Consider the following 72,089-nt stretch of genomic DNA (forward strand, 5'->3'; position numbering starts at 1 on the left):
TATAAATTAGTTACACAACTTAAAACTAGACAAGTTTATGAGAAAGCATCCATCTTTCAAAGACATAAGATCTGCCCTCGTAGGAGAACAGGTAAAGTTGTTAAACAACATTAATAACTTAGAACTAGATATTAAATATTGCACTAGCAGGATAATTTATTTTACGAAAATTTGTAAAATCATAAGCACTTTAGGATAATATAACAAAATAGCTTCCTTGAAACATCTTGAATATTTAGATCTTAGATTTCATCCTGAAAAGAAATACAGAGCATTAAAAGACAATAGTATTATAAAGTGTAACTTTAGTCAAGGAGAACACATATTACATTCAGAAGACAAACAATACAATACTTTAATAGATCTAATAATAAACGCTAGTGATAAAATTCAAGAAAAGGATAAAATTATAATAAGATTTTTAGAAGAAATAGAAGTCACTCAAAACAAACAGAAAAAGATATTGGAAAAATTGGAACAGAATTTTGATCTTTGCCCAAATATAGATAATCCTAAATTTTTTCTAGTTAATTCTTTTATTCCTATGACTATTTATCCCATACGCATTAACAACATTCTATTATTTCTTATTTGTTTTAAGGATTCAGGACTTACTAGATTTAGGGTTGTAAAGTTTTCTCCTATAGCAGATATTTGTTCTTCTCTATAATGTCTGTATAACTGATTATCTGTGGAGAAATACTTAGCATTATATAATGTCTTAGGATTTAATAAGTTTAATTGATTTTGCTGGAAAATTTGTAGATCTTTGTCCACATCTATTATTTCATTTAATTCCTGAACAAAGACAGACATGTTAGAAAATATAGGAATGATAGAAATTATAAAAATAAATTAGAATGTTATACATGTGGAAGCATAGAACATTTATACTATTTCTTTAAGCTGATTTCTATATTTAATTTTGTCGTAAAGCCAACTTTGTCTTAATCGAATTCTTCTGATATATTCGAGAGGCTACAAGAATCTTAACTTTTTGTGGCGACTAAGGTCGCTGCTAAAGTATTAAAAATCGCCACTAATAATTTATAGTGGCGACATAAGGGTCATAGCAATTACTTCCGTAACTAAAAGTTTTTTGTGACGACATATGTAAGTCGCCACAACACATACATTCTGTGGAGACAATACTTTCCACAAAAAAGAGGCAAATATGCCACAAAATAAATTTTAAAAAATCAATGTTGGGATAGTCGCCACTGTAGATGAGGCTTTACCCGCGACCATTGTCACCACAAATGTTTTAGTGGCGATCTTTTGTCGCCACAGAAGGTTGATTTTTTCTTTCTTAAATTGACTTTTTGTGGCGACTATGGGTCGCCACTAATACTTCCTTTTTGTGGCGACTATGGGTCACCACTAATACTCACTCCCCCTCCCTCCCCCCCAAAAAAATATAAATTATATAATAATACAACTATAGGACTTAAAGGTACAAAGACGATATTAAAATATATTTCTCCACAAGAGAATTATATAGTTTTTAATGTGTAACAAATTAGTGTGATATACATATGAGAAAGAAAATCACAAAATATCTTCAAACTTCTCATGGCTAACAATTCCCATAATGAAATTACCTGTCCCTGAAATAAAAAAAAAAGCGAAGTTTCAATTCTAACTTATTAAACCAAAATAGACTAAAAGGACAATGAAACTAACAGAAAGATCTGTTCAGTAAAAAAGAAAGATCTCAATTCAGCTAACATCACCAAGCTTATTCATGCTAGGCATATTAATTCCTAACACATTTTTTCTTAAGGATTTACTTAAGAATTATTTAAGACACTCATGAGATCATTTACTTAACTTCCACTTCATTTTATTCATTATGTGGGCCTAAAATTCTGTTAACTCTTAACATTTTTAAAAATTTTTGCCTGAGTTTCCTTTATAAATAGGCCTATAAAAAATCTGTCAGCTAACCAAAATACATATAAATACGCTTCATAGAACGTTACAACAAATATGTTACTCAACTGATAAAACACAAGGCTCCACTTGGTCTTATAGTCAAATATTACGTACAATCAACATAAAATGGATCCATAGAGAACTTTACACTCATTGGAATCAATTTTTCTTTTAGTGGAACTAAAAGGATAAAAAATTCATTTAGTGAAATTACTTTTGTACAATTTTTAATTACGAACACAAAAAATAAAGAAGAAAGACCAAAAATATTTCAAAGTATCTGAATTGTACCTTCAAAGCTGTGCAAACATATAATTTCTTTGTTTTTTGGGCGAGTTAGAATGGAAAGAAATATAAGTGTGTTTGCAAGAATATAATTTCAAATGATTTTTCTATTTTCCATGCTTGAGTAACTTAGCTTTCTATGCTTGTTGGTTTCACAATTATGTTTGTAACTTATCTTTTATATTAAGCATGTAACAATAAAGTTGTTGTTAGAATAGAAGTACGTATCACTTTTATCTCTCTCTCTTTCTCTCTCTCTCTCTCTCTCTATATATATATATACATATATATATATATATATATTATGCAGTGCTATACGTAGTGCGTAGTTTTTAAAATCAGATCATAATAATCAACTTAAAAGAGGAGAATTTGTAGTGTCTTCCATAAATACGTGCGTACGAAGAGGTATCATTTAATATTTTTTCTAAAGAAGAATTAATGTCGGAAAATAAACAAGGCAGAAAAATATTGATATGGACAGTTTAACAAAAATGGTGAGGAACTAATCACGTAAAATTAACATGCCAAGCAAAATGATCTACACATTCTAAATAAGGATAAAAGTGGGTACCCAAAAATAGTATATTAAATAGCAATATATCAATATCAACCCTAATCACAATGAACAAATGATAGCAATTAACATTAACAAATCCACAATAATTGCAAGAAATCTGTCCACAAGAAATAAGTTTTTGATATCCAATGGAATAGCATTTCAGCAGCAACATAATTAGTAATCGAATAAGGGTCATGACATCCAGATTTAGGTTAAGAATAAGAACTACCATGACTGAAATTTTCATGCATGACAGTACAGATGATAAATAAACACAACCAACAGATTTCACCATTTTCACAACAATCATTTCATCAATTTTTAGATCACGAAAAGTAATCCAAAAACAAGTAAAATTTGAGCTCACACCATAAAATGGACTCTTAACACCCATTGATTTTAGGTGAAGGGGGTTATCGGGTCTGGGCGTGGAGATGGGGGGAAAGATGGCGGCTGCCAGCGATGTTTTGAAAGGTGCCAGATCCGACTGCTGGCAGTGGCGGCGGACTGAGAGGTGGTGGCGCCATGGATGGTGCATCGATATTGATGATGGAGAAGAGATCGAAGGGAGCACGATAGCTGGTTTGGCGTGACTAATGGCTGGTGGCATCGAATGTTATGGCGGCAGGAGAGGAGGATGGAGACGGCTTATGGTGGTTTCGCTGGAGCATCTAGGAAATGGCTCCAATATAGAGGGAAGATGGAGACATAAGGCCTTGGGGGTCATTTCACTGGCCAGTGGTGGCTGGCGGTGAAGAGGAGGTAACGACGGAGGGTTTTTGGAGAGATAAAGAAGGAGAAAAAAGAGGGAGATGGATGAATTTGGAGAAAAAATATTTTAAATTAGGTTTTTGTTTGTCCTTTAAAAGGAAAGGGAGGCTAAACTGATCTCATTTGTTGGATCAATTCAGATCAACGGCTGAGATTAAAATCATTTAAAAAGATATTCAAAAATTAATTTGAAATTAAAATGTCATCAATTAGGCTAAAATTGGTATTAAATTAGGTAAAATTGGATAGAAAGTGGCTAAAAGATAAATAAATTTAGACAAAGTGATTTTAATTTAGGCTGTTATTTAAATAATAGCAAATAATAATAAATAATAGTAATAATAGTATAAAATCAAAGATAAATAATAATAAGAATAGATAATAATAAATAATAATAATAATAAAATAAATAATACTAAATAATGAAAAATTAGACAATGTATTTGCAAAAATGTGGGTATGCACAGTTACCAATAATTTAATAAAATTATGTAAAAAATGTTATATTTGAATTAATAAATTATAAAAAATGATATAAAAAAATTAATAAAATAATTTGTACATTTTAAATCATGAATGTGGCACGTCGAAAATTTGTTTGATGCAAGAAAAATAAAGATACTAAAATTTAAAAGTTAATAATTTTGCTAAAAATATTAGCCTAAATGTAGTACCAAGAGGTCAAAATTGGGTGTCAACAATTATAACCACTAAGATTTTAATTTACCTATATAAGTGGGCAGAATAACAAAGTAGAAGTATTAGTGGCGACAAAAAGGATGGCCACGACAAATCTCCCTTTAGCATCGATTAAGTCGCCACAAAAGACTTTTAATAGTGACAACTCGTAGGTTGCCACTAAACTAAATTATATTGAAAAAATTACTACATATTTGTGGAGACCTACACATAGTCGCCACTAAATATGTCATTTTTAGTGGCGTCTAAGTCATCACAAAGGACTTTTAGTAGCAACAATTGCTAGGTCGCCACTAACCCAAATTTTATTGAAAAAATTACTACATATTTGTGGCGACCTACACATAGTCGCCACTAAATATGTCATTATTAGTGGCGACTTTAACAGTTACCCCTAAATATTATACCTTTTGTGGCAACCTTTGTATGTCGCCATAAAAATCCTAACTTTTGTGGCAATGTGTCGCCACTGAAAGTCGTCACAAAAAATTGTATATCTTGTAGTTACCAATTCAAACTAGGTGGATGTATCCATTCGAATGGTAAGAATTTGCAATATATTTAAATTCATACATATCTTTTTTAAACATAGTAAACATCTAACCATAAGCTTGTACAGGGCAATTGGAAAATTGAAAAGGGGTCCTAAAAACAAACATAGGGTGGAGGGATCTATAGTTGAGGCATATCTTGCAAAGAAACTTCTCAATTTTGTTCATACTACTTTCGTGATGAAGTTGCTTGTTCAAGAAACCGACCGAATCGTCATCAGGATGATGTGAATGAGCCTCATTTGCAACCGATATCAATTTTCAATCAATCTGGTTGTAAGTCTAAAATGATCATACCTCACTGACTCACTCCCACGGAGCGCAAATCAGCAACTTTGTATGTCATGCTGAATTGCCCGGAAATTGAGCCCTTTTTGAAGTAAGGAGATTTATATTTTAACATATCTTATTTGTTTACTCATTCCCTTAAATAAACTAATTGTGTTTCCCATGTTGGATGTTCAGTTCATTTAAGGCTCAATTCCACGAAAATCAAGTGTATGCATCCTTTGTAACATGGTTTAAAAATGAGGTTCGTAAGTTTATTAATATTTCTACAAAGTTTAAACATTTACACATTCCTAAACTAAAATATATATTTGTATAATATCTTTAGGTATACCATTCACCAAATACAGCCATATACGATCAACTCTTGAGAGATATTTCTTTGGGTCCAATTGAAGTTAATGCAATGTCCCAATACAAAGTAAATGGGTTTAAATTTTCCACCAAATAACACTCCAGAACAAGGAAAACAAATAATAGTGGTGTTTGGGTTAAGGGTGATGATGATGTTGATTACTTTGGCATCATATAGGAGATCTTAGAATTGGAGTATACTGGTTTCCCAATTAAAAAAATTATCCTCTTTCGATATAAGTGGTTTGATCCAAGCACAAGAGGCACAAGAGTACATAAGGAGCATAACATCATTGAAGTGAAGCACAATAGCCCGTATCCTATTTACGATCCATTTGTTCTAGCGTAAAATGCTAAATAAGTGTATCATTCTCCTTATCCATTGCACAATGACAAGTCTAATTGGTGGGCTGTAATCAAAACAAAGCCTATAGGCTATGTGGAAGTTGAGAATGTGCTGGAGACTGCATATCAAAATAAAATACAGATTGATCACCAGCTAGTGGACGTTGAATTAGTGGACAGTTTGAATTACCCAAAAAATATATTTGAAGAAGTTAATATTGCGAAAGAAGAGGCTAAGTGGGTAGGAGATGAGGAAACCCCCGAAGAGGGTGAATGGTTTAGTGGAGAGTCTTCAGAAGAGGAGGATTAGTTGTGTAGGTTGTATTTATTATGTATTGATGTCTTTATACTTTGTACTATATATTTACCTTTATGGTTCTTGTTTAAGATTGATATGTAATATACTATTTTACTTTGTTGTTTCCACTTTTCCACGATTTATATAGTAATAAAAATATTTTTGTCTATATCTCGTGTTGTTGGAGCTATTTGAAGTGTGAATTAGTAACTTGAAATTATTTACTTGGAATGTTTACATTCATTTTATAGTAACTAACTACTTGTTAACTTAACATAATTTAGATGTCAGGCAGAGGTGACAAAGGTAAGGCAAAAGTTGATACTACAAAACCAAACAAGAATAGACAACCTCCACCTTATAGATGACCAACATGCATTCATATATCTGAGGGTCGCTTTGCTGGTGTGCCAGCACGACCCTCATGTTCTAGGTTTACTGAGGATTTAATACCTACTCCTATGCATGTGGGGCCACTACATGGGTCTGCACCGACTCATTCTACTGCTATGACCGTGCCACTTCCAGCACAGTACTATCGGACAGCCGCTGGCCCCTCCAGATATGTACCATCATTGATGCCCTCTTGCAGCAGTCACGCAGCTTCGCACAGTGATTCTGCTAGATCTATTGGATTGTTAGATCTTCAGCTTGGAGGCACTCCATCTGGTGCTTTAGATCTTCCCACGCCAGTGCATCCACTATCACTTACTAGGCAGCCAGGAGACAGAGATGATTTTGGGAGAATTTATCTTGTTCCATTTGCGAGAGGGTAAAATTTCTAAATATAATAACGTTACTCATTTTTTCATTACTATATTATTATGCTCTATGAAATTACTGTTTGATCTTGTATTGTAGGTTTAGGCCAGATGGTGAAATTGGAAAAAAAGTGTGAATATGCATTACTTGGCACTTCAACGGCTACTAGACCAGCTGGCAGAAGTTTCTAGAACTAGACAGGGATAGAATGTTTGAAGAATTTAAGGTAAGGATTTAACTTATCGACTATTTATTAACACTTTATTAGAATAAAAGATTGAATATTATATTTTTGTTGTAGAAATTTTACTGGTGGGATGATGCAAATACATTTCTTATAAAGAAGAACTTTTTCATATGATGTAGAGTCAAATTTAATGATCTCTTCGATTATGCCCGAAAGAACTCGGTAAAACTAAGTGGATTCCTGAAGGCGCATGGCAACTGTATGTTCGCCATTGGAATAGCTCAAAATACAAATTGTTGAGTGAAAAAGGAAAGAAAGCTTGGGCATCATCCAAGGGTGGCTCTCTACACACTGCGGGTGCCAGAAGTACTCTTGCTGTGATGGAAAAAATGGTATGTAACTTTTACAGTTTTAATTGTTTGTTTCTATTTAAATTTTTTTATTATTTGAACATTGATAATTTTTTCATATGCAGGAAAAAGAAAAGGGGAGGAAAATAACAGATGGTGAGCTATACGAGGAGACTCATGTGCTAAAAAAAAGATCCCAACTGATGAAGATGTCTGGATTGAAGCTCGTGTAAAAGCTGTCCATGTAAGAAACAAATTCTGAATTTATGAATCTTTTTCTTAAAGTTGATATTAATCAATTATAACTTCTTTAATATTTTTTGACTTTTAGTATAAACTTTACTTTGAATGTAGGACGAATATATGCGTCTTATTAGTGCGTATCGCAGTAGTCTGCCTCCTGAAAGTCAGGGTGACTCAATACCCCAACATGTAGAGGAGGAGTTATGGGCAAAAGTTGTGGGTCCTACAAATAGGGGCCATTTGGTCGGATACCACAAAAACTTTTTTGGAGATAATGTTAGGTGTTCGTCCAAGCTTTCTTACTCTAGCTCTTCAGTTGATAGAGAAACGCTTGAAAGACTATAAAATATGATTTCTCAACTCACCGAAGAGATTGCTGACTACAGAGAGAGGCAGAAGAAGACTGAGAAGGCAACAACATCATAATTCAAAAAGCTGCAGCAGCAGTTGAGCTCTTTCATTCAGACTGCGGGGGTTATTCCTCCATGTCCTGGTGATGCAGTTCGGGCTGCAAAGGGTTTAGGCCCCCTGGATGACTTCAGCATGGATGATGATATGGAAGAGATGACGAATTTGATGATGATGACTTTTAGTTTTTTTTTTTTTTTAATTTTTGTATGTGTTGTACTTTGAATTTAGACATTTTGTTGTATGAAACTATTGTTGTAGTATTTTCATATTCACTTTTGTTGGACATTTTGTATGTCTTGTACTCTTTTGAATATATTTACATTTGGTTTTTCGTTGTTATTGCTGCCGTATTTGATTTCATACTGTTGTATTGCATTGTTGTTGTTGCTGCATGCTGTATTTGGATTTTGATTTTTTTTTAAATTCCCAGAAAAACCGACCACAAGTGGTCGGTTTTTTGAATATTTTTTTGGCTAAAAACCTACTACCAGTGGTAGGTTTTTTATTAAATTAATTAATTAATTTAATAAAAACCACCACTGGTGGTATTTTTTTATTAAATTAATTAATTAATATATTAGAAAACCTACCACTTGTGGTCGTTTTTTTATTAAATTAATTAATTAATTTAATAAAAAACCGACCACTTATGGTAGGTTTTATTTTTTCAAAATTATTTTTTTTCAAATTTTAAAATAATAATGAATTTTGTAAATATTTTTATATATATATTTTTTTTTTTTTTTTTAAAAAACGACCACATGTGGTCGATTTTTTAAAAAACTATCACAACATTACTGACCACACAATTTGGTCGGTTTTATGATCGGTTTTTGAGGAAAACCGACCACCAGTGGTCGGTTTTTGTGGTCGGTTTTTCCCCTTTTTAGTAGTGTTAATAATATTTTTAAATGACTTCTAAATATATAAATTTTATTTCAAATAAAATTTAAAAAATATTTTTAAATTCGTACTACAAAACTTCATTTATTATATAGTCAAATAAAATATAGGTACTTTTTCAAGAACTTCACTAATTTTGACCATATAAAGTGGAGCAGATTATATTAACAAAATGGTTAAAATGGTATCTTATTATTTCTTAAAAAAATTGTTTAAAGTAAAATTTTCATTTCAACTAATCTTAATGAAAAATCATTTAAATTGGTTATGTATGTTTTAGGTAAAATATCAATAGTTGAATGACTTTTTAAGTGAAAGTATCTTAAGTTGAGTATCTTTTGAGTTATAAAACAAATAAGTTAAATGACTTTCTAAGTTGAATTACCATAAGTTGAGTGATCATATAAGATTATTGAATATAAATCTATCTATATTTATATATCTATATGTATATATTTATATACTATATTAAAAGTGTGAAGAGCTTATAAATATTGTTTTAACTTTTTGCCCTTTATTAAAAAACTTTGCAATCGATAAAATTGTCTTTTCACTTATTTTCTTCAATTATTATTTAATTATATTTATAATTTTGTGTTCTAAGATATATGGGATTAAAAAAATTAATGAGTGATGTAATATATGGTAAGAGATAGAAATAATGGAAAAGAGTCTGAAATGCCCTTCAACTATGTGAAATGGTGTAAAAATGCCCCCACCCCCACCCCCCGTCTACCTAGTGGGCCTAAAATGTCCTTCATGTCTACCTATTGAGCCTAAAATGCCTTTTCATCTAAATATTGGGGCTATTTTGCCCTTTGATTTAAGAAAAAATTATATAATACCACAACTTATCTTTATTAAATTACATAAAATTCATACCATTTTTATTAATATTAACCAAATTAATAGTGCACAATATCAATTTTTCATTATTCTAAATTGATCTGATAAACAAAAATAAAAACAACATACATAGCCATTTTTAAAAAATTATTACATATACATAACCGCATTAGTTGGTTGTCAGATATAACATATAAAATATTTAATTTTATAACATATTCTAATATATAGAAAAATAATTATAATTAAATTCCATATTTCTTATTTATTGCTTATTTTTATGGAAGTCTTTGTTCATTCATATTTAATATACTATATCAAAATTTTATATTTTTCATTTTATTGCCTGCTTTCACGATGCCTCCATAAAAAATATATGATATATTTATACCATAAAAATTTATGGCATATTTATATATTATACAAATTATATTTATATCATAAAAATACATGGTATATTTATACCATACAAATTATATTTATACCATATAAATTATATTTATACCATAAACATACATGACATATTTTAGATATAAAAATTTTATACCATGTAATATTGAAAATACATATTTATATTTATTAAATAATTTTTTTAATAAGAAAAGTACTTTCGAAATAATGAGATATACCATGAATATTTATCTTATAAATTATATCAAAAATATAATAATAATCTGACTTTGATATAATTTATATCTACACAACAAAAATACATGGTATATCTGTACTTCCAACATAATAATTTTTATTTCATAAATATTTATCCATAAAAAATTATGGTTAGCCCATTACATTAGAATTAAAAATACATGATAATAATATAATACTAGATGATTAACATACATGAAACAAAATGAAACATACACGAGCAAATAATGAAATACTTAGTTTATTTAAGAATATTTAAATTCTGAATATAAGATAGAGAAATATTTGAAAGCAGTGATTATCTTTTCCACTTTTAATTTGAAGATTGAAAATATATCTCTTAAATTAAGGTGAATTAATAATTAGTTACAACATTAACTTAGAAATTATAATTATCTTTTCTGATTTTTTTGAAATGACTATATATGTAAAAAAAACTTTTATTTTTGTAATATTGAAATAGTACTATTATTTATGTAATTAATTTTTAAGGATGGTCTTTCCATGTAATTGCCTAAATAAAAAATAGACTCAATAGATAGACATGAAGGGTATTTTAGGCCCAATAGGTATGTGAGAAGGGTATTTTAGATCCAATAGGTAGATAAAAAGGGTATTTTAGGCCCAATAGGTAGACAGAGGACATTTTTGCACCATTTTGCATAAGTGAAGGACATTTTAGACCCTTTTCCGAAGAAATAATATAGACTCCTAAAATATATGAATTTTTCTTTTCGAAAAAAAATTCAAAAATATATGGAAGGCAGAATTAATGCTTAGGTGAATGCAATTTAATTAAATTTAGTTTTAAAAAAACAATACTAACTAATATCGATTTACATGACACTAAAATATATGGGATTAATAAAATTAATGAGTGAAACAATATATGGTAAGAGATATTAGAAGAATTAATATAAACTTCCAAAATATATGAATATTTTTTATGAAAAAGACTCCTAAAATATATGGGAAGGAGAATTAATGCTTAGGTGAATGTAATTTAATTTAATTTAGTTTTTAAAATAAGAATACTAATTAATTTCAATTTACATGACAAAAAAAAGAAAGAAAACAAGGAGTTTTTTTTTTGGTGTTAGGTTAAAACAAAAGGGACCAACTTATTAGGATTAACTCCTACATTTAAGAATTATTCTCCTGGATTAAATTTATTTTGAATTATACTCTCTCCAATAATTTTTATTTTTTATATCATTCATAAGAAGGTTAATTGACCAATTAATTGAATATATTATGAGACATTTTATAATAGCCATCATTATCAAGGTTTTTTTTTTGTTAGATTTCGTATGACACCCTGTTTTATGGTTCAAAAGTTGAATCACATTACAGTTTATCGTAAGTACATAGCTAATTTTTTATTTTAAAAAATTGGAATAGAATAGTTTTCCAAATTCAAGACGACAACTGCCGTTCATTCATTATCATCCTTTTGCATACATAACATATAAATAAAAACAACAAAATGACAAAAATAGAAATATAAATCGTAAACATGCTGGTTCTACTAGATAGCACACGAGAGAAAAGAACACAGATAACAAAAATCCTTGTGGTGACAAGCTCACAAGTACCTCACCAACTAGTAAAGAGAAATACGTTATCTTAATGTAGAATAATATAAATATAAGCTCAAGGGATGGAATACTTGTGAATCCCTTAGGCTTAAGAGTCTGGCAAGTGTTTGAAGGCCTTGGTGGTCTTAAAATCAACAATAGTCACCCCAGCATTGACCGGGTTGCTCAAATTATCAACTTTCTCAATTATTAGAGTACGTGTCCCTAACACAAGTGGTTTCGTCCCACCTACAGATGCTGAACTAGTAGATATTTAATCTAACTCATCTTGTACTCACTTTATCCTAGCCTCTTTGTCTTTCTTTGATTCTTTTGTCGCTTTTCTCATAGCCCTCTCTTCGTCCATTTCATTTTTATGATTTTTCTTCTTCGATCTCTTCTTTTATCCACCTTTACTAACTATTTTGACCTAATATTTCAGCAAGCACCCCATTAAATCCAAAAATTTTTCATCATCATGTGACCCTACGATTGTAGGATATAAGAATCTAGTGGCGGAGGCCTTTTTTCAAGGAGGTGATGTCATTTTGAGCCTACTTAAATTAGATCGTGAACTTGGTAAAATATGGAATGGATAACTCCCTAAGACTATTGTTTACCATCTCCTGGATATTGTGGATACATGCATATAGATTAGCATACCACTTCAAAGCCTCTGAGATGATTTGATCCATAAATGGCTTGAATTTCTTAGACCATGCATTCAGTTGCTTCTGAAATTTCTTTTGAGACTTGACTATTTTTACAAAATTATTTGGGGTGAATCGATACTTTAAAAAAACAGGTGACATGGAGCGATGTCAGCAGTCTCGACATTTGTGGACGTTAGAGTAGCCTTAGATGCTGCACAAGCACCTTATGGATTAACAAATAGTAATGGCGTACCTGCGGGGGATATTAGATGTCTTCGGAGTAGTTTGAGATTGAGGTCCAAATGATGGTGGATTGTGAACCCACAACTCAAACTTCATGTCATCCATTGTCTTTTCAATGTCTTGCCTCTTTGTCCATATATGATAGCAATTTTTGCTAGCTTACAAAATTATCTAATGAGACGCAGGAAATGCTTTGCACTAGCGTTTTTTTAATCCCTAACAAATATCTCATTTGCAATAACTTGGCCAAAGTTAATCTTTAGCCCTTCCATTAAGCTTTCTACCAAAACAGCTCTTTGTAGGTCTAGGTTAGCATCCCCACCGGTAGGAATGAATCGTGGCCTAACCACAACCCACCAATATTTAACTTTAAGACTCAGTGATGATTTGGCTTTACACTCTTTATTATTCATTCCAAAAGGATCTCCATTTGTCACAACCTAATTTTCAAGTCATAATGGAACCTACTTTATCCCGCTAGTAGGTAAACTCAACTGTATTCTGGAGCTATACACAATGAGCTAACTTGGTGGAAAATGACCTAAATGCCTAGAATCAACATTTAAAGAGTTAAAACAATAATAAAACAACCATTGTAGTATAATAGATGGATAAAAGAGCAACATCTATCCCAAGACTCAGTAATGTCGGTACAAGAGCTACTATAACTGAATTAAAAGTAATGAATAGTCAAATATAATTTATCTCAAAAATAAAAGACTAGACATGGATAAATAGAAAGAAAAGGCCAACTTCGACTCTGAGAGCTCACACATCTTTGAAATTAACTCAACTTGATCGCCAAATCAGTGGTGGCTACTAGTACTCGGATCTGCACTAAAAAGATATAGAACTGTAGTATGAGTACCAAAACTATGGATACTCAGTAGGCATCATCAGCTGACTGAGCTAAATCATGATATAAATATGATAAAATACAAGATAAAACAAGCTAAGTCAACGTAATAGGGGAAAACCTGGAAACAAGCTCCAACACTATTGTACATAAATAAATAGTTAAAACTAGAATAGAAACATAAAGATCACATAACTATAACTACAAAATTGGCCCCCATAAGCAAATAAGTGTGAAAAAGTAAATAACCCAACGCAGGCCCCCATAAGCTTAGAGGGTACAACTAAAGGACAGAGTGAACAACCTAATGACCATAAACTACCAACTATTATGACATAACCAAGAATCCATCCGTACTGTATCATATCATAATTAATTCACAAGGTCGAACGTGAACCGTAACTTATATCATCAACATCATATCATCTTTAATAGTATCATAACATCATTTCTCAGACTAGAACTGGAACTCATAATATTAATATCATCATCAATTATCGGACTTGAATCAAAACTCATACAAATAAACCACAACCATATGCCATACCAGTAAACCTTATAAGTAAACTATACCAATAGACCACCGGGTTTTATCTAAATTAACATCAACTCCCAATACCAAACTAGCATACTCATTAAGTATTCAATCTCCTTAAGGTCCCAAAAGAGTCACTGAAAAGGCTACAATATGCAAAAATAAGTCTGCAAGATCTAACATAAGTTTTGGCCTAAGGTGGGTTATAGGGGCCCACTTCTAATCCCTGAAATTTATTTTTAGGTAAATTCTACCCCAAAATAGGCTAAGGTATCTAAATTCATTTCCAGATGTTAAATAAGCCATAATTATCCCCAAGATAAGAATTTTTCCTAAAACATGAGCAACTAAGTCAATTAGGCCTAAATTACGATTTCAAGATAGCCTAAACAGTCTAACTAACCCAAATATTATCAATCATAACTCCAACACCTAAATTCTATCCCATATCTAACATATTATCATAATCATACTACGAAATAACTCAATCTATGAAGAGGGTAAACCTAGCCTACCTGGACATCAAAGAAAATATCGATGAATCTGCTTAACCACCAATTTTCCTTTTTGAAAAGCTTCTGCAAAGTGCCATGCTATAAAAATCACAATATACTCATCAAAATAAGAACAATGATACTAATATTGCACTATTGTACTTCAGATTCAAAATTACGTAACAATTCTTGTGCGATAAAATCGTACTTTCAAAACTAACACAACACTCTTCTATGCTCAAGGAACATTTACCCTAAAAAATGAGTGAATTTCGAGCTCTAATGGTGATACCTTAAAGACCCCAAAATTCTAGAGATTTTAGAAGAAGAAACACGTAAATTAATTTTACCGAAGCTCCAAAGTCACCCACAATTGATTTTCCCAACTTTTCCCACATTTTAGGATTCACTTCTAAAAAATGGATGAAAAATAGTTAAAATTAGGCCAATTTATGGTACTTATACCCTTCCTAGATCCATAGGTATTGCTTGAGCGAACATTGGGATGCTTAAGAGGTCACCACTTAAGTGACACAATGTCATTTTAGCAATATCTGGTGTCAGCCTAGATACCACTTAAGCGACCATTACTTAAATGCCAAAGGTATCGCTTAAGAGATACCTACTGGAAGATGTCAGACTGCTTAAGTGACAGCTAGGTTACTTTAGCGGAATTCACTAAAGTGACCTCATGGGCTCTTAAGAGATGCACCAGCACTAGCTAAAACTTGGAACTTTTCCAAGTTTCTTCCAACCCCTTGAGATTTATTTGGAATTCCATATACATAAACAAACTATGCTAACCTGTCAAATTTGATTCTTCGGACTCAATGGTGCAATGGAAATTTCCATCAGAGGTCATGTTGATGAAAATTGGGTCCCACACTTATTTCCATTTTTCTTAACTTTCGGCTAATAGCCCAAAATAAGTCCAAAAGCCTCAGGACCCAAATTGAGTATCCCCCTTGTTAAAAACCAAAATTTTAGAGCTGTTGGAATAGTCAGAATTGGCATACGATGTCATTTGACTGAAATTTTTGCTTGGTAGCTAATTTGGACTAATGAAGACTTCAAAATAGGGAATTGTCTCTAAAAATAAACAAACTTCCCAATAATTAAAGTATTAGTTCTAGCAAGTCATAAATGACTTGGGACAACTATAGGAAAGCTCTAAATAATGAATATGAGTAGAAATATAGAAAATAACCTGGAGGGTCATTATAATATCCACTACTAAGTGAACTTTCGTCCATAAAAGTAAAGGATTTGGATGTACCTATAGCCTTGAACAGGTGAGGATGCTAGGTCCGCATCTCACTCTTGATCTCACAAGTAGCCTTTTCTACTAGGTGGTGCCTCTATTGAATCTTAACTACTGGAATCTCTCTAGTGCGCAATCGCTTGATATCGCTACCCAATATAAGCATCGTCTCCTTCATAAAGGTTATCCACTCATCCAACTGAATCGAGTTCTACCTAAGCACATGAGAAGGGTCAGGAATGTATTATCATAGCATGGAAACATAGAAAATCAAATAAACAATAACAAAATCTGGGGGTTAGGCTAACTAATAAGCCACATTACCAACTCTGAGAAAAATCTCAAAGGGTCCAATATATCTGGGGTTGAGCTTATCTTTCCTCCTGAACCTCAGCACACCCTTCATGAGGGATACATGGAGAAACACCCTCACCAACTTCAAATCTCAAGACACGAAGTCTACAATCTGCATAAGCCTTCTTCCTACGCTGAGTTGGCCTCAACTTATGCTAAATCACCCTGACTCTATCCCACGACTCCTGAAGCAAATTGGTACCACAGGGTCAAAACTCAAAAGTCTCAAGTCGTCCAATCAAAGAACAACATCGTCTACCATACAAAGCCTCAAAAGGAACCATAAAATCTTATTACTATTACTAGCTACTACATATTTTCCCCATTTACTTTTCAATACTGCCCAGTGATTTCAATAAGTTCTAGAGATAGTTCTGACCTATTTCTTGTGGTTTCAATCCCAACCTAATTGGGTTACTATATTTTTACATCAACTACTTTATAATTCTTGGAGGTGTAGTTTTAGGTGATACCACAATTTTGGTATCATTGTCGGGGAATACAATTGCAGAGTAATAGATTAAAGTTGTTGAAGTTTTTGGGTATTATTTTTTATATTTTACTACTCTTCTGTTATGACATATTTACAATAGAAAGTGTGGAGTAAAGATCACGCCATATCTATTGATCCTTATTCTTTTGATATAGTGTATTATTTTAGGAGCGTGATAGATATATTATGGGAGAACAATAAGAGCATGCTATAAACATTGACACTCCTTGCAAAAAAAGAGGAGTTAAGTTAAAAGATTGATAGGTTTGGCTTGGAAATTCACAACTTAAAAGGAGACTTGAATGCAAAGGTTGATGCGTGTGACGCCCAATAGTTCAGTTATGAGTTGTGTGAAACAAAAAAGATTCTTATAAGCCAAATTAAGAAGTTAAAATTGGAAGATTCAACACTTGATCATACTTTTATGGATGTTATCACTATTGAGAAGAGCATAGTAGAGTTATGTGAGGGTGTAGACAAAAATGCAATTCATGAATTGGGATATATTGCACCTTATTCTTATAATTTTTCAATATTATGTTTGGTTATTAAGATATTAATTGAGCCATATAAACTTGTAGAAGAGTGTAAAAAAGAGGAAATATATGTCTATATTCTTAAATTTATTGTGCTGAAATCAAGAAATTACATTCCGCACTTAAGATCCAAGAATTACAACATACCACATATATTGCTTGGTTTCTTTATTTTATACCACTGCCCTTAAGCATAGTAGAAAATTAGAGAAAAATTAGGGGTGGAATTCGTAAGTTCAAAGTGGAAAGAAATATTGGTGGCTAACCCTTTGGCTACCTTGATGAAGTCTGAGTAATCAAAGTACCCACGCCGTGCCCTGACATTAAATCAGGCACTACATGGGAGGTAAACTATGGGTTTTTGGTCAAGTTTGAATAACCAACATAGCCACATCATACAATGGTGTTAAATCAAGCGCTACTTGGGAGGAAACCCAAGGTATTGGGTTATTTTATCATTGGTCTTTATGTTAGTGTGATTGATGTCAGATCTCCGCACCTATGGTTCTGCAAATGCGTTCCTAAATTTCTTATTTTGTAGCTATCTAATGCCTTGGGGACAATACATATTTATAAGTTGAGGGTAAGGCCGATTGTGGGTCTAGATGTCCTCTTGGGGTTTTTGTTATAGTGTCTCTTTTCCCTAATGTTTTGTTCTTAGTAGAGTTAGCATGCCTAGGTCGTATTGTGTTTTATTTTGTATTGTGTTGTGTTTTGTGTAACTAGGAGAAAAATAAGTTCCTAAGGTAGTTGATATATTTTGTGATTATGTTCAAGTGTGTTGAGAAAATTAATACCCCTCTGAAAAATGTGTTTAAACTGTGTGATATATATGTAACCATTGTGAATCTTGTTATGGAATTAGGATTAGGGACATACTAATCATAGCAAACATTTGTATAAACTGGACAGATAGTATTATGTGATACAAACCTGTACCCTGTGTGTGTGAGATGCTTACTTTATTCCTTTTGTATGCTGAATCAAAAACTTGCCCGATTAGTCTTGCCTAGGTTGTAGGATAGTCAGTTAAGAAAGTATCATAGGCCGTTCTTGAAATTAGTCCATTTTTATCCTAAACTATCTTCAAGATGTGAATAAGTATCCCTTGATCCCTATCTTGAGCTTGATAGACTATTTTTTTGTTTTCACCTTTTACCTTCCTATTTTTTAGTTACAATAAACCTATTTTGGCCCTAGTTCTTCTTGGTTATTGTGAACCTTAACTCAGTTAAATTACCCAAGTTTATGGTGGCAATTATATGAGTGCTGATTAGAAGTAGGTATGAAGAAGGATGTAAATATGACAAAAAGAAACTAGGGCTGGGTGTGGTAGAAAAAAATGGAAAAATTAAAAAGAAAACAAAATAAAAATAAAGAGAATAAAATAAACATGTTGGTATGCATGATTGTTTATATGCATATGTAAACTTGTTATATGGGTTGTGTGCTTACTTGTTAGGGTAGTGTAACTTGTCTATATGTATGATTGTTTGTTGCTAATGTAATGTCATATATTGATTCCCATATGTCACATTATTGTGATCTATTGATACATACAATTGGTTTTGAAAAGTTAAAATTCCAAGGGGCGATGTTCTTAGGATTAAATTGAAATTGACTGCCATAGGTATCTAAGGTTTCTCTTGGTTAAACATTGTTGTGTTGTTTTGTTATGTTTTATTGCCTGGGGATATGCAAATAGCTAAGTTTAGGGTGTTGATATGCCATGGTTTTATGGAACTTTTGATGCTTAAAATCAAGAAATATGCAAGTACTTAGGTGTATTTTGTTCAATATTATATGTTTTCATGTTGATTTTGTATGAAAATATGTTCTGGTAGATAACCAGAAGAAAAAGAAGTTGAAAGCTGAAAAAAGGCTACCTACGGCAGCACCTACTTGTGTAGGTGCCACCTACGTGGTGCAAGTAGGGGCATAGGTGACAAAAAAATAAGGTACAGGGAGATTAAAGTTGTAGAAAATATCTGCTACCTACGTGGGGCCACCTACAACCTATAGATGCCACCTATGGCTCGTAAGTGGCATCATAGGTGGCCACCGACTTAAGGTTTCTTATTTTGATTAGAGTTTGATTTCTAGGGTTCCATGTAATCTATAAATACTATTTTGATATTTTTTAGTTAGTTTACATACACTTACTATTCACGAACATATATTTTGATTTGGAGATTGACGTTTGATATTGGGAATCTTGTGTTCTTGGTTTTGGTTGATTTATTGATTTGAGACTTTGGATTTTCTTTGTCTATTATTGTGAGATTGATTATATGCTTTCATTATTTAATTCTATGGCTTGTTTCACAACTATGAGCGGCTAATTTCTTAAGCTAGGGTGGTGGGAACCCTAGTGAGATAACAAGTAAGGGAAATATGGGATCCTTCTAGATCATTGTTACTGAATGTATTGTGATTTTATTTGCTCTTATTAATTTCTTAATGGTTGCAAATGCTAGGAACTCACCTGTATGTGATACTAACTCAAGATAAAGGTGAGATTGGGAAAAAATATCACAATAATATTTGAGTCTATCAACCCTCTTCTAATAACCTGAAACCAAGAAGAGATGGTTAAACAGGGATCCAAGATAAGGGTTAGTAATGTGACACTCTGAGATTGAGAGAAGATTAGTGAGATTCACCAAAGGGTGTCGAGAGTCTATTGGTGTAACGCCCCGAGTCTATACCCTGGACGCTAAGCGGTGCTTATAATCTCGAAGAACCACAAGCTAACCTATGACTTGTACCTGCTGTAATAACTGAATAATAATGCTATAACTATGCAAAAATTAGGCAGAAACTTGCCATAAGGTTCAATACTGAAATAAAAATGAATACGGTATAGCAATACCAAAGCTGAAACATCTATCTGAAAAATACTCTAGTTTGCAAAGCCTCTAAAATGTCTGAAATATGGAGTTGATGGGACAAGTCCCTAACTAACTCCGAATTACTGAAATAACTGAAACACTGAAGTAATAATCATGTCCTTGGACTATGAGGACTCACGACTAACTCTGACTGCTGAAAATCTGTAACTGCTAGGGATGATCGGGAGCCCATGCGTCTGAACCTATGATATAAAACATCATAGCACAAAATAAAGGTATGTGTCAGTACTTTAAATGTACTGGTATGCAAAGTGAGGTTGGTTGAAATGTATGGGTTCATATGCATGCGCAATACCGACTGAATAACATGAATGTAACTGAATAAGAGTACATGCACGAATACGTAAAATGTAATTGAGATCGTGATAACAATGGATACTGATTTTGAATACTGACTAACTAATATCCGATTTTACTGATACTAAAATACTAATAACTGAGTGATTGTATCTGACAGTCCTGAATATGGAACTGTGCTGAGTTCCGTATTGAGCTGAGTCACTGTATCTGTAGAACTAAACTGAGTTCTATATTGAGATTGGAACTAAAACTGAGACTATGGGAGATAATCATCTAATAGATATGACCCTCTCTTAACTGATTGGGGTCCAAGCTGTAACCCCAGTTTGAAGGGTGTCCATACAGTGCCATGGGTAAAGACAAGCTGAGTCACCCTTATCTGGCAGGAGCTCTGAATGAGAACGGTGGTACCCTCAACTGGCAGATAGATTACCTCATCAACCCTCAACTGGAAGGTTGATGTCTTAATCTATGCTGGATACGTAGTTCTGGAACACAAAGACTGCTTTTAAGGATCACAGCCTGTACTGGCAGGTGAGCCCCCATCCTTGGGTTCACTCAGTGCTGAATCCTACTCCTAACTGAATAGACCCTGGACTAATTTCTAAACTGTTCTAAGTTGGATTGAACTGTTACTGATCATACTGTTTAACTTAATTGAACTAACTTCACTGAGTTTATTAGACTGATGGAATACTACTAAACTCTGTTAACTAACAAAGTACTACTGAGTTTTCCTGAGTTTTGTAACTGACTGAATTTTACTGATCGTGACATGGCTGAATACTATTCTGTCACTAACACTAGCTCTAGGCATGCAGCTAGATTATTAGGTATTAAATACCCCTAGGACTCAATAGCATGAAAATAAAATCACTGTATGACTTTAGTAGCATAATGGTACAAGCTTACTAACAATACATTCAGTTAGGTATTTCTGTTAAACACTTGATATACATTGGGCTTGTGCAAGATTAAATTCACATAATAGCATGTTATGCTTAGGCTAGTCAATTCACATAGGCATTTTGACAAACATATCAATACACATGTAGTACTATCATGAATTCTACATTCAACTCGCAACTCAAGAATTTTACATGAAGTTCACAAAGTTCAATTCACAATTAACTAATTTGCATGAAACTTGGGACAAATCATGGAGTTAGATCACCATTAACATCGTAATCATGAATACATTCAAGATCCAACAAGAAATCCATGAAATCAATTAACTTAAATTTTAAAAGAGTTTCTTGGACTCCAAGGGTGGAAGGATACCCTCGGATGAACACTTCACATACCTTAGTGCTTAAATTTTTAAAGATTGGTGGTGGTTTCTTGAGTTCTTGATTTGAAATTGATCCCCTTAGGGTTTTTGTTCCTAAGAAATTTGCGATTAATGAATGAATTTAGCCTCTAAAGGGGCTTAATCTCATGTTTTGAAGGATGATAAATGTGGGAAAAAGACCCTTAACCCTTGAGGACGCAGCTTTTTAATGACCGAAAATTGAACTGTCAATGCGCAGACCGACATGCTGTGTCATTGGCATCGACGTGATAGCCGATGATCCATATCGAGTCCGCATCAGTTCACTGGAAATTGTCACTAGGAGGTAAGGAAAATATTGATCGATGCGATGGCCGTCGCTCCGCGTTGAGATCGCATCGATACACTATTTTGGATTCCTAAACGTGGTTCAAACGAGGTCTGAAAAATACAAAACTTGTCCAGGAACACCTACTGACATTCCTAGTCATGAATTAACCTAAAGATTGACATTTTAACGTCATAAAGGTTGTGAACTAGAGTTGCCAACTTACAAAGGCCAAAATGACACTAAGTTTGCATACTTAGCTAAAAATTTCTAAGTTTGGGACCCCTTAGCAAGCTTAAAAGACTTAGTTGAGCTTAGGATTTTGAGGAGTCTTACAATATCTCCCCCTTGGGAATATTCATATAGAATGAGACTGATTAAACTAAGAATACTGATAGACTTGATTTAGAAACTGGACATGCACAACTGAAGTGTGATTCCATGACTGAAATTATTGATATACTGAATTATTATATTGAACATGCTTATCTGATGTATAATTATATAGTTGAACATGATTCATGAATGCATGAATGTGATTACTGATAAGCTGATTTTATATACTGAACATGCATATCTGATACATGAGTGCATGACTGAACTGATTCGTGAATGCATGACTGAGTATGCAACATTAATTGATACTACGTTGGCAGCTACATCTGAACATGAGACAGAGTAATTTAAAGGAAAACTATTACCTTGGGTTGAGTCTGAGTTTGTCTAAAAAAGGTGAGGGTACTTGGTCCGTATGTCTGCTTCTACCTCCTAAGTATCTCCTTCAACGGACTGATTCCGCCAAAGAACTTTAACTAGAGGAACTTCTTTGTTCCTCAGTTTGCGAATCTGATATTCAAGGATTTCTACTGGAATCTCTTCATAAGAGAGGCTATAGAACATCTATACCCTCTATAGGGACTATGACTGCTGGGTCACCTATGCATTTTTTTAGCGAGGAGACATGAAAAACTGGATGCACTGAAGCTAAGTCTGAAGGCTACTCAAGCTCGTAAACTACCTTTCCAAAATGACTGAGAATTTGGTAAGGACCGACATATCAGGGACTGAGTTTCCCTTTCTTTCCAAACCTCTTCACTCCTTTCATAGGAGAGATTTTAAAATACACAAAATCACCAATATTGTACTTGAGATTCTTTTCGCGTACATCTGCATATGATTTCTGTCGGTTTTGAGCTGTATTAAGCCTTTTCCTGATCATCTAAACTATCTCTAAGGTATCAAATACCAAGTCAGGCCCTACCACTGTGGCCTCACCCACTTTAAACCAACCAATGGGAGAACTACACCTCATCCTATAAAGCGCCTCAAATGAAACCATCTAAATACTGGAATGATAGCTGTTGTTATATATGAATTCAATGAAAGACAAGTGGTTATCCCAACTACCTTTAAAGTCTATCGCACATGCTCACAGCATATCTTATAAAGTCTGAATGGTCCTTTCTGCTTGACCATCTGTCTGGTGATGAAGGCTGTACTGAGGTGAACTCGGGTACCAAGATCCTTTTGGAATGCCTTCATAAAATGAGAGGTGAACTAGGTACCTCTACCTGAGATAATGGACAATGAAATACCGTGCAATCTAACCAACTCCCAGATATAGAGTTTGGCGTAATCCTCGGCTAAATAAAAGGTATGGACTGGGAGGAAATGAGCTGATTTTGTCATCCTATCTACGATGACCCAAACTGAATCATGCTGGCGATAAGTAAGAGGTAAACCCGTCACAAAGTCCATATTCAATTCTTCCCACTTCTAAGTGGGAATACTAAAATCCCGCGTGGATCCAATAGGCTTCTGATGCTCAATCTTAACTTGCTGATATATTAAGCTCTTAGCCATAAACTCTGCAATATCTCTCTTTATCCCACTCCACCAATAGATCTCCCACAAATCACGATACATATTAGTGGAACCTGGATGAATAGAGTAGCATGCACCATGCACTTCTATAAGAATTTGCTAGCTCAAGTAATCTACACCTAGCACACAGAACCGACCCTGGTAGCACAACACACCATCTCCCCCTTAGGAGAAAAGCTCTACCTTCTGATCTCTGACTGATTCCTTTGACTTGACTAGATTGGGATCCCTATCCTGCTTTTCCTTTACCTTAAATACCAGGGATGATTCTGAACTACTCTGCACCCATACACTGACTTCTGCTAAATCGACTAAGCGAACACCTAGTCAGGCAAGCTGATGAACTTTATGAACTAACTTCTTCTTACCATCCTCTACATATGGAACACTACCTATAGACATCCTACTGAGACCATCAGCCACTACATTGGCTTTACCTGGATGATACAGGATACTAATGTCGTAGTCTTTCAACAACTCCAACCACTTTCTCAGATGGAGGTTTAGGTCTTTCTGAGAGAACACATATGTAGGCTCTTATGGTTTGTGAACACATCAACGTGCACCCCATACAAATAGTGCCTTCAAATATTTAAGGCAAACACTACTGCTGTTAACTCAAGATCATCAGTAGGATAGTTCTTTTTATGGGGTTTAAGCTCTCTAGAGGCATAGGCTATGACCTTACCTCTCTGCATCAAAACACACCCCAAACCGACTCTAGAAGCATCACAATACATAACAAAGCCATCTGAACCATCTGTCAGGGTCAAAATTGGAGCTGCAGTGAGTCGACTCTTCAACTCCTGAAAACTCTTCTCACAAGAATCTGACCACTAGAATTTTACTTTTTTCTGAGTCAATCTGGAAATAGGGGATGCAATAGATTAAAATCCCTCAACAAACTGTTGGTAATAGCCAGCCAAGCCCAAGAAACTCCTGATATTTAATGGGGAGATAGGTCTGGGCAAGTTTCTCATTGCTTTAGTCATTTAGGGATCAACTCTAATGCCATCACCGAAAATGACATGGCTGAGAAAATCTACTAACCTTAGCCAAAATTCACACTTACTGAATTTGATGAATAATTGGTGGTTTTTGAAAGTCTATAGTACTATTTTGAGATGGTCTGAATGATCATGCTTACTGCGGGAGTAGACAAGAATGTCATCTATGAAGACTATGACAAATATGTCAAAGTACTGCTTGAATACATGATTCATTAAGTCCATAAAGTTGCTGGGGCATTGGTAAGACCAAATGGCATGACTAAGAATTCAAAGTGACCATACCGAGTTCTGAAGGATGTCTTCGGGATGTTATATTCCCTGAACCTGAGCTGATGATAGCTTGATTTGAGGTCTATCTTAAAGAAGTAAATGGCACCCTGAAGTTGGTCAAACAAGTCATCAATTCTGGGAAAGAGATACTTGTTCTTGACCGTGACTTTATTTAGCTGATGGTAATTAATACACATTCTAAGAGAACCTTCTTTTTTATGTACGAATAAAATTGGTGCACCACACGGGAACATACTAGGTCTGATAAATCCCTTATCTAGGAGATCTTTTAACCGTTCTTTTAATTCTCTGAGTTCTGTTGGAGCCATTCTGTATGGAGGAATAGATATGAGCTGAGTATCTAAAAGAGGGTCTATTCCAAAGTCAATTTCCTTTTCGCGAGGAACTTTGAGAAGATCTTCAGCAAATACATCTGGTAATTCATATGCTACTGACACTGATCCAAGATTAGATGTTTCTAAACTAGAGTCCTGGACTCGAACGAGATAGTAGACACATCCCTTAGATATCATTTTCCTTTCTCTAAGGTAAGAAATAAGCTGACCCCTAAGTGCCAAAGTACAACCCTTCTACTCTAGGACAGGCTCAATCAAAAACTAAAACTGGTCAATTCTATTTCTGTAGTTGACTGAGGCATAGCAGGAATAAAGCCAATCCATGCCGAGAATGACATCAAAATTAGTCATCTCTAATTTGACTAAGTCTGCTGAAGTGACTTTCTGAGATATCATAATCGGACAGTTCCTATATACCCACTGGGCTATGATAGATTTACCCACTGAGGTAGTGATTGAGAAAGGCTCTGCTAGAATTTTGGGACTGACTCTGAAATTAACTACTATATATGGAGTAATAAAAGATAAAGAAGCTCCTTGATCTAGCAAATTATAGACATGTAAATGGAAAACTTGTAACATACCAGTGACTACATCAGGAGAACTTTCCTAATACTATCAGGACTGAAGAGCATAGAGTCTATTTGGGCTGCCCCCTGGTAGAGCTGGATGCGGCACCCTACTAATTCGATAAACCAGACTGTGCTGGGGTACGGTTATACTAACCCTGAGAACCTAGTTGGGGACAATCTCTGACTCTGTGTCCTTGATTGCCACACTCGAAACACACATCACTGCCCGATCTTTAGATACCCTAGTGGTTTATGCCATATTTTTGACAAAATAGATTGGTTCGAGTGCTACTGACTCTATCCTGGGGTTTAGGGATCCCTATTATCTTCTTTGAATTTCGACATAGGAGCACTAGCTGAGGACAGAGTTGGAACTGAGGATTTCAGGTGGAATTGAGAACGATTTCCATTCTCTAACTTAGGCAGAGCAAAGCTAAAACTACCTGTTCTTGCTTTCTTGTTCTCCCTATTTTTCCCCTATTCTTAGCCCTCTCTATCTGCTGATCATGGACCATGATCTTGGATGTGTACATCTTCTTAATTAGCATTGCAGTCCTATGTTCCTTGACCACACTACTAGATACCCTCGAGACAAACTTACTCATCCTAGTTCTACTATTTGCCACCACATGAGGAGCATATATAGCTAATTGAATAAACTTGAGAGAATACTCTTTCACTATTATGTTGCCCTGCTTCAGATTTATAAACTCCAAAACCTTTGGTTCCCTCAACTCCAATGAGAATAACCTATTCAGAAAAGCAATGGCAAACTTCTCCCATTCTATGGGCCATGCATCAGCGCCCTCTCTGCTTTTCATTGTTTGAACCATGAGTGGGCCACATCCTGCAACTGATATGCGTCCAAATCAGTGCTCTCAATAGCGGTCACCCTATGATATCAGTAAATTTCTGCACCTAATCAAGAAACTCCTGAGGGACCTCATTTAACTTTGACCCAATAAAAGATGGAGGGTTCATTCGGGTGAAATCTCGAATCTTGGTTGCAAAAGTATTGGCCACTGGTTTGATCATTGAGATCTAACAAAGGACAAAGAAGCTCCTGGATCTATCATAAACATCTAACTGATATGAGGGACCTCTCCCTAAAATCTAAATCCTACGACAAAATAAAAGTACAACTTTTAGAACTATGTCATATGGCTTATGAGATTCATACAACATACTTCCATATTTATGATTTTATGATTTTCAGCTTTCAATTATTCAATCCAAGGTGAGTCATTATACTTAGCATGCATTCTTTCATGATTTTTTATGAACATTGAGATATTGTTTCCCTTATGCATTCACTCCCACATGCTTAGTACATTCCAAAAGTACTGATTCATATATATGTCTAGGTGCTACATTTTTTAATAATGTAGGTTCAGGTGCTCATTTTTAGCAGCGTGATTGACCGTGGGTATCTCTATCTATATCCCGATAGTTGGTGAGTCCTCATAGTTTGGGGACCCAGTTAATTAGATTCCCAATTTTTTAGAGTAGTTTATTTAGTTATTTTTAGCCAGTTCGAGTCAGCTGGGGGTCTATCCCAGTGACTTTCTAGTTAGTAGTATTAGAGGCTTATCCAATTATTAGATACATTTTAGTTTTTTTCAATATTGGTTATTCAGATTTCATACCAAATATGATAACACCCTAAAATCGATATTGTGGATCTGCTAGTGAAGTCCGTTTATCCATCCATCGCAGGATCAAAAGATATCCTCATAAGTCTAAAATCTAGCTCTCAAAGCCATAAAAACCAACAATATTGCATAAATGGTACCAAAATACATCTAAAACCATGTCAATCCCTCCCACACTCTAGTAATACCATAATGCAACTATAGGGAGGAGTAAAATAGTCAAATCTCACAAAATCACAAATTTCACCTATTTTATCAAATTTTTAGATCGTTATACTCTAGGAGTCTTGATGTGGGTTTTGATATCAATTTTCTCAACTCATATCAGTTTGGATGATAGGCTTACTTATCAGACATTTTGAGAAAAGTGCCATTATAACCCTTGGATTTTGGGTTGTGACATAAAGTGAGGAATCCCTTGAGCTTTTCAAAGCTAGATTCACACTCCTCAAACCATCTAAAAGGAACCTCTATTTGAGTCAATCTAGTCCTCGACGCTGCAATAGTAGAAAAACTCTCAACAAACTATCTATAGTTACCAGCCAAACCAATGAAACTATGAACCTCAGATGGAGATGTAGGTCTTGCCCAATCACGAAGAGTCTCAATCTTTGTTGGGTCTACCATTATCCCATCCTTAGACACCACATGTCTAAGAATTATCACCAACTCAAGCCAAAACTCACACTTAGAGAATTTGAAAAAAACATATGTTCTCTTAAAGTTGGGAGCATAATCCTCAAATACTACATGTACTCCTCTCTACTTCTATAATACACAAGGATGTCATCAATGAACACAATCACAAAAGAATCCAAATAAGGCCTGAACACATGGTTTATCAAATTCGTGAACATGGTTCGGGTATTAGTCAATCCAAATACATCACTAGGAACTCATAATGACCATAACGGTCCTAAAGACTGTCTTTGGGATAACTTCAATGCAAATTCTCAAATAATAGTAAGCAAATCTCAAATCAATATTAAAGAACACTGCTGCTCCCTGAAGCTGGTCAAACAAATCATTAATACGAGGCATAGGATATAGGTTCTTCAAAGTGTCTAAAACTAGCTCCCTTTTTAATTTTTGACATGCTTTTATTTCAAAACAAGTGAGTTCCAAGTTAATGTAATACCCTGTATTTCCCTAACTTAAATTAACCCTCAGTACATGGGTTATACTATATAATTATTTTAAAAAATATTCAGTATTATTCAATTTACTAATGCGTAACAAATTCAGTCAGCTTTCCAACAATATAAGATCCGCCCAAATCCGATATCCAGATGAGGAGTTAGAGTCATTTTAGTAAAATAGTGTGCCAACTGGCACTTCAGCGTGTCACGGAGGCATGCCAAATGAAAATTGTCAAAAATCAGTGATCTACCACGATAACCCCGCATGGCGGTAATCTTCTAGGTCTCATGCAGTGAAGCAATGCGATCACACAGCATAGCGCCAAGGCTCCAGTTCACAATTGTTCACTTATCTGAAGAAAGAAATCATTCTCTCTCAAGTAGAAAACTCTATCTCTCAAGAAATCAAGAAAAAAGCTCAAGAAACTCACTAAGAACTCCAAGAATTCATCAATTCAGGTATGTTAGGTGTTCATTCATGGGTTCCTTTCACCCATGAATCCCCAGAACCTCTTTTTAAATTTACAAGTTATAGATTCATGATTTCAATGCTTGAAATTGATTGTAATGATGTTAATTTGGTTTTCACTCCATGATTATGATAAGGTTCATGAAAAAAATAAAATAGTATTTATGGGGAATTAGATGAATTTGTAAGTTTGGGTATTTTAGTTGCAATGCTTATATGTTATCCATTATTATATGCATAAAGTTGTGCTCCCCAAGTGTTTGATAGAATGTCTATATGAATTAAATGATGCAATCATGACATGCTAGTAGATGTACAAGCTTATGCCCTACAAGTGTTTGATAAAATGTCTCTATGAATGAATTATGGACAAGTAGTTATTGTTATGTCTTTCAAGATTATGCTATGCTTTATTTTCATACTATCAAGTCTTGGGGGTATTTAATACCCTAGAATCTAGCTATTTACCTAGAGCCAGTGTTAGTTATAGAATAGTATCAGTTATGCCATGATCAGTAGAATTCACTCAGCTACAGAACTCAGTGATCTCATGCAGTTATAGAACTCAGGAAAACTCAGCAAACTCCGTATCAGTCCAATCCAATTCAGTATACTCAGTTTAGTATCTTTTAGTTAGGAGTAGGATTCAGCACTGAGTGAACCCAAGGATGGGGCCTTACCTGCCAATAGAGGGTGTGATCCTTAGAAACAATCCTTGCATTCCAGAACTACATAGCCAACGTAGGTTGAGACATTAACATGTTAGTTGAGGGTTGATGAGGTGTTTTAACCTACCAGTTGAGGGATCTACCATTCTCATTAGAGTACCTACTAGATGAGGGTAACTCTTCAGTTTCTTTACCTGTGGCATAGTACTGATAACCTTCTAGCTGGGGTTACAGGTTGGACCATAAATCTATTCAGAAAAGGGGCAAATCGGTTAGATGATTACTTCCCGTAGTCTTAGTTTCAGTCTAAGTATAGAACTCAGTTCAGTTCTACAGAATCAGGACTGCCAGATACAGTCAATCAGTTTCAGTTACTTAGTTTTCAATAATCTCAGATATCAGTTACTCAGTTATCAGAACTCAAAACTCAGCTTCAGTAAAAGATTAGTTATAGTATACTCACATATGGATAGAATTGCATACTCAGTATTTACAGCAGTTTTAGTTACCCATGTACTTTCATATTCAGTTACTCTATATCATTCAGTCAGTTATTGTTCATGCATATAAACCCTTGCATTCAGCTTTACCTCATCTAGCATACCAGTACATTCCATGTACTGACACATACTCTTTCTTTGCATTATGATGTATCATATCATAGATTAGGATGCTCAGGTTCCTGACTATGCATAGACAAATCCAGTTATAAGTAGCAGTTTCAGTAGTGAGATCTCATCTATCAAAGGCATGCTTTTATTTTAGTATTTTAGTTTATCAGTAGTGTAGTAGTCGGAGTTAGTTGGGGGCTTATCCCATCAACTTCACCTTCAGACAATTCAGTTAGAGGCTTTTTAGCCTAGACTTTCAGACAGTATTCAGTTTTGCAGATTATTATTACAGTTGATATTCTATATTAGTATTGTAGATTCGAACCTTATGGCATTTCAATCTTTTTTCCATATTTATTACAGTATTATTACTCAGTGATCACAGCAGATATTAGTCATGGGTTAGCTTGTGGTCCTTAAGGGTCGTAAGCAAAGTGTAGCATCCTCAGTACAAACTCGGGGCATTACAGTTAAGCAACCACATGGCCAACCACAAAGCATTTCTCCTTAAAGTTGTGATTCAATTCTTATCACTTCTTAATTTCCTACGACTAACTCCCCTTAATATGGTCGTCATCCATTCATCATAGGGGAGGGCCCCTAACTATGAAAACTTATTAAAAATTGCATTGAGAGCAAAAACAAAAATTTGACTCCTAATTTTAAAGAAAAGTAACCACTAAGCAACACAACTAATAAGAAAACTACTAGTAAGTAATTCTCATTAATACTAACTATTACAAATCATATAGTTTCGAATATCTAGAATGAATGAATGTCAACAGACAAAAAGAAAAACATCCACTAAAATAAATATATCTAACAAAATGAAACAATAAGAGTACAAGGAATGAGATACCACTACCCTATACTTAAAATAAAGCATTATCCCAGTTCTTGCAAAGTAAACCAAGTATGAGGTGGGGAGAAACTCCCAGGTCATATCTCTTTCTATGTCATCATCAGAATCTAGACCATAGGCCTCAACTCCCAAGTCTGGGTCATCAGTGTCATCCTCCTTATCTGACTCTAAATATGAATCACGTGGCCGATTCTCCTTGTCAGTAGGCACATTATTGTCTACCGCCTCTATAAAGTCTGGGCCAATCCATAGCATAGTCCTAGCATAAAGAACAAGAGGATAGTCAAGCTTAATAGCTCAAATCTCCTGTGGTGTAGTTGGGCATCCCCTATCCTCAACTGCAGAAGCTTCAGCCCATATATTTAGGTTGTGATCTCATCATTCCAAGCCTAATGCTCGAGCATCGTCAATATTAGACCATGAGTCTTAGTGACCCCCTTAGTACGAGATATATCTACCGGATGAGTATCCACTATCGGCCTATAATCTCGATCCTTATCTTCTATAATAATATCCCTCAAAACCCACATTAATAAAATACTGAAGCCATACCTGCACCTCACATGGAACCTCGCCTTCCCCATAGATAAAAAGATGATAACACCTACATTCACATCAATATCATCATTCATTAAGGCATAAATAAGACATACCTTATCACGTGTCACCTCTTCATGTGTGTCCCATGAATGAGACAAGTGTAGATAATCTTTGCCCATATATGGGACTCCCTATTCAATAGACTGTAGGGGAATGTAAGGTAAATATCATTGTCTTTATGATGTATCCACCTAGCTGTAGAGTGGTTCCCACATAATAAATGGCAAATATCTACATAATGTGGTACGAGGTTCATCTGCTTCAAAAGATCAGCATCTACCTCAGGTGTACCTAGAATGATATTCAAAGAATGAGCAGTGAAAGTGACCACCTGGCCTTGTATCTTGACCTCTGACTCCCTCTACTACAGATCCTAGTTTGCCTTAAACTTCCTAACAAGGCTCAAGCTGCACTCATAGGGCTACTCAAACAAAAAGTTCATATGTAGCTACTCTATGCAGCGCACCATGCTGTCGAACTCTCTCAACAAGATGGCTCAATTAATGAATTGATCTGCAGAATACTTAGACTCATTATGCTTTATGTACCACTTCTTTTCGGCCTCTACAACCCATCTAGTTCCATACCTCCTAGCTTTCTCATGTGGGATAGCTAGAGGTCGGGGCACACTACCAGTTTGTCTATTTCTTGTACATGTTCGCTCAAAAGGTCCAGCCAAGGTCTTACCCTTCTGCTAATAACTAGTCATATTACCTATTAATCACAACACTCAGCAAACACATCAGATAATGCACTTATTTTGAACTAGTAAACACTAAGCGTGAGAAAGTGTTGAAGACACCCCACACTTAGTTGCTAGCACATGTGTCTTAGTATGAGAACTAGGGTACTCAGACTTCCCCTATTCAATATACATTTTGCATAAGCACAACTCCTTAGATATGAAGCAATCATTAATTCAAACCGTCATTCAATCTTATGGCATTGATAATAAAAATCACTTCATCAAATTAACTTTAGATGTACATATTTTGTTGTTTCAATAGAACCACACCAACATGTACTCATACATATTCTCAATTTAATACTTTTACACACGTGCATTCATAATTTCAAGAATAAACTCAGTGGAAATGGTACACATATCACAATTTAGTAGAAACCACTAAGTATGTGGAGATTTACAAACTACCCCACACTTAGTTGCTCTCATGGTAGTGTAACTTAACAGCCCCAAGGTAATTAGACTTCCCTTGTCAACAACGTACACCCCACATTTTAAATTATGTGCCACTACTTAACTCACACCTTCACTACACACTTTTCAATCACATAAAGCTGCCCACAAGTGCTATATTCCACTAATAACTCATGGCATTAATCTATTTCCACAATAATGGAACAAGAAAAGCATATGTAGCATCATAAAATTATTATATCTCACTAATTATCAATTAAATAAATTGTATACTTCAATCATGCCTAAAATCAATTCACTTCTTACACTCAAATAAATCAAAGGAATAAGAATATGAGAACTTACCTTAGTTGTCTTGAAGAAGATGAGTGAAAGGATTCTTGTTGTTTGATTTAAATATCATACAAAATAAAAGAGATTATTTAGCTTAGAAAATAGGGATAGGTGCGGCTAGGGTTCCTATGGGAGAGGGGAAAGTAGGAAATAAGGGAGTATCTAAAGGGCAAGGAAGACAAGGGAACTGGTTGTGATATTTTTACCCTTGGTAGATGTAGGGTTAGCGTCGCGGGGGCATAACACGTGGGATAGTCTCCGAGTCGGCCAACTTAATTAATAGGAATAGGCCTCGTGCCACAAAACCTATTTCATGGGGGTATGGCTCGTGTTAAAGGCTCATCGAGTAGAGCCACTGGAAATTGCATTTTTCACCAAGGATTTTTTTATTTTGGGGGGATATTTCATTCTCCTTTTTCTTTTTCACCCTATACCTCTCCATAATGCATATTTTACTTACCTGAAAGCTTTTCTTTGACACAGTGTTACTTACTTCTTATTTTCCCTCATTTCACCAAGTTTTTTCATTCCTATACATTAAACAAAAACAATAAAATAGAGTAAGAAAAAGTGGGTTACCTCCCACTCAATGCCTTAGTTTTGGTCATGGCACAATATATCTTTTAGTATTTTTCATTTCTTTTTTATTTTTTTCTTTTTCTTTTAAGAACTAAGAAATAAACTACACTATTACATTACATTCATGGGTTGCCTCCCATACAGCACCTTAGCTAATATCGTGGCATGACCTAACTCAACTTTATTCATCTGCAAAGGTGATGGACGTATCATGCTGATCCCCATGATCTGACCAATAATGCTTCACCCTCTGTCCATTTGCCATAAATTTGTTACTATTGTCCATATTGCACAGTTCAATAACTCTATGAGAAGTTATTCTCACTACTTCAAATGGCCCAGACCACTTGGACCTCAGCTTACCCAGAAACAACCTCAATCTATAATTAAATAGCAACATATGTTTTCCAGGCTCAAAAGCTTGATTTAAAATATGATTATCATTCTATATTTTGGTCTTTTCTTAATACAACTTTGCATTCTCATAGGCATGTACGCGGAACTCATCAAGTTCATTCAATTTTAGCATTCTGTTCTCTCTTGCAGCCTTCATATCAAGATTTAATTTCTTTACTACCAAATAAACTTGATTCTCAAGCTCCACAGGCAAGTGGCAAGATTTTACATATACCAAGCGATAAAGAGAGGTCCTAATGAGAATTTTATAGGGTGTCCTATACACCTATAGTGCATCATCCAGCTTCTCTAACCAATCCTTACGTTGTCCATTGACTGTTTTCTGCAATATCTGCTTGATCTCATGATTAGACACCTCCACTTGGCCACTTATTTGTGGATGATATGTTGTGGCCACCTTGTGACTAACACCATATTTAGCTAACAAATTTTTAAATCAAATGTTCACAAAGTGTGTACCTCCATCACTAATAACCACTCTTGGTGTGCCAAAATAAGAGAAAATCTGCTTCTTGAAAAACTTTATCATAATTCTTGCATAATATATGGGGTGAGCAGCAACTTCCACCCATTTAGACACGTAATCAATAGCTAGAAGGATGTACAAATTTGCATGAGATAGTGGGAATGGCCCCATGAAGTCTATTCCCCACACGTCAAAGATCTCTACTTCTAGAATATTATTCAAGGTCATTTTAAGACACCTTAATATTATGTCCATTCTCTGTTAGTGATTACAACTTTGAACATAATTCACAGTATCTTTAAATAGAGTAGGCTAGAAAAAAACAGATTGCAATACCTTTTGAGTTGACCTCTCTCCACTATGATGACCTTCATAAGGTGCCAAATAACAACTTTTGAGTATCTTTTTATTTTCAGCTACTGAAACATATCTTCTCATTATTTTATTAGCACCCTACTTACAAACAAATGGCTCATCCCATTCATAAACACGAGAATCATGTAATAGCTTCTTCTTCTGTTGACTAGTGGCCACTAGAGGATAGGCACCAGCTACAAATAAGTTTACTATATTAGCATACCATGGAACTTTAGCTACCTCCAATGCCAATAGCTACTCATCAGGAAACTCCTCTCGAATACAAAGCATATCATTGGCTACATGATCATGACTATCAAGTCTCAAAAGATGATCTGCAACTTAATTTTTAGCTCCCTTTTTATAATGAACTTCTAGATCAAACTCTTAGAGCAAAAGAATCTACCTAATCAACCATGGCTTAGCATACTTCTTATTGAACAAATACTGGATGGCGGTATGGTCAATATGAACAATAACCTCTGTACCCACCAATTATGATTTGAATTTATCAAATGCGTACACAAGGGCTAAAATTTCCTTCTCCATAACCATATAATTCACCTGTGTTGTATCTAAGATTTTACTTTCTTAATAGATAGAGTGAAATACCTTATCTTTGTACTACCCCAAACTGCTCCAACAGCTACATCACTCGCATCATACATCACCTTAATCAGGAGGGATTAGAAAGGGTGCCTCCATCAATTTCTTCTTCAAAGAATCAAATACTTTTTGATAGTCAGACCCAAATTCAAACTTGGCCTCTTTTTCCAACAACTTTCACATTAGACCTACTGACTTCGAGAAGTCTTTGATATTTGTAAAATCTTTTGTGCCCAAGAAAGCTTTTTACCCCTTTCACTAGCATCAGATATAAAAGCTTTTTAATAAACTCTACCTTAGCTCTATCAACCTTAAGTTCTCTGTGTGACACCTTATGACCAAGGACAATACCCTCTTTGACCAAAAAATAGCACTTCTCCCAGTTTAATATAAGATTGGTTTCTTCACAGTAGGCCAAGACAATGTCCAAGTTCTACAAGCACATGTCAAACAAATTACAAAATATCAAAAAAGTTGTCCATAAATACCTCAACAAAATCTTCCACCATGTCTTAGAAGATAGCCAGCATGCATCTCAGGAAAGTCATTGATGTGTTGCAAAGACCGAAGGGCATTCGACTAAATGCATAAGTACCATAAGGGTAGGTGAAGGTGGTCTTTTCCTGATCCTTAAGTCCTATGGTTATCTGGTTATACCTCAAATACTCGTGTGGAAAGTAGTAGTACTCCTATCCTACCAATTTATCTAACATCTGATCAAAAAATAGAATGGGATAGTAATCCTTCCTTGTGGCATCATTCAAGTTTTATATAGTCTATATAGACCCTCCAATAGTTGTTGTGTGAGTTGGAATTAGCTTATTATCTTCGTAAGTAACAAAAGTCATCCCACCTTTCTTTAGGACACAGTACATAGGGATGACCCATTTCTTGTCAGACATCAAGCCATTTAATAACTTCTTTTTTCACCACTTCAATAATAAACAAATTCAATCTTTACTGGTATTACACACTTGCTTTGTATCCCTCTTCCATGTATATTTTATGAATATAGAAAGCAAGATTAATTTTTATGATGTCTGATATCAGCCATCTGATTTCTTTCTTCCTTCTTTTCAACACTGACAATGCCTCTCTCACCTATACATTAGACAAATATGCAGATAAAATAACATACAAAGTATCATCCTTACCAAGAAAAGCATATTTTGAATGAGAAAGAAGTGCCTTAAGCTCTAGTTTTGGTGCTTCATCAATGAATGCCTTACTAGATGTCCAGTCTGTCTATTTAAGGGCTCAAACTTAATAAATCTTGTGTTAATCAATGTCAAATCCATAATCTACACCATTTAAAGTGCCTCAATAACACCATACATATCATAGCCCATCAAAGCTTGCTTAAGTAGGTCAGTAGACAATAGAATATAGAGCTCAGACTCAAGGTCTACAGCTATTATAGTAGATAATTCTTCATCTATAGCAGACAACTTCATTGCCTTGTATACATCAAAAACCTCGACCTTGTCATGAGATCTCATGGTCATCTTACCTTCAGCTACAGTAATAAGAGATTGCCTAGGTTCTAAGAATGGACGTCCTAAAATAAATGGAATAGCTAGATCAACATCAAAATCAAGAATGCAAAAATCCACTGGGAAAATAAGTGATCCCACTTGCACTAATAGATTTTTAATGATTTTGTCAGGCCTAGCAAGGGACCTATTAGCTAACTACAAAATAATGGTCGAGGGTTTGGGACTCCCAAGACCCATCTTCCTAAACCAAGATATGGACATGAGATTTTTGTTTGACCCTAAATCATATAACCCCGGAGCACTGATGGCTTGCCCAATGGTGATCTGCAAAGTAAAACTACCTGGATCTTTCATCTTTGTAGGCAATTTATTTTGAATCTTGGATGTGCACTCCTTAGTAATTGCTACTATAGCATATTCTGTCAAACGATTCTTGTTTGCCACTATGTCATTCATATACTTTGCATACTTTGGAAAACTCTACAAAATATCAACAAGAGAGAGATTGGCATTAACCAACTTCAAAATCTCTAAAAACTTCTTTTAACTGGTCTCCTCTTAGTGCTTTCAAAGACTTTGGGGGGGAAAAGTAGAGGTAGAGTCTTATTCTCTATTTTGGTTTCATCACTTACAATTTTTTCTTCAACCATTTTCCCTTTATTATTTCAGTATCATCATCAGTAGCCTTGGTATTTACTTGATCAGGTTCAAACTCAGTTAACTGCAGACCACTCCAAGTAGTGACTTTATTTATATTTTAGATTTGCCTGTGTGTCATTAGGTAGACCTCTTTGAGGTCTAGTGTTTTGCGCTCCTAGAATCTGACCAATTTGCATTTGCAGATTCTTGGTAATCAACTATTGATTCTTTATATGGCTGGCAACTAAGCTTGAGCAGCTATAACTTATTTCAACAACTCTTTCGTATATCTCATTTGAGTCGTGTCCTAATTACTCTAAACTTGGTATTGTTGATTCTGTTGTCCTGGCCCATTGTACTGATTGTTATTCTATGCCAGATTTCCACCCCATTAGAAATTAGGATGATTCCTCCAGTTTAGATTATAAGTGTCACCATAGTTTTGTTGCCCTTGACGATTAACAATCCCTATATAATTGATAGAATCTGGATTAACCATACAAGCATCTATTGCATGCTCACTTCTCCACAAATCTCACACCGTACATTCACCTATTAAACTACATTAGTTGTTGCTGCCGGCTGTGTAACCCCCAACTTCATACTGCTAAACTGATTAGTTATCTGATTTTATAGTGCAACTAGTTGAGTTGATAAAGTAGTGAACTGATCTACCTCTAAAACCCCTGCAACCTTCTTAGGATAACTTTTTGAGTCAGCATGCCACATAGGGTTCCCTTGTGAAATCTAATTTAGTTGTGTATACAATTCATCATAAGTCTTCTCAAGAGATTTCCTACCTGGTGAATCTAAGAGAATCTTGGTGTTGGGATCAAGATCCTCTATGGAAGTATGAGCCAGTACATCATTAGACTGATGGTGGTGAGGGAAATTTCTAAGCATACGCATAAATCAATCCCAGGCTTGGTAAAGATTTTTTCCTTCTTTTAGCTTGAAACTCAGAATCTTGTTTCTCAAGCATGCTATCTTCCTTGATGGAAAGAATCTCATACGAAATCCGTGAGCCATATCATCCTAGAAAGTGATAAAGTTTGGTGGTTTAGAATATAACCACCTCTTCACTTCTCCAATTAAAGAAAAGGGAAATAGTGTTAGTCTAACATAATCAGTAGATACCCCAACAGGAATATAGGTATCACCAGTTTCCAAGAAAGTCTATATGCGTTGTTGTGGATCCTTATGTGAGAACCTTGTAAACTTTTCACTCAAACACAATAACAGTACTATATTCTGCTTCAATTTAAACCGACCACCCACCTCTGGCTTGTGGATGCAATTAGTAATATGGTTGATAAGTGTGATTACCACTTCATGAATAGGCTAGGCTTTTGCTTGAGCAGGAGCAACTGGAATTTCCAAAGCTGGACCATGTGCATTATTTGGATCAATTGGATCATTAGATTAGGAACTCTTTGCTCATCCATTTGAACTTGCTAAATTGGATAGTGAGCTCTTCGCCTCTAATGAAATGCCAATTCTAGTTCTGAATAAGGCTCTACTAACTTTCTATCTCTTACCAGTCCGGTACTTAGCTAATCCTACAAAAGTCAGCCACTAAGATCAAGTTGTTAACACAAACTTATTATCAAAAACCAAAAATTTAGAAAATTACTAATTATACTAGCCCTCAACAACGACACTAAAAACTTGTTGTGGTCTAACCCATATCCAAGTGCACGCAAGCATACAAGTAATATAGTGACTAAGATAGTCAGATATCATACCAATAAGGAATATGTAACTAGCAATTCCACCAACTTCAATTTTTGACGAGAATGTATTAAGTGCATCAAAGTATCTAGATGATTGTGAAGTTTAAATTAAAAATATAATTAATAAAGAAATAACAAGATGCAAAAATAGCAACGTAAGAAGGATTGTAAACAATAATAGTGAGAATTCTAGGGTTGAGACACTTTTAACAATCTTACAAATATTTATTCTTCTCGTAGTTTCATTGATTATTGGGTTATTAATTTGCAGGAGTTAGAGTATGATCATGGTCTCCCGATACTAATCTTCTACCTAACTGGACATTGCAACTAACATCATTGAGCGGGGATATAATAATCCTTCTAGATGCATTAACATAGCATCCTGCAAGTGAACCAAACAAGGTTCTAGGTATATCCCTATCCTAGATGCTAATTCAAATTCCTTATTTTATAAAAGAATAAGAACCTTGCTCCTTAATCTCTTTGTTCTATCCTATGACTCTCCTCCTGGGTTCTCATAGAAAAATAGGTATATTTTAATAGTGCCCATTCATGAAATAGTAAGTACAAGAGATTAAGATTAACCCATGCGATAATGAAACAATAAACTATGATAAAGAATATCAAAGTGCAATAATGTTTTCAGCCTTAACCCCAGAACAAGGGTGTTTATCCACTCATGTTCGAATTAACCATAAAAAATAAAAAATTAAACATACCAAAAAGTTTCTTAGAATAATGAAGTTCAAAGAACCCTAAGATAAGTACTGAAAGTGTTTCTTCCTCTTTTGTACATTTTCAAAGTTGTCCCAATTGTGTTTAAGTATTCTTTTTATAGTAGGATGATTTTAACATAGTAGGGAGCAACCTCCACACCGCGTGGGTTAATTCGGGGGAATAAGGTTCACATCGCATGGGTCAATCAGAGGGAATAAGGTGTGCGCTTCATTGATCAGTCCATGGAAATTTGGTCTGCGCTATGGTCGCGGACCATCACTGGAATTCCACTTTGCTATAAAAATACATTAAGGCTATGCGAAGCACATTCCTTCTTCACTAATTTCATGTTTACTTGCTTCCGCCTTTAAATGCATGCTTCTTGAGCTCAATCCACTTCTTCCCAAGTTCATAAAATCAATCCAAAAGCATCAATCATCACTCGTTTACTGTCCTACATCTAATTTAGTCCAATTCCATATAAAAATCCTCCATACATCACTAATCATGTACATTAGCTAAATCATGCAATTACACATCAAACTCAATAAGAATAACACATTTTAGCTTGTAGAACAAGTCCTATTATGGGTGAATATTGGTGCTTTACCATATAAATACGCCCAAGATTAAAAATTCTCCTTAAAACATGAGCAAAAAAGTCAATTATGCCTAAATTATAATTTCAAGATAGCCTAAACAGTCCAACTAACCCAAATATTATCAATATTACCTCCAATACCTAAATACCACCCCATATGTAGCATATTATCATAATCATACTATGAAATAGATTTATCTATAAAGCAGGTAAACCTAGACTACCTGAACGCTAAGAAAAAGCATAAATAATCTGCTAAACTACCAATTTTCCTTTATGAGAAGCTTTTGTAAGGTACCACGCTATCCAAATAAAAGTATACTCATTAAAATAAGAAAAATGATAGCCATATTGCACTATTATACTTTGAGTCCAAAATTACATAAAAATCCCTTGTGGGGCCCATTTATAGAATTACACTTTTGAAACTAACACAACATCCTTCTATACTTAAGGAACATTTACCCAAAAATGGGTGAATTTTGAGCTCTAATAGTGCTACAATCAAGCCACTAAGATTCTAGTGATTTTAGAAAAAGATAAAGGATTCTATAAAGAAATTAATGGAACCTTACAATAAATTTGAAGAAGAAATGTATAATTAACTTTACCCAAGCTCCAAAGTCACCCACAATTGATTTGACAAAGTTTTCCCACTTTATAGGGTTCACAGTTCTAAAGAATGAATGAAAAATACCCTTCCCAGGTCCATAGGTATTGCTTAAGTGGACACTAGGCCTCTTATGCAGTCACTGCTTAAGAAATACAATTTTACTTTTAGGATATCTGGTTTCATCTTAGATACCACTTAAGAGACCTTTGGCTACTTAAGTACCAAAAGTATCGTTTAAGCAATACCTTCTAGGAAATTCCAAACCACTTTAGAGTCATTCACTTAAGAGACCTCATGGGCGATTAAGAGATGCACCAACACCAGCTGAGACTTGAAATATTTTCTATTCCTCACTAACCCCTCAAGATTCATCCAGAATATCATATATAAAATTAACTATGCTAACCTATAAAATTTAATGCTCTAGACTCAATTGTAATACCCCAAGTTTTGGCCTATAAAAATTTCTTGATTTTTGTCATCACTGCCAAGGCAAGAACTCATATGATGAGTCGTTATCACTTGTCAAAAGTTGTATAGTTCCAATCATAGCTTAACCAATGAGGTTGCACAACTTACTATTTGGACTATAACTAAGACACTATAAGTTGTAAGGTTTGGTCATGCGTTGTAGGGTATTACTTGAGACCAAACTAGTGAAGGTGCTTGGGAGTCTTCACAGGCTATGAATCATGGTGATGACTTATGACTATTCACCATGAGTAGCTATATGACTCGTAATGACTGGCGACAGTTTTCCTACACGACTTCATTAAGGGTAATTTGGTCGTTTCCCTTTCTTTCCCTTATTCCACAAATTAAAATACCTCTTTTGGCCCTATTAACATTAGTGAATCAATCATAAACTATTCTTATACTCTCAAACTTCCTAAGTAAGATAAAACTCTAAGGTTTAAAGGGAATGATCATCTTGATTTTAATTGGTGGTTTTCTCTCCAAAATTCTTGGTGTTTCATATAGGTATCTCTTCCCTAATAGATTTTACATAAAAGTATATGTTTTATTACTATCCATAAGAATTTAATTATTGGGTTTTGAATATGGGTTGAGGGATTTGGAATGGTTACTACATGAATTGATTTCTCATGGTTTTAAATTGGTTATTCATGATTATTCCTATGGTTTTGAACTAAATAAATTCATGGGTGTGGGAATTGGAATAGGGAACATGGGTTTCCCCTAATCTATGGTTAATTGGTTTGGAATTGGGTTTAACCTCAACCCAAGTTTGTGAAATTGGTTCTGAAACATAAATATATTCACAATTTAACTTCTAAAACATAAATATATTCACAATTTATCTTACTCTAGGAACCTTGCACTGTATAAAAGGTAAATGGAACATAAATAGTTTTGAAAGGCCTTGATGGCCATGGTTTGGTTGTAAAATTAAACTTGGGAGTCAAATTTGGTTAACTGGATTTGTTATGGGATAATGGAATTAGCTTTCAAGCATAATTAAATTTTTTATGCTAATACCAATGATAATGCCTTACTAAATGACTCCTTGGTTATGGTTGGGATTATGTTCTAAATGGTTCTCACATTGTTAAAGGGGGTTGTATAGCTCCCGTGAAGGTAGAGGTCCTGGGGGATGAATACTGGAAACCATATGTGCCGGAATGGAGGTGTTTATAACCGTATGTATAGTTCCCACTATATATATATGGGATTAGTTGGGGTCGTGAATTCTCTAGCACTTTCTTAGATTTCCTCAGTTCATACAACTAACACGTGTTTGGGCCCTTTCATCAAGGGGAGCTAAACCTGTTTATCACGTAGGTCACCTTAGGATGAATAGAGCTACACAATTCAGGTTAATAATTTTAAAATCTCATGTTTAAACATGGTATCCAATCTCTTCATCTTATATATATATATATATATATATATATATATATATATATATATGAATGTGTGCTTATGGTTTTGACTGGTTTTGGACATGACATTATTTTATCCATTTTTCTGATTTACATACAGTGCTTATCCCATTGATCATCTCCAGATGCTCATCATTTTATTATGTAGGATCCTAGGGGTTTATCTATTACCTTGTGTAGTATTTGGTGATTCGGTTCATTGGTGGGTCCTCTTTGAATTGTTGAGCCACCGTTATACAAAAAGCTTTACCAGTTCATTAGGTTTCTTTTAATATTTTAGGAATTTTTAGTGTTCCATTTGGACTCTTTTAGTCATGGTCGAGGGCATGTCCCGACCACTTTTGTATTTTGGTGCTTTAGAGGCTTTTGTGAACAAAGTGTCGATTGGATATTAGTTGTTGATTTCTATTTTTCATTTGACTATCTATTCTCTCTATTATCAGGTTTTATTATCTTCTGCTATTTATTTGGTTATGTTCTATTGTCTAGGCTAAGGAGGGGTGGTTTCCATCCCTCAGTAGGCTTGAGATACCCATCACAACTAGGTCTTATTTGGGTCATGAGAAGCTTGGTATTAGAGCTAGTTTCAGGGTCTTTGGGTGTCCACAAAGCTGTATTGAGTAGAGTCCCTTATTATAGATGTGTAGTGCGCCACACATATAAAGGGGACGCTACAAGGATTTAGGAATGTTTCCCTTTCTTGTGTTCTAGTTTGGGTTATAGAGTCTAGTGTATTGATGACTCTCTAACTCCTATTTTACTCATATTTTAGATTATGTCTCCCCGAAGATATGATTCCCATAGAAACTCTGCTAGACCCTCTGTCCTACTTGAGGACAATGTAGAGGGAACTCGCGCTTCTTATGGATTGCAGACTCAATCTAGGGTCTCTGCTTCTAATTATATGGCCTCACATAAAGTCCCACTGATCCCTCATAGTTCTCCTTGGGCTTACCGGTTTGATGGCACTCATTCCTCAATGCTTCAGGGTGATATTTCTAATGCAGAGTTCTGTCAGTATATTCATTTGATTACTCAGTTGGTGACATCTCAGTATCATCAGTCAAATATGTTGGTTCAGTTTCTTCTTCATCTGAGGTCTCTCAGGTTATCTAGTTTATTATGTTGAATCCCCCAACCTTTATAGGATTAAAGGTTGAGAAGGATCCTTAGGGGTTTTTGGATGAGATAGAGTATATTTTTAAAGTGATGGATGCTATTGATACTAAAGTGGTAGAGATTGTTTTATATAAGCTAAAAGATATAGCTTATCAGTGGTGTGGATATAGGAGCAGTTGAGAGGTAATAATGCTGAGTCAGTATTATGGAATGAGTTTTTGAGTGCCTTTCTTGATCATTTCTTTCCATAGGAGCTGAGCAAAGCTAAGGCTGAGGAGTTTGTGAATCTAAAGCTAGGTAAGATAAGTGTGAAAGAGTACGACTTGAAATTTCATTAGTTGTCTCATTATGCTTGGAGTTGGTGTCTAGCCAAAGATCTAAAATAAGAAAGTTTGCTTCTGGATTGCCCCGCAAATTGGTATTGGAATGTAAGGCTACAATGTTAAACAATAACATAGACATCTATAGGCTTATGGTGTATATGCAGTAAGTAGAGGATGAAAGAAGAGATAGGCAAAAATGGGAGTTGTAGAATAAGAATTTTAGCTATTCAAAACAGGGGGCAAATCCGTAGAATAGTAGGAGATATGGTAGATAGTGGACCAAGAAGAAGACTTGGGGAAGTTCTAATTCTTATTTGTTGCCTAGTTCTCCCTATCCTAAACCATTTAGTGATCATTATTTTCAGGCTAGTAGTGGTTCTCAGGCACAGGGTTGCTAGTCTCAGGCTATTGGAGCTTAGTTCGCCTCGCCTTATCCTTCTTGTTGATTTTTTAGACAGCTTCACCATAGTTAAGATATCCATAGGAGCTAATAAGGTTCCGGTCGTCACTTCTTCGGCTTCGCCACCAAAGGATGCCACTTTGGGTACTAGAACTGGATAAAGTTGTATCGATGCTCTTATGACCCGCCAGGAATCTGAGACATCTCCTAATGTTGTCACTAGTATATTACAGCTAATCTCTCGTGATGTGTATTATTTGCTTGATCCAGGTTCTACCATTTCTTATGTGACCCCATATGTTGCAATACATTTTTTGTTTTGTTCCCAAAAACGTTTCTGACCCCTTCTCTATGTCTATTCTGCTGGGTGATACCATAATCACTAGAAGGATCTATAGGGGTTGTGCGGTGTCTATCTTTCATAGGGAGACATTAGTAGATTAGCAGAGCTTGACATGGTAGATTTTGATGTAATCTTGGGGATGAATTGGCTTTATTCATGCTATGATTATCTAGATTGTAGGACCCAAAAGGTTAGATTCTAATTTCCTGATAAACCAAAATTGAATAAGAAGGAAGTTCTATAGTACCCAAAGGGAGGTTTATTTCCTATCATACAGCTTAGAAGTTGATTTCCAAAGGATGTCTATATCATTTAGTTCGGTTCAAGGATTTTAAATCTTAAGTTAGTTTTTGCATTCATTCCCCGTGTTTAGTGAGTTTCCTAAAGTGTTTCACTATGATCTTCCTGGAATTCCTCCTGATAGGGAAATAGATTTTGGGATTGATCTTCTATCGAATACCCATCCTATTTCTTTTCCTCCTTATAGAATAGCTTTGACTGAATTGAAAAATTTGAAGGAGCAGTTAAACGATATTCTTGACTAGGGTTTCATTCATCCTAGTATTTTTCAAGGGGTTCTCCTGTGCTTTTCATGCGTAAGAAAGATAGGTCCATCTAGATGTTTATAGACTATCGACGACTAAATAAAGTCATAATGAAGAATAAGTACCTTTTTTCTAGGATTGATAATTTTTTCGATTAGCTCTAGGATACTAGATATTTCTCTAAGATTGATCTTCATCGGGGTATCATTATTTGAAAATTAGCGAGGCTGACATTCCCAAGACTACTTTTCAAACCTGATCTTACCCTTATGAGTTCTTGGCTATGTCATTTGGGTTGACTAATACTCCAAATGCTTTTATGGATCTTATGAACTGGGTTTTTAGGCAGTTTCTAGATCTATTTGTGATGGTATTCATCGATAATATTTTGGTGTATTATAGGAGTTAGGAGGATCGTGCCAATCACCTCTAAATTGTATTGCAAAATCTTAAGGATTAGAGGTTGTATGCTAAATTTTCTAAGTATGAGTTCTGGCTGAATGCTATGACCTTTCTTGGGCATGTTATTTATAGTAAGGGATCAAGGTGGATCCATATAAAGTAGAGGTGGTCAAGAGGTGGCATGGACCTATGACTCTAACCAATATTAGGAGTTTATTGGGACTTTTTGGGTATTATAAGAGGTTTGTGGAGAGTTTCTCTTCTATTGCGGCTCTATTGTCAAAGTTGACTCAGAATAAGGTCAAGTTCCTATGGTCCAATACTTGTAAGGGTAGTTTTGAGTAGTTGAAGGATAAGTTGACTTCTGCACTAGTTTTGACCCTGCTCGATGTTACTAATGGATTTGTTGTATATTGTGATGTGTCCTGTGTAGGATGGGGTTATGTTCTGATGCAGTATGGTAAGGTTGTGGCTTAATCTTCTAGACAACTCAGGGTTTTGAGAAAAATTACTCGACTTATAATTTAGAGTTAGCGACAGTAGTTTTTTCTTTGAAGATCTAGCACCATTATCTATATAGGGTGCATATGTATATTTATTATAATCATAAGAGCTTGCAATATGTGTTCACTCAGAAGGAGTTAAATCTCAAGCAGAGGCGGTGGCTTGAGTTAAGGATTATGATATGAGTTTACACTATAATCCAGGTAAAGATAATGTTGTTGCTAAAGCTCATAGCAGATTTTCGATGGGGAGCTTGTCTTGTGTTGATGAGGAGAAGAAAGGGTTAGTGAAGGACATTCATTGGTTGGATAAATTAGGAGTCCATCTCTTAGACTTTAAGGATGGAGGAATGATTGTTCAAGAGGTGGTCAAATCATCTTTTGGTGCTAAGGTAAAGGAGAAGCTTGTTTCGGATCCCATAATTATACAGATTAAGAATAATGTGGCTCAGCAGAAGGTTATGGACTTCGAGATTGGGGAGATGGTATCTTAAGGTATTTGGGTAGGTTGTGTGTTCTTGATGTTGATGGGCTATGAGAAAGGATCTTGGCTGAGGCTCATTTGTCTAGATATATGGTTCATCTGGGCTTATCAAAGATGTACCATAACTTGAAAGATATCTATTAGTGGAACAATATGAAGACAGATATGGTGAATTATTTGCTCAGTGTATGGTCTATCAGTAAGTTAAGGTAGAACACTTGATACCTAGTGGCATATCTCAAGAGATAAAGTTTCCCATGTGGAAATGGGAGATGATCAATATTGATTTCATTATGGTTCTTCCTCGGTCTATACTTGAAAGAATCAGTATGATCTTATTTCGGTCATTATGGATAGAATGACTAAGTCTGCTCAATTCTTGCCTATAGGACTAACTACTCTGGAGAGGACAATGCCAAGTTTTTTATTCAGAAGATTGTCAAGCTACATGGAGCACTTGTATCCATCATTTTAGGAAGAGGTACGAAGTTTACTTCTCAATTTTGGCATTTGTTTTAGAAAGGTTTAGGTAGAAAGGTGAAACTTAGCACCGCTTTCTACCCTCAAACAAATGGACAAGCAAAATAGATATTCAAACATTAGAGGATATGCTAAGGGCCTGTGTGATAGATTATAAGGGGAGTTGGGTTGATCACTTACCTCTCATTGAGTTTTCATACAATAATAGTTATCATTTAAGTATTCAGATGACATCTTTCAAGGCTCTATATGGTAGGAGATATAGGTTTCTCATTGGGTGGTTTGAGTTTGGTGAGACTTAACTGTTTGGTCCTAACTTGGTTCATCGAATCATGGAGAAGGTGAAGGTGATTCGAGAAAGACTTAAGGCTGCCCAGGCTCACCAAAAGTCTTATACTGATGTAAGGCAAAGAGAGTTAGAATTTCAAGTAGGTGATTGGGTATTTTTAAAGGTTTCTCCCATAAAGGGAATGGTGAGGTTTGGGGAGAAAAGAAAGCTCAGTCCCTGTTATGTTGGTACCTATCAATTTTTCCATATGGAGGATGCTGGTATTTCGAATTTGGTGCCTTACGAGAAAATCCCGATTGAGATTTTAGATAGGCAAGTTCATTGGTTGAGGACAAAGTAAGTAACCTCAGTAAAGGTTCTTTGGAGGAATCAAAAGGTGGAAGAAGCTACTTAGGAAGCAGAAAAGGACATGAAGTCAAAATATCCGTTATTGTTCCCTACATTGGGTGAAAATGCTTGAGGTATGATTTTTATTTTTTCTTCTCGTGGCATTTCAAAATTTGTCATTTGGGTATGTCTGCATTGTTTCTTCTAATCGTGCTAACAGGTTCCCTAACTCCTCATTTGGGGATGAATGATCCTGGGGGTGATGTAATACCCCAGGTTTTGGCCTCTAAAAATTTCTTGATTTTTGCCATCACTGCCTAGGCAACAACTTACGTGATGAGTTGTTATCACTCTTCATGAGTCGTATATTGCCAATCATAGCTTAACCAGTGGGGTTGCCTAGGTTACTATTTGGACCATAACTAAGACCCAACGAGTCGTAAGGTCTGGTCACGAGTCGTAGGGTGTGACTCTTGACGAAACTAGTGAAGGGGCTCAGGAGTCTACCCAGGCTATGAGTCATTGTGACGATTCGTGACCAGTCACCATGAGTTATTACGTGACCGGTAGCGACTGGAGACAGTTTTTCCTACATAACTTCATTAAGGGTAATTTGATATTTTCCCTTTCATTCCCATATTCCATGAAATAAAACACCTTCTTCGGCCCTATTACATCAGTTAATCAATCATAAACTAGTATCACTTTCTCAAACTTCCTAAGTAAGAGAAAAATCTACGATTTCAAGGGATTGATCATCTAGGTTTCAATTGGTAGTTTTCTCTCCAAAATTCTTGGTCCTTCAGGCATGTATCTCTTCTCTAACTGATTTTACATAAAAACATATGTTTAATTACTATCCATGTTAATTTAATTGTTGGGTTTTGAATATATGTTGAGGGATTTTGAATGGTTACTACATGAACTAATTTCTTATGGTTTTGAATTGATCATTCATGCTTATTCTTATGGTTTTGAACTAAAAAAATACTAGGGTGTGGGAATTGGAATGGGCAACATGGGTTTCCAAAATCTATAGTTAATTTGTTTGGAATTCGCTTTTACCTCAACCCAACTTTGTGAAATTGGTTTTGAAACATGAAAATATGCACAATTTAACTTACTCTTGGAACCTTCCGTTGTATAAAAGGTTAATGGAACATAAAAATGGTTTTGAAAGGACTTGGTGGCTATGGTATGGTTAGAATTTGGAACCTGGGAGTCAAATTGGTTAAATGGATTGGTTGTCTTACAAGCATAATTAAATTTGTTATGACGATGCCAACAGTAAATGCCTTAAAAAATAACTCCTTGGTTATGGTTTGGATTAAGTATTAAATGGTATTAATATAGGCTTAAAGGGGGTTGTGTAGCTCATAGTGAAGGTGGGGTCCTTGGGAGACAATATTGGAAACAACGTTTTTCAACATGGGGATCTTTATGAAAGTGTGCATAGTTCACACTTTATATATATATATTTGAATAGTTTGGGTCGTGAATTACCTAGCCACCCTCAAATTTCCTCAATTCATGTAGCTAACAAGTGTTGGGGAACTTTCAACAGGGGAGCTGAACCCATATAGCCCATGGGTGCATTTATGACGAATAGAGCTACACAGTCCCAGTTAATGATATTAAAATATCATGTTTAAACCCGATATCCTATCCCGACATCTTATATATATGTATATATGAATGTGTGCTTATGATTTTGACTAGTTTTGGACATGGCATTATTTAAACCCTTTCCCAATTTATGTGCAGTGCTTATCCCATTGACCGTATCCATATGCTCATCATTTCAAGATGTAGGGTCCTAGTGGTTTTTCTGTTACCCTGTACAGTATTTGGTAATTCGGTTCATCGGTGGGTCTACTTTTAAATGTTGAGCCTCCATCATTTGAAAATCTTTACCAGTTCATTAGGTTTCTTTTCATACTTTGGGAATTGTGAGTATTCCATTTGGACTATTTTGGTCATGGTCGAGGGCATGTCCCGACCGCTTTGTTATTCTTATACTTTAGAGGAATTTGTGGACAAAGTGTGGGTTTTATATTAGTTGTTGATTTATATTCTTTATTTGATTATCTATTACTCTATTATCATGTCTGGTTATCTTCCATTGTTTATTTTGGTTATGTTCTATTGTCTAGGCTAAGGGGGGTGGTTTTTGGCCTTCGATGAGCTTGATATACCCATCATAACTAGTCCTTGGTTTGGGTCATGACATCAATGTAGTAGTTGAAATTTCTATTCGAGGCCATTTCGATGAAAAGTGGGTTCCACACCCATTTTTCATTTTTCTTAACTTTTGATCAATAACCTAAAATATGTCTAGAAGCCTTGGGACCCAAACCAAGAGTCCACTTAACCTAAAATCAAAATTCCAAATCTTATGAAATAGAAAGAATTGGCATATGAGGTATTTTCACTAAATTTTTTTCTCGGTAGCTAATTTGAACTAGCAAAGACTTCAAAATAAGGAATTGGGTCTAAAAATCAAACGAATTGCCTGATAATTGAATTGTCAGTTCTATTAAGTCATAAATGACTTGGGTAAACTATAGAAAATCTCTAATCGATGAACATAAGCAGAAATATAGACAAAGAACTTAAGGGTCATTACACCATTCTCTGTCAATACTCGGGAAAGGATGCTAAGTTGAATCAATTGTCATCCAATGTTCGAGCTCTTGGGTGATGACTAGAGTTGTATAAAGCTGACCGAATAGGATGCGATTGATTGTGTGGTCTAAAATATCTTCTTAAAACCCCCAAATTTAAATTCTCTCCCTATTTCTCATGTAAGACACCTTTTTCCTCTTTGGTCAATCATTCTCCAAGACAACTAAATAGTTTGTAAAGAATTCACAAATAGTGGAAGGATAATAGGACACTAGTGGTTTCCTCAGACAAACTAACTTGTATGCATTAAACATTCGTTCAATCTTTGGATACTTTGGTAGGTCAGTGGTCATGATCTGATATTCTTCAGCAAATAGTCTATTCATACCTCTAGACATAGGTAGTTCAAGACCATTAAAGCAATGTTTTTTCTGCCTATTAAACTCTACATCTAATGGATTCTCATACTGCTGGAGCTTTACTGCTAATTACATCATCCCTTTATTGCTTGAGTTCCATTTCTAGACTAGCAGTATCTTCATTCTCATCCTCAAGATTTGGGATAGAGCTAGATTTGTCATTGCTTCCCCATTACTACTTGAATCCTTACTCAACGACCCATTCCCTTCTTCAAACTGGGAGGCATGAGAAAACTTCGTCTCACTTTATTTGGCATTATAGAATGGGGCCTCAACTTTCTCAACCTTATTTTAAGATTGATCTTGAAGTCTCAAAGATAGGGTATCTCTTGTTAACCTTTGTATTGCTCCAGCTCTTGTTGATCGAATCTTGGAAAACATTGTACATGAAGAGGAAAACAATTAGACATAGCATTAAATAACGTATCTAGCAAATGTTGGAATTTTAAATTGGATGGCCTTATCACTTTTGGATGACGGTTCATCACGAAAGTGATGGATTGCCACTCCACCCATTAGGATTAGATAGTTTCCACTTGATACATTGATCCGTGTGGCGATAGGTCTGCCGATTCGTCAAGTGTCTCGATTCATCTGTAGAGCCATCTAACTATAACCAAAAATGATCACTTTGATTTTCCTTGTGACGGTTTGCCTGGGGTACCATCACAGGCTTGAAGGTCCATTACTTGACCCATTAGGCTAGCCGATTAATTCAAATCCCATTTTTATACATTATCAAACACCTGGTGAGCACCCTAACTTAATCAAAGAATAATTGATCTTCCTATGGGATTTCCCATATTTTTAATTCATTCACAATAGAATTCTACCCTAAGGTTACTCAAACTTAACCAACGAGGTTGCCACAACGTACTAAGAAAATAGGATATAAACACAACACAACTACCATTTAACATATTTATATAGAGTGGTAGTTCTGTTGAATTTATTTAATAAACAAAAGACATAAACCAAAATTTAACTAAACTGTGGACAGGCCTGAGCAGTATAATAAACATGATGAATGGAATAGTACTAGTGCAACGGGCAACGAGTGCAATATATGTAAAGAAAAAATGATAGGTTGTGATGAATTTATTGGTTTAAGGGATTTATTAAATAGTGAGGATGAGTGAGTAGTGTAGTTAATGGCTAGGAATATAGGGAGATTTGAGTTATTGAGATTTATGTAATTTAAGAGTAAGAAGTTGAAAAAATCTAATAAGAATGTGGGGGTCCATTTAAAATGGGGTAAGTTAAATACCCTAGGGTTCGGATTGGATATGGGTTAGACAAATGGTTTTTGTTTTAGTTGGGTCAGGTTAGATTACAAGAAAATAAGAGAAATAAAAAAAATTACCTATGAGGGTTTTCTCGACGGTTTGTCAACAAGGCGATAATTTGCCAGAGGACCCATCAAGTGTCTATAGAATAAACACTAGCTGAGTTGCATTTGGTGGTTGGGTTCATGGTCCGTTAGGTTTGTGATGACTGATTAGACAAACCGTCACTCATAAATAAAATGATATAATTGTGTCATCTTTGTGACGGTTATGCTGATGGCCCATTATAACTTTGGTGGCTCGTTGTGTGACCTGCACAACCTTAACTAAAATAAACATTTAGCTCAAGCTCGTTGGTGGCTTAGGTTGATGGTTTGTCAGTCCACTGGCGATTCCCCAAGTGAACCATCAACCTAAAATAGATTCCAAGCTTTTTTTCTATGTAATTTACTTCCCTTACTTACACTTAGCACACACATTAATCAGGCTCAATAATAAGAACCTACACTAACATAATTTTACAACAAATTGTGGGTTACCTCCCTTATTTAACATTGCGCACGACTCAGGTATCTTGACTACTCAAACTTCACCATGATTCACCAATGCTACTAACTTTACATTCTCTTGCAAACCAGCATATTGCTTTACTAATTGACCATTCACCTTTAACAACTTCCCATCCTTATTTACCAATTCCACTACTCTGAATGGAAACACTTGAATCTCCTTGAAAGGTTCGGACCACTTGGATTTCAACTTACCCAAAAAAAGTTTAAACCTTGAGTTGAATAATAATACTAAGTCATCCACATGGAAATCTTTTTTTTCAATCCTTCTATCCTGGTATAACTGTATCTTCTCCTTTCATAGATCATCCCTCTCCTAAGAACGAATTTGAAATTTATCCATTTCATTCAATTGGTCCAACCTCAGGCCAACTGCTTCATTCCAGCTAAAATTAAGCTTTTTGAGAGCCCACAAGGCTTTGTGCTCAAGCTCTACTAGTAAGTGACAAGCTTTATCAAAGACAAATTGGTAATATGGCATGCCTATTAGTATCTTAAAAGCAGTGCGATAAGCCCAAAGATCATCATCAAACTTACTTGATCAATTGCTCTGGTTAGCATGAACTAACATGTCCAATATCATCTTTATCTATTAATTTGACACATCCACTTGCCCACTATTTGAGAATGATAAGGATTTTCCACCTTGTGTTGTTTTGCACCATATTTTGCTAAAACGGCTCCGAATACCTTATTACAAAAATCAGAACCCCCATCACTTATAATTATGTGGAAAATGTTCTTTTTTAAGAACTCCGCAACAGTTTTGCCCTCTTCATCGATTAGAGCCACAACTTCTACCCATTCGGATACATAGTCCACAACAACCAAGATGTATTACTGTCCATAGGAACTTACAAAGGGGACCATGAAATCAATTACCCACACATCCAATAATTCAACCTCCAATATTTTAGACATGGGTATCTCTTGATATCTAGAGATCGATGCTTGTCGCTGGCACTGGACATAAGATTTTGTAAAATCATATGCATCCTTATAAATAGTAGACCAATAGTATTTTCTCTGCAAAATCTTTCTTTCCTTGTAATCACTCAGATGATGTCCTCGCACTAGAGATAAATGGTAGGCCTGCTAAATACTTAGAATTTCAACCTTTGGAACATATCTTTGAATGATATTGCCAGCACATAATCTAAATAAATAAGTCGCATCCCAAAATTAATTGTTAACATCATGTAGAAACTTCTTGATTTGATGAAATCTCTAGTCTTTCTATATCATGCCACTAACCAAATTATGTGCTATAGAAAGACTAGAGATTTCCATCAAGTATTCATTGATCATATTGTGATTTGGGCATTGTGCCACTTTATCTTAAACCTATGACATATTTTATGTAATGTTTGTTTTGGTGGCTTCCTCAAGTTGCTTGTCTCATTCCTTAACTGTAACATCATTGAAGGTGGAACAAACCTTTCTATGAAAGCTTCTTTCAATTGCCTCCAGGTTGAATCAGGCACCAGTTCAATTAACACCAAAGATGACTCCCCGTATAGAGATAATAGAAATAACCTCAACTAAATTGTATTCTGACTAACTCCTGGATAATCAAAGGATTTGCATATGTTAATGAAGTTGACCAAATGTATATTTGGATAATCACCAGTCAGCCCACCAAATAAAGCCTCTAAGTTCAATAACTGTATCATCATGTTGGTGATATTAGATTTTATCCCAAGAGCTAGTGGTGGTAGTAAGATTGATCCAATAGCATAAACTCCATCTAATCAGCATCATTGGTATTTTTCATAGTCAAAATTCACCAAAGGCTATTGGAACCCTCTGCCTCGTGGTTGCTGATTTAGGTTGTCTAGAACACTATTATCAATATGTTTCCCATTTACAAAACCATCCAACTCATCTTTACCAAGATCTTTGTTATCATTGTTTTGTACATTGTCGGGTATGTCTGCATTCTATCGATTTAGTTGTGCAGCTACAAGTATAGCTAGTCTCTCTGCCTCTTGTTGTGCATTCATATTTCTTCTCAACATTCTATTAAGTTTGGGATCATTGGGAAATAATGGTTTACCTTAATGACGAGTACATGACATGAACAACTAATAGCCTGCAAATACAAAAATAAAAATAAATGTAAAATTAGAAAATGAACTAAAAGTCAAATAAAACACATAAACTTAATTGAAAATCATATTCCCCAGCAACGCCACCAAAATTTGAGACATTTAAACTACATACCTTAAGGAAGCATAAGCATTCATTGTCAAATATAGAAATCAACAAAGGTTAGGGTCGAACCCCACTGGGAATAAGGTGCTAAATAAGTTACATATAGTTCAAATAACTATTAGTCAATGATTTTAATTAAATGTTGGGGGTTGTATTGAAATTTTGAAGAATAGTTCCACTTATTTTAAGTTGTGATGGTTAAATCTGCAACGTTTAATCAATAGAGAGAAGAAAAACTAGGATTGTGGTCACCTTGGATATCAACCACTTCTGGATTAAGTAAAATATACATTTGTATAAGTATATGTATTTATAAAACAATCAAATCCAAATGTTTATCTAAATATTTTCCAAACTAATTGCACAAGAAACGTTCCGTCGCTTGACCCATCACCCACTTGCAGTTAAATATAGATTTTGCTTAGCACTGGTGATTTACCTAATGATTCATTAGCCTCTTAGTGGGACATCACTGGATCCATCAACATTGAGTAAAACAAGACTCATTGTGTTTGGCATTGGTAACTTAGGTGATAATACATCAAAGATCTAGCGGATCGCTAATTGAGCCATCACCTAACTTCACCTGTCCATTGATTCTACCTTGGCCTGATGGATGATATGAAAGCTCATCATGGATCTAATAGTTCTCAAAAGATCCATTACACCTATTTACAACATAATCTTCCCTCTTTTATTTTATTGAACTTATTTGTTAAAACCAAACACAAAACACATTAAACATACCAATGGTTTCTTTAAAACTTACACTTAAACTTAGCTAAAAGCGCAACTTGTATCATCATTAGCTGGTACATAAGATTGTCACATCGTATTCCTTTGATAATTCCATCCACCTTCTATGCCTCAAACTCAAGTCTCTATTCATGAACACATGCTGCAAATTATGATGGTCAATAAGCACCTCATACTTTACACCATAGAGATAGTGTCTCCAATAAACAACTTCAAGTCATGGGTTGGGTAGTTCTTCTTTTGAAACTTAAATTTGCATAGGCACTCACATTTCTATCCTGCATTAACACTACATCCAAACCAGAGAGTGAAGCATCACAGAATATAATAAAATCATTACCTTCTACTAACAGATAAATAAAATGTTGTAGTCAAAAGTGTACTAAGCTTTTGGAAGAACTCTTCACACTTATCTGACCAAATAAATGGCACCTCCTTTTGGTTCAACCTTGTCAAGTGATTAGACATAGATGAAATTTCTATACAAACCTATGATAGTAAATAGTCAGGCCCACAAAACATCTAACCTAGGTCACAAAGCTAGGCCAAACCCAAATCTTACCAACCTTAATTTTTTGTGATCCACCATCACCCCCTTTTCCAAAATAATATTGTCTAAGAAAGCATCTGAAGACAATCAAAACACATATTTTGAGAACTTGGCATATAAATTTTCCCTTTTAAACCCCAAAGACAATACAAAGATGACAACAAATGACCATCTCCCTGTGTTGCATGATGGTGAAAGCATGATGATAGGGGGAACATTCATATTTAGAATTGTAATCACACTGATTAAATATGATGGATGTGCCCAAAGTTCTATAGTTAATTTATCAATGTCAAAAAGGGGGAAAATTTCTATATGTAATTTTGATGATGAGCATCTAACTGCAAGGGACCAGGTCCCTAGATGTTAATGGTACAGTACAGCTGGCACGCGTGTTTGCACAGTTTTATCCTCTTGTGTAACAAACTTGCAGGTGCTTTTTGTACTTATTAGGAAACTTGGTCTAATGAGATTTCAAACCTAATCATCACCAAGCTATAAAAGGAAAAACAAGCTTTTTTATCAAATAGTTTTTACATAAATCTAAAAAGTGAAGTGAAGTAGCAAAAACTCTATTTCAAGATTGTTCAAGCATTACTCATGTTCTTATTTTTTTTTAATATTCTTAAAGAGTGAGTAAATGTTTTGAGTGTTGATTTGTAATTGAACTACTTATGTTATACGAGTAATGTTTTCTTTTATTGAGAAAAGTGCTTAGGTAGAGTTACCTAAGCTTGTTGCTGGTTAGAGTTAACCAGTTTTGGAGGGTCCTTGGCATAGTTTCCAAGATGAGCTTGTTGTAAAGTTATTACAAGCGAAAGAAGCCTAGAATTAGGCTAAAATTGAGTCTGTATTCAAGAGATTGATTATAATGGATTTTGTTGGTGCTTGTGAGGGCAAGTCATGGTTTTTCCTCCCTTGAGAAAGGAGGTTTCCATGTTAAATCATGTGCATTGTATCTTTCCTACACTGCCATTAGTTTTTCTGCATTTTATTGATTGATTATTTGTGATTAACTTTGAGGGACCTGGTCCCTCACTATGTAGTTTAACCCCCAAGGGTTATACAATTTGTATCAGAGCCAGTTCACTCTAAAAGGTTCACACCTAGAGTGTTTTGGTTATCATGGCTTATCCTTCAAACCTGGAAGAAGGGCAATCTACTATTAGACCACCCAAATTTAATGGTTAGTACTATAGGTGGTGGAAAATAAGGATGTTTGACTTTATAATAGCTGAGGATACTGAACTGATGGACATAATTCTTGATGGTCCTCATGTACAAGTAAGAGAAGTCAAAAAAAGAGATTTTACTAAAATGGTTATAAAAAACAGGAGGAGTTCAACGATGAAGACACAAAAAGAATTGAGAAAAACTACAAAGCCAAGAAATTGCTTATCTGTGGCATAGGACCAGATGAATACAAAAGGATTTCATCTTGTGAAAATTCTAAAGAAATCTGGGACTGCTTGAAAATAGCTCATAAGGGAAATACAGATATGAAAGATTCCAAAGTTTACATAATGACTACCCAGTATGAAACCTTCACCATGAAACAAGGTGAGACAATACAGAAAATATATACAAGACTCACTTCCATTACTAATGAGCTAAACTACTTAAGAGAAGTGATACCATTGTATAAGAAAGTGGGGAAGATTCTAGGTGTTCTTCCCAAGTCATGGGAAAGCTAAGTGGATGCCATAACTGAGGCAAAAAACCTAAAGACCCTCACTATGGATGGACTTATTGGGAACCTAAAAACCCATAATCTCAAGAAGCAGCAAGGAGAAGAGAAGAAGGAAGTCAAAAAGGAAAACTCTTTGGCTCTTAAAGCTTCAAGTTCAGGTTTAGTGAAGAATACATTAATGTTGCCTACTTGGCAAAAAGAATTGTTAGAGCTATGAAGAAAAGTGGCCAGTTTCAAAGAAGTGGAATTAGTAACAAAAAAGAATCCACTATGGATGTTCTTCATAGATGTGGAATTCCTAATCATTTTTTTAAGGATTGTTCAAGTTTATCTAATTGGGGTGACTCTTCCAGTGAATCTGATGGAGATGAGAAGTTTAGAGATATTTCCATGCTTATTATGGAGGATGAGAAGGTGACCTTTGATTCCTTATTTTCTTTTATGGTAAACACTGAAGATGAATAAGAAAATGAGGTCATACATTTTGACCTTAATGAAAACTTGGACAACTATTCTGCTAGAAAGATAAAAAAAAAAACCTTGCAAATGTATTGATTGACTCTATGTGTGAAATGACTGAGACAAAAATTCTTTAAAAGAAAAGGTGGAAAGTCAAGAGCTTGAATTAATTGCTCTAACTCTCCAAATATCTGAAAGAAAAGAGCAAGATACTAAGTTAAACCTAAAAATCTAAATTTAATGAGTCAATTGGAGAAAAGAGATAATGCTTGTGACAAAAAAAAGAATAATGCTCTATAAGAAAAAATAGAAGATCAGGAGCTTGAGTTGATAGCTTTGACTCTCCATATATAAGAAAATGAGAAACAAATTGCTAAGCTAAAACTTGAAAATATGAGTTTGGCAAGTCAACTGGAGAAAGCAGATGTTTTTTAGTGAAAAAGGAAGAAAGAAGCCTCAAAATTTCAGGTTGAGCTTGAATAAAAATTAGAGGATTCTCAAAGGCTTCTCATGACGACACTTCATAAGAATAAGGAGTTAGAAAGGGACCTGGTCCATCTAAGGGAAGAACTTAAAAAATTCCTACAATGGATTGCATCTTCTCATATCCTTTCTAACTTTACTAATCAAGGATCTAATTATGGGAAAGGTCTTGATTATCAATAAGGAACCCTACTTTGTAGGTCTCAAGAGAAGGTTGCTCATGATTCTAAGAACAAGGTCCACAAGCCTTTATGTACTTATTGTGGAAGATATGGGCACATAAAAGAAAATTATCAGAGCTGGATTAGAGCTAGAATAAATGGTTCCAGATACATTCAACAAGGGAATGCACATTCTATGGGCTACAAACCTCAGAAAAGTGTGAAAAGTAATGCTCTACCTAGATGAACCAACAAATATTTGATCACTCCATTGTCTTACTACTAGGAACTCAAACTCAAGTAGGTTCCCAAACCTAAAAAATGATCATAGTCTCATGTATGAGAAAGAGAACTGCAGTTAGGGATGATTATTAAAAAGGAGTGATCAAAATTCTCAATGTTGAAAGGTTTGGCTATATTCTCTCTCTCTAGAAACTTTAAAATGGAAGTGTCTTGGGTGAAATAATTGACTTCAAAGCACCCGATCCATGGTAGAATATAGCTAAAAATCTCCTTTATAAGAAGAAAACTGTGTGATTTAAAAAAAGAGGGTTGATGATGCTGAAGATGATGAGTAAAGGTTGGAAGAGGAAAATGTAAATGGTAATGATGCAAAATATCAGTCACTGTCCCATCTCAAGACTAAAAAATAATCAAAAGGGGTTATGATAAAACTCTCGGTGACCTGGTCCCTAAGAAACTCATCTCAAGTGAAGAAGCTTTGGCCTTGTGAATAAAGTCAAGTCTGAGACCTAGCCTTCAGATCTATATCCAGAACAAGTCATGGTATGACTTGGTGTAATAAAACTAATAAGTTGCTGCTTGGATCGATCAAATCAACCTAACTTACTAGATGGATTATCTTTCCTTCCAAAATATTTCTATGATTTAGGAGTTAGGTATCCTTTGTAAATTAGGAACATGTTGGTCTAGCTCAGTACCATATCTTTGCAGGTATACACCCATGGGAACAACTTTAGAGGTGGACAGATATGATAAGCACAAAGTCAAAGATTCACTTAAACTAGAGAGGTACCTGGTCCTATCTCTCAGGTTAGTATCTTATATGTGAAAATTTTATCTGTTCTACTAAGAAAAAGTCGTATCATTCTTGTGCTTTTGTCAGAAAAAGATTGTCATATTCCAAAAAGAAAGGTGAGTCACCAATAATTTGATATTGATCATATCTTGTTCCCCCCAGAAAAACCTTCATTGTGCTTATTGTTCCCTTAATTCTTACTGAACCCACTCCTTTTCTCATCAAAAAGAAAAATCCAAAATCCAAATAGCCCTTCTAAGAAAAGGACCCTTTTGATGGTTGTAGCTCTCCCAGTTTTATGCCCTCTAAAGGATTCTGAGCTTAGCATTGTGAAAAATACCTTCTCAAACTTCCTAAAAAACATCCTTCTTATCCTACTCTTCTAAATCTTAACTCCTTTATCACTCAAATTGTTAATGAAAAATCATCACTGAATCTTCAGAACTGTAATGATAGTGTTGTAGTGGATGAAACCTGGTTACTGAAAATTTTATCTACTTATCAAAAAGCCTAGGAATGAGCATAGTTGATTACAGGAAAATCGATGTCAATACAATACCAAGAAATTCTAAAAAATAGTCTGTAAGTTTTATTAAGAAGCAGTTGACTATTGAGGGACCTAGTCCCAAGAAAAGAAAAGTAGTTGCAAGGGAATTTGTGATCACTTATTCTAGAAGAATGAATGGGGAGAAAAGTGAGGTTTTATCAAAGGAAGTTAGAAATGGGTTCTTGAAGAATCAATAGATGTTAACTAGAAGGCTTTTTATTCAAATATGCTAACAGAACCTTTTATGCTAGAACTAATTGAGTTGGTAAAACATCAAGGCTGGATACATCTCATAGAATCACCTATTCCTATTGTTTTTGATGAGATAGTCTGTAATACCCTATATTAGTCTTAGCTCAGTTTAGCCCATAGTGCATGCATAAGAGGCTTAGAACCTGCATGCATAAGAGGCTTAGAACCTGAAAATTTAGCTAAGTATTGGGGACTTAGTTTTATTTTGGCCTCTTAACTTTGATGATTTTTAAAGTAACCTTCTGAACCCCTAGACATAAGTGTTTGAGTTAATGCATGTTCAGGGGCGTAAGGAGCATGTCTTGGGGAAGTTTTAAATTTTTCGGATGAGGATTGGGTCATGTTTTGATTTTAATTCCAGCAGCTCAATGTGATTACATTGCATTGCGCCGCTTATAGAAATGGAGTCCTTGCTTCGTTGCGATATACTGTTAAACGACATCCTAGTTACAAATTTAAATTCCAAAGGCGTAGTCTTGTCTTTTCCCACCACCTAATTCATGAAAAGACGAGATTAAGTCATCATTTGGGGCATTATATGCCCAATTTCCTCAATTACTCTCTAAAATAAACCCTAACCATCACCCAAATTCATCAATTTCAATCATTATCCCTTCAAGAAAACTCTAGAATTCAAGCTTCATCACCCAAGAACTTTCAAGAAAGTTAATTCTCTTTCAAGATTAAAGCTTTAAGGTATGTTTAATGTTCATCCATGGGCCCTTTTCACCCATGGGGTCCAATAACCTATTTTAATGTTTTAATTCATGAATTTACTTGTTTAAAATGAGTTATATTCATGAAGCTTAGTGAATTTGAATTATACATGATATTTACAAGTGATTTTCATTAAAAGTAGCCCTTACAGTATGAATGAAGAAAATTCCATGTGAAATTCCCAAATTAATGGTTTTAGTGTTATAATTAGGCTATTCCCACATGTTTCAATCATTTACATGCTTAAGTCCATGAATTTCAAGTGTTTGACGAAATACCTAAGAGATGAATTTTGAACTATGATCCCCTATTATGTTCTTGAAAGCTTTCATGAGTCCATATTGTTAATTTAACTCAGTGTTGGGGGTTATGAATACTCGAAACATAGTTGTTTACATAGTTTACAGTATTTTCAGAATGGTTTCATATATTTATGAGCATTATCCATCCAGTCAGTTATCATATTAGTTAAACTTAGATCAGTTCAGTAATCCAAGAAAATTTAGTTGGGAGCAGGATTTAGCACCAAACAAACTCAAGGATGGGGGCTCAGCTGCCAGTCGAGGGTATATTTCTTAGTAATTATCCCTGCATTTTAAAACTACGTAGCCATTGTGGGTTTGAGATGTTAACCTGCCAGTTGAGGGTTGACATATATCTCACCAGGGCACCTGCCAGTAGAGGGTAACTCTTTAGTCTTTCGATACTTTACTTTAGTGGATCCGCATAGCCAATGTTAGTACCCGTGGCACAGTATTGACACCCTTTTAACTGGGGTTACAAGTTGGACCCCAATTAGCATAGATTGGGGCATGTCGATTAGATAATGCCTCCCACTATCTCAGTTCAGTAGTTAATACAAAATTTAGTTTCAGGATTATTTGACCATAGCATACAATTACAAGTTATTTAGTTATTAGTATTTTGGTTTACCAATCATTTTGGAATCATATTATATGCTCGTTCATGCATTCTTAGATTTCACAGTTTTCATGCATTTATATTCAGCTACCTCATGCTATTCATTCAGTCAGTTTTTATTCATGCACATAAACTTATGCACATCAACCTAACCTCATTTCTCATACCAGTACATTCAAAGTACTAATCACATACTCTTTTCTTGTACTATAATATTTAATATCATAGGTCCAAATGCTTAGGCTCCTGACCGTGCATAGATAGTTCAACCTATCAATAACAGTAGTGGTGGTGAGTCCTCATCTATCGAGGACATGGTAGCTTATTTCAGTTTACTTCAGTACTTTATTTTAGTTTGTCAGTTAAAGTTAGTTGGGGCCTGTCCCATCAACTCTTTTCAGTTAGTATTGGAGGCTTTCAGACATTTCAACAGTTAGTTGATTTGTTAATTATTTTAGTTAGATTTTTAGTATATCCATTTATATTTCAGATTTGAGAACTTTGTTGTAATAACTTCAGTACTTACAACCTTTGTCATTAATTAGTTATTTCTGCAGATGTGTATCTTATCTTACTACCATATTATTCAGTGCTCATAGCAGGTACAAGCTCATGGGTTAGCTTATGATCTTTCGAGATCGTAAGAACCATTTTTATGACTAGGGGGTATCCTAGGGTTGTGACCAAACTTGGTATCAGAGCCAAAGGTTTTAAACTATCCTAGTGAGTCTGAAAGCCACATTGAGTAGAGTCTTGTGCATAGGTGTGAAGCGAGCCATACTGATGGATAGGAGGCTACAAGACATTTTAGGAAAAATTTCCCTTCTTTCATTATTCATGATGGGTGAATCAACATGAGCTCTAGTTAAACTCTGTTTAAAATTTAATCTTAATTCCATTTATAGAACATGCCTCCTAAAAAAAATAATGGAATAAGAAATGGGAATCAACCCGCACCTTAGCCCTTCAGTAAGATCCCCTGAATGAGCCTGTTTCTCATGTCATATTCTGAGATGCATTCACTACTTTAGCTTACTCAGTAGTAGCTCAAAACAATCATTAGGATTCTATCTAATCTAGTTGCTAATACCACCACAGCTAGGATTTGGGACTTCACCCGAATGAACCCTCCGTTGTTTATGGGATCCAAGTATGTAAGGATCCGCAGTAGTTTCTTAACATCGTTTAGATGGTGAATGACATTATGGGTTTCATATTTAGTGAGAGTGCAGATTTTGATTCTTACCAGTTACAAAAAATAGCTCATACCTGGTATAAGAATTGGAAGGGGGATAGAGGCGCAGATGCAGGGTCTATAGAGTGGGAGGAGTTTGCCACAACCTTTTTAGACAATTTCTTCCCTTTAGAGTTGAGAAATAATAAGGTACATGAGTTTTGGATTCCCACTTGGAAGTGGGAAGAGGTGAACATGGATTTTGTGATAGGGTTGCCCTATTCGCGTCATCAGCATGATTCAATGTGGGTTATTATATACATGATGACCAAATTAGCCTATTTCTTGATAGTTCATACTTTCTATAGAGTTGAGAATTATTCCAAGCTCTATATTAGAGAGTTGTCTAGATTGCATGAAGTCCTATTGTCTATTATTTCAGTAGAGGTACTCAGTTTACCTCTTACTTTTGGAAAGTATTTCAAAAGGGTCTTGGTACCTAAGTTTGTCTTAGTACAGCCTATCACCCTCATAAAGATAGTTAGGAAGAGAGGACCATTCAGACCCTAGAGGACATGTGTTATTGATTTTAAGGGTAATTGGGATGATCACTTGCCTTTTAATGAGTTTTCCTACAATAACAGTTATTATTCTAGTATTCAGATGGCTCTATTTGAGGCTCTTTATAGGAGGAGATATAGGTCTCTTCTTGGTTGGTTTGAGGTTGGTGAAACTACGTTGATAGGGCCGAATTCAGTATGCGATATGATAGAGAAGGTTCAATCAATCAAAGAGAGGCTTAAGAGAACCCAAAGCCGATAAAAATCCTATGCAGATGTGAGAGGGAGAGATCTTAAGTCTAAAGTTGGCGACTTAGTCTATTTGAAAATTTATCCCATGAAGGGAGAAAAGAGGTTTGGCAATAAGGGGAAGCTCACTCCCCAATATGTTGGCCTTTACAGGATCTTAAGACTCTTTAGAAAAATAGCTTATGAGCTTGAGTTGCCTGCAGATTTGGCATCAGTGTATCTAGTGTTCCATGTCTCGCTATTAAAGAAGTGTAATGGTGACCCAGATGTAGTAGTCCCTTTATAAAGTATGGGTGTTTAATACAGCCTCTCTTACGAGTAAATCCCAGTTGAAATCCTTGATCGTCAGATTCGTAGACTGAGGAACAAAGAATTTCCCTTGGTCAAACTCAGTCATACCAAGTACCCTCATCTTTTCTCTGCAAACTCAAACTCTATTTAAGGTAACGGTTTTCCTGAGATTATCTCTTTTCCATTTTCAGTTCTAATGATATAATCATCTTCCTGTCATTGTATGCATTCATGAATCAGTTCATTCATGTATCATGTTTCATACTCAGTCATGTAACTATGTTTTCAGTTAAACATGTTTAGTATGTGATTTTAGTTTCCTCGGTATTCTCATATTAATTAGCCTCATTCAAGGATGAATATTTCCAAAGGGGAGATATTATAATACCCCGTATTAGTCTTACCTCAGTTCAGCCCATAGTGCATGCATAAGAGGCTTAGAACCTGAAAATTTAGCTAAGTGTTGGGGACTTAGTTTTATTTTGGCCTATTAACTTCGATGATTTTCAAAGTAACCTTCCCTACCCCAAGATGTAAGTTTTTGAGTTAATTCGTGTTCAGGGGTGTAAAGAGCATGCCTCGGGGAAGTTCTGGATTTTATGGATGAGGATCGGGTCGTGTTTGGATTTCGATTGTAGAAGATCAATGTGATTGCATTGTGTTGCGCCGCTTATAGCGATGGGGTCCTTACCGTGTCACAGTATGTTGTTAAACGGTGTTCCAGTTATGAATTTAAATTCCAAAAGGGCAGTCTTATCTTTTTCCACCCACCCCAATTCTTGAAAACATAAGATTAAGTCATCATGTGAGGTATTATATGCCCAATTTCCTTAATTTATCTCTAAGAAAAACCCAAACCATCACAAAAATTCATCAAGTTCAATCATTATCCCTTCAAGAAAACTCAAGAATTCAAGCTTCACCACCCAATAACTTTCAAGAAAGTTAATTCTCTTTCAAGATTAAATCTTTAAGGTATTTTGATGTTCATCTATGGGCCTTTTTCACCCATGGAGTCCAAGAACCCATTTTATGTTTTAATAAAGGAATTTATATGTTTACTGTAATACCCCGAAGTTTTCTAGCGAATTTCATCCTAAGAATGCCTAGTATTAACTTCTAAAGTGAATGATAACTATTCCATGAGGAATTTTCAAGATTTTCACTCTTTGTCATGTGGAAAATTCAATAAGCTTTCCATTGATATTTGATTCACTTAAATCCGATAACTGGGTAAAAAGTTATGACTATTTCAAGTTTCTATCATAAAAAAGCGCATATTAGTCAGTGCCGCGTCGCGCCACAAGAGGAAATGACATTTGGCAATTTCCAGTAGGTATCCGTAATGATGGCGCATCGTGCCAGTACTTAAATTTAGAATTTTCCTTTTTCCAGTGTCTCAGCGCGATTTTCCCGATGTCATGCCAAAGTTCCAGGTCACGAAAGAAGAGGCAACGTGATGGCTCCGCATCGCGCCATCCCTTAATTTCCTAATTTTTAATTTCCAGTGACATAAAACTATTACGCCACATCGCGCTAGGGGTCCAGTTCGGGAGAATTTTACTAAAATTAAAATGATGCATCCAGGGTTAAAAGGGTCAATTTCCTACCCCTATTTAGACCCAATAACACGTGATTTAGCTATTCTTCACCTAAAATATACTATTTTCTCTTAAGTTTCTCTCAAGAACAACCTAGGGTTTCTATTGGAGATTCAAATTCAAGAAGGTTTCACCATCAATCTTCATGAAATTACGAATTAAGATATGCATAGTGTTCATTCATGGACTCTTTTCATCCATGAAGCCCAAGAATCCCTTTTCTAAATTCAAGTTATGGATTTTCTTATGAATTTCATGATTGGGCTGCTTATGTTCATGTTGATAATGAGTAATTGAATTGTATTCCATGAATGAGTGTTAAATTCCATATGGGTTGATTCGTATCGGTATAGATTCATGGAAACCTAGGACTAAACCCTTGAATGATTAAATTGGAATTGAATCACGACAGTTAATTGTTGTATGATGTTGTTTACACATTCTATGCCTACTATGTGTTTGGTTGAATGCCTCGATGAAGGTAAGGTGTCTAATTAGCATGATATCATGAAATCCCCACGTACGTACAAGCTTATGCCTATCACATGTTTGATGAAATACTTCAGTAAATGTATTATGATGATTATTACGTATTCAAGTAAGTCATGCTTTGTTAGTTTCCTTCCATTGAGTCCTAGGGGTACTTGTACCCGAAACATTAGCTGTGTACCTAAGGCCATGTCATGTTTTTACGATACTCTTAGTCAAGCTATGAATCCTTAGACTTCAGATATTCTTATAACTCAGGAAAAATCTCTATGATCTCATGACTCAGTCAATTGTCAGATATCAGTAGTATTCTATCAGTCAACGGAACTTAGTAACTCAATTCATGTTCAGTTCAATAAATCATATTTAGTGTCCATTCATATGGGAGTAGGAATTAGCACTAAGTGAACCCAAGGATAGGGACACACACGATCAGATGAGGGTGTGATCCTTAGAAGTCATCCTTGCATTCCAGAACTATATAGCCAACATAGGTTGAGACATCAACACTATCTGATGAGGGTTGATGAGGTGGATAAGAACTGTCAGATAAGGGCCCCACCATTCTCTTTTAGGGATACTATCAGATAAAGGTCGCCCACAGCTTATCCTTACTGATGGTGCGGTATTGACACCTTTCTAATTCGGGTGACATATTGGACCCCAACTCAGCCATAATGGCGTATCAGGGGCATGTTGGTTAAATGCTACCTCCCATAGTTTTAGTACCAGTCTCAGTAAAAGAACTCAGATAGTTGTTCAGATTCAAGACTGTCCGATACAGTCGACTCAGATACAGTAAGGAACTCAGATAGTTTCATCAGATTTAGGACTATCAGATACAGTCACCCATGTTATCAATTACATTTAGATACAACTAATTATTCTCTCAGTTATATCAGTTATTAGTATGTCATGTCATCAGTATTCAGATTTAGAAATTATGATATCACGTGTCAGTTACAGTTACATATTTATGTATGCATTCTCGCATTCATGTTAGATAGTCAACTAGAATTATTCATGCATGTTAACCCTTGCATTATCCTACCTCACATGTATACTTAGTACATTCCATTGTACTGATGCATTTGTGCTATGGTGATTTCTTTTTATGTTACACCATAGGCTCAGAGACACGATATCAATCATGTGTTAGCTTGTGGCCTTTTAGTGCATGTTTCTGCATTATTCAGTATTTTATACAGTATACAGGTACAGATATTAGTCATGGGTTAGCTTGTGAGCCTTTGGGGTCATGAGCATCATGTAGAATTTTGGTTCAGCAAATCGGGGTGTTACAAATTTGGTATCAAAGCCTAAGTTTCAATAGAGTCCTAGGAATTCTGAAAGCCGCATCTAGTAGAGTCTTGTACATAGGTTTGTTGTGCGCCACATTTATGTGCAAGAGGATATAAGATGTTTAGGAATAGTTTCCCTTCATTCAGTATTTATGTCGTGCCAGTGAGCATAATCACAAGTCAATCTCTTAGTCTAATCCACTTCTTCTCTTTATTTCAAAATATGCCTCCTAAGAGAAGAAATCAGTTAGCCCCTCAGCCCAAAGAACCTTTGGACGATCATGTTTATCATGCGGAGTTCAGGACCACATTTACCACTCTTTCTCAGTTAGTAGCTACCCATAATGAGTGACCAGCTGTTATTTCGACCAACCCAGTGGCCAACTCAGCTACAGCTAGAATTTGGGACTTCACCCGAATAAATCCTTTGTCCTTCCACGGGTCTAAAGTAGATGAAGACCCTCAGGAATTCATTGATTAAGTTCAGAAAGTGATAGGTATCATGGAGGTGACTACTGTTGAGAGTTCTGAGTTAGCCACATACCAGTTGCAGGATGTGGCTCATACTTGGTTCAAATAGTGGAAGTCAGAAAGGTCAGATGATATAGTTCCTATAGAGTTGGAGGAGTTTGTCACTGTATTCTTAGACAGATTCTTTCCCTAAGAGCTTAGAGAGGCTAAGGAGATAGAATTCATTGACCTCAGGCAGGGCAATATGATGGTGAAAGAGTATTCCCTAAAGTTTACTCAATTAGCCAGCTATGCCTCTCATGTGGTTGCAGACAGCAGAGCCAAGATGAGTAAGTTTGCTTTAGGGGTAAATGATAGCGTGGTTGATGAGTGAAGATCCACCATGCTAAATAGTGACATAACTTTAGCCAAACTTGTGACCCATGCTCAGCAGATAGAGGAGATGAAGATTAAGCAGAGGGAAAAGCAAAATAAGAAAGCTAGGACAGGTAGCTTTAATTTTAGTCAATCTAAATCAGAAGGAGGAAACCGTTCTCAGTTTCATCCTAAGTCATCATTTCCAGCTCCTTTTTCAGCCAGTGCTCTAGCTCCTAAGTTTAGAGATAGAGTGCTAGGATCTAAGTCTTAGGGCAGTATAGCAATGCCCGAACTAATATCCTTTGTCAGACTTATGGTAAGAACCACAAGGGTGCTTGCAGAGCCGGCAGCGATGTTTGTTTTGATTATGGCAAGCCAAGCCATAGAGTCAGAGACTGCCCTCAGTCAGGTTATCAGAGTCATCTCCACTCCTCAGTTCAGTTCGATCGCTCGAATCAGCAGGGTGCCACAACCAGTTCTACTAGCGGGCAACACCCAAATAGACTATATGCTCTTCAGACCCGACAAGATCAGGAAAATTCTCCTGATGTAGTTACTGGTACATTATAGATCATTCATGTGCATATTTACGCTTTGCTAGATCCAGGGGCTTCTTTGTCTTTTGTTACTCCCTATATAGCAGTTGATTTCAAAATCAGTCTCAAAATTCTAGTAGAGCCCTTCTCAGTCTCTACCCTAGTGGGTAAAACAATCATAGCCCAGTGGGTATACAGGAACTGCCCAATTATGATATTTTAGAAAGTCACTTCAGCAGACTTAGTCGAATTAGAGATGATTAATTTTGATGTCATTCTCAATATGGATTGGCTTCATTCCTGCTATACCACAATCGACTGCAGAAATAGAATAGTCCAGTTTCAATTCCCAAATAAACCCGTCCTTGAGTGGAAGGGTAGTGTATCTGCTTTCAGGGGTCAGCTTATTTTCTACCTTCGGGCAAAGAAAATGATATCTAAAGGATGTGTACATCATCTCATTCGAGTTAAGGACACTAGTTCTGAAACTCCCAGCCTTGAATCAGTCCCAGTAGTGAATGAATATTCAAATGTCTTTCCCGAAGATCTTCCAGGAATTTCTCCCGAAAGGGAAATAGACTTTGGCATTGATTTTCTTCTAGACACTCAACCTATCTCTATTCCTCCATATAGACTGGCACCATCAAAACTGAAAGAACTGAAAGAACAATTAAAGGATCTCTTAGATAAGGGATTCATCAGGCCCAACATTTCTCTGTGGGGTACTCCAGTATTATTCGTGCATAAGAAAGATGATTCTCTCAGAATATGTATAGACTACCGCCAACTCAATAAGGTCACAGTAAAGAACAAGTATCCTCTTCCCAGAATTGATGACTTATTTGACCAACTTCAGGGTACCAGTTATTTCTCTACGATAGATCTCAGATCTGGATATCATCAGCTCAGAGTTAGAGAAAGTGACATTTCAAAAATAGATTTCTGTACTCGGTATAGTCACTTTGAATACTTAGTCATGTCATTTGGTCTTACCAATGCCCCAGAAACTTTCATGGACTTGATGAACCGTGTGTTCAAGAAGTACTTAGATATGTTTGTCATAGTCTTCATAGATGATATTCTGGTCTATTCCTGCACTGAGCACGATCATGCAGACTATCTCAGAACAGTACTTCATACTCTTAGAGATCATCAACTATTTACAAAATTCAGTAAGTGCAAATTTTGGGT

This window comes from Capsicum annuum, chromosome 9 (assembly GCF_002878395.1).
Source record: "Capsicum annuum cultivar UCD-10X-F1 chromosome 9, UCD10Xv1.1, whole genome shotgun sequence".
Classification (NCBI taxonomy): Eukaryota; Viridiplantae; Streptophyta; class Magnoliopsida; order Solanales; family Solanaceae; genus Capsicum; species Capsicum annuum.